Raw genomic sequence first — 72,089 nt, 5'->3', positions numbered from 1 at the left:
TTTTTTGTGCACAGGTAAATGATCCGGGTCGGGCAGTGTTGTCACCTCGGCGTACTGACATACCACGTCACCTCGGCTGGATGGGGGGCTTCGTCAATACTTCATTAACCCACGCCGGGGACTTCGGCGTCACTCTGCCAGCCTGCATTGGCCGTGCTATGTCACCACTTCGGAGTGCCGAGCTCATCATTCCGCCACCTCGTGACCGGCTTGGGGGATGGAACCTTGTCCCGCATCAAGCTCGGACCACGTCATCAATGCCGAACACATTAACCAGCTAAGTCGCTTTCATGCTCAAAGTTTTAAATTTTTAACTTGTGTTCGGTTCGACCATGCTCACATACATTGTTCGTTAAAAGAAACTCCCCTTACCCATGTTAACTGGGGGCTCTTAAAATTTACACGAGCCGTTCTATAATAATGTGTTTTCTTCTTGGTCGTTGCAAAGTCTTTTTCTACCGCTCCTTTTTCGACTTGAGTATATGGTGAATAGCCGGATAGGCTAGCTTCTCTCTAAAGCCGCTCGAGTTTAGTTTGCTAAACTGGCCTCGGAGAAGCACTCCTTCGGGATAAGGAGCTTGAAGCCGTAGGCTGACCCGCTTGAAGTCTTGAGATCGGATGTGTCATGTTAAAGCACGACAGAAGCACATTTTTTTAAAAAGACCAATTTCCGGATTGGCACCAAAATCTCGGTTTAGTCCGGACGTCAATCTTTTACATAAGTTTTTGGCTTTTTGAGCCTATGGCACTTTTAAACTAATTGTATGTTTCCAGCATAAGTCTCGTAGTGCAACGCCGGACACCTTTAGAGATTCTGCAAAAACATTCTCGGATATTGCTATATATGCATCGGTTTCGAATTGTGTCTTTGATCAATAGTTGGGTTGCCCGGCTCCTGTGCTTGCCTCCTATGTTCCACTTTGTTCGGCTAGGTGTGCAAAGGGAGAACCACTACGATTGTGCTTCCAGCTCGCATGGTAAAGCACCTCAGTGGAGAAAGCGAAAAACTGACTGTCACAATAAGCGTAAACTGGTCAGCGATCCGATGAGTGTGTTGAATGATGGGCCGTTCATAACATTGGCCGAAGTGTTTACGGCTTGACCTCGGCTGTCGCCGAACACTAACCAGGGGCTAGTAGCTGGCCTCCCAACTTTAAGCTCCTATGACTAAGTGAAAGTTATAAAGCCCGCATATCTGATTGCCTCGTTTCCGCTAACACAACCGCTTCAGGGCACCGAGACGTCGGCTACGGGTTGTCTTGTTATTGCGGAAACACCCTGCGTGGTATCTACAAAGGGGTAGAAGCCGATGATGGGCCACTTTCAACTGATAAACGGTCGCAATGGAGTCAAAATAAACATATCATCAGCATTTGTATTCAGTATACAAGCGATGCCTTCCATAATCATCGTTATAAAGCCATAAATATGCATCAATTTGACTTAAGATTTCGGCCAAGCTGGGTTGCCTGGCTCCTGTGATTACCGCTACGTTCCCGATTGTACGGCTAGGAGGTAAAGGGAGCACCTCTGTGATTTTTACTTCTGGGTCATCCGTGTTAGTACCTCAGACTGGGAGAAGCCGAAAGCTAGCCATCTTAAACAATATAATTGGTCGGCAACGACGGAAGTGAAAATTTTGGTCCATTAAAAACCAAAGAGATCGGGAACTTACCCCGAACTAAATCCTCAATATTTTTCTCCTGCATCGATCGGAGTTGAGGTTTCTTGATCATGGTCGGTATGACAACCCAAAGAAAGGAACCGATAGTGGGATTATTTTCTTTGGGAGATCTTTCTTACATCAAATAGTAATATAACATTCTCTCCGCATACCTTTGTTTATAAAACCATATGGCCGGATTGCCTTGTTTGTCGCAAACCTTTGCCCTTGTAAAGGCTTTATAAAGTAGGACAAACACTCCCCGGCCACTGGCCGAGGATGTTGAAGCCGATGGTCGGTCAACAAGGTGTTGTACAATGCGGATTCGAGCATTCATGATGTAAAGTACTTGGATACATAGAATCATTACACATAAAAAATGTGAGTAAAATCCATTTACTGCAATCCATCTTTTAAACCCCTTGGGGCCTACCTTGGCGAGCTCGGATTTCGACCAGCTCTAAGCTCTTTTAAGAGATCTTTATTCTCTTTCCGAGAAGTTTGTGTTAAACACAACAAAATTTTCTGTTAAATGGATATCGATCCTTAATTCGGCCACCCGTGCCCACATTAAGGCTTGGGGGCTACTGGGCTTCGCGCTCATTATTTATAAATATTAAAGGGGCACATCGATCCCCTGATCTGGTGTTGCCACCCGACCAGTGTCTCGGGGGCTACTGCATTGCTTATTCAATGCAGAGAATTCAAAGTGCTCAGTGTTCGGCATGACCGAACTATGGGCAAGCGCGTCTTCGGACAACAATAAGTACCATCTGGGACTTATCCAGCATCAAGCTAATATATCACGATGACTTCTCACAACCCTCTCTCAGGGGCCTGTCCGCCGATCATTATTTCTAATATATTACACTGCGTTTCTATTCCTACTTATGCTGCCGAGCTAGGAGTTGATCCTCAGGCCGATTTTGCAAGTCGACCCGAGTCTCAGGGGCTACTAGGATCAGCAGTTTTATGTTTTCCTTCAGGTGCATCTCGGGTTTTAGACCGACACACACCTTGAGGGCTACTAGATATACATATACTGGCTATATATCTCGGCAGAGAATAAATTGCACCAATAAAAAATATTCGCAAACAAATCAGCCCATGGTCGGGGTGGTGCACCACCTCGGAAGCAGTCCGGCATAAAGCTCGGGCGCCAGTGGCTGGCTCCATAGAGGGCATTTCCGGCATTAAGCTCGGCTAAATTGGTTCAATCTTTTAAAAGACCGAGGTAGTTTACGACACCTCAGACGCTGACCATCGTTGGAGCTCGAAAGTGGTCCGGCATAAAGCCTGGGTTCGAATGGCTCATTCCATAGAGAACTTTTCAGCATTAAACTCGGATAATCTCCTTCAAACTTTTTCAAGCCAAGGTGATCTATGACACCTCGGATATAGTCCAGCACTGGAGCTCGGATATAGTCCGGTGTTGGTGCTCGGCTGCAAAAGATATCTCGAATGCAGTCCGGCATTGGAGCTCGGATGCAAGAGGACGCCGCCGCATGGGAACAATTTCAAACCCGACGTGTGGCGTAAAAAATAACAAGGCATTGATAAAGGCCTGATGACCCACAAGTGTAGGGGATCTATCGTAGTCCTTTCGATAAGTAAGAGTGTCGAACCCAACGAGGAGCAGAAGGAAATGATAAGCGGTTTTCAGCAAGTTATTCTCTGCAAGCACTGAAATTATAGGTAACAGATAGTTTTGTGATAGGATAATTTGTAACGAGCAACAAGTAACAAAAGTAAATAAAGTGCAGCAAGGTGGCCCAATCCTTTTTGTAGCAAAGGACAAGCCTGGACAAACTCTTATATAAAGGAAAACGGTCCCGAGGACACATGGGAATTATCGTCAAGCTAGTTTTCATCACGTTCATATGATTCGCGTTCGGTACTTTGATAATTTGATATGTGGGTGGACCGGTGCTTGGGTGCTGTCCTTACTTGAACAAGCATCCCACTTATGATTAACCTCTATTGCAAGCATCCGCAACTACAACAAAAGTATTAAGGTAAACCTAACCATAGCATGAAACATATGGATCCAAATCAGCCCCTTACGAAGCAACACATAAACTAGGGTTTAAGCTTCTGTCACTCTAGCAACCCATCATCTACTTATTACTTCCCAATGCCTTCCTCTAGGCCCAAATAATGGTGAAGTGTCATGTAGTCGACGTTCACATAACACCACTAGAGGATAGACAACATACATCTCATCAAAATATCGAACGAATACCAAATACACATGACTACTAATAGCAAGACTTCGCCCATGTCCTCAGGAACAAACGTAACTACTCACAAAGCATATTCATGTTCATAATCAGAGGAGTATTAATATGCATATAGGATCTGAACATTCCACCAAATAAACCAACTAGCATCAACTACAAGGAATAATCAACACTACTAGCAACCTACAGGTACCAATCCCAGACTTAGAGACAAGAATTGGATACAAGAGATGAACTAGGGTTTTGAGAGGAGTTGGTGCTGGTGAAGATGTTGATTGAGATTGCCCTCTCCCGATGAGAGGAGCGTTGGTGATGACGATGGCGATGATTTCCCCCTCCCGGAGGGAAGTGTCCCCGGCAGAACAGCTCTGCCGGAGCCCTAGATTGGTTCCGCCAAGGTTCCGCCTCATGGCGGCGGAGTCTCGTCCCGAAAGCTTGCTTATGATTTTTCTTCGGACGAAAGACTTCATATAGCAGAAGATGGGCACCGGAGGGCCAACAGGGGGCCCATGAGGCAGGGGGCGCGCCCCCCACCCTCGTGGCCAGGTGGAGGCCCCCTGACGTATTTCTTCCGCTCATTATTTTTTATTATTTCCAAAAATAACTTCCGTGGAGTTTCAGGACTTTTGGAGTTGTGCAGAATAGGTCTCTAATATTTGCTCCTTTTTCAGCCCAGAATTCCAGCTGCCGGCATTCTCCCTACTTATGTAAACCTTGTAAAATAAGAGAGAATAGGCATAAGTATTGTGACATAATGTGTAATAACAACCCATAATGCAATAAATATCGATATAAAAGCATGATGCAAAATGGACGTATCAACTCCCCCAAGCTTAGACCTCGCTTGTCCTCAAGCGAAAGTCGATAACGATAAATATGTCCACATGTTTAGAGGTAGAAGTGTCGATAAAATAAAATACGGACATGAGGGCATCATGATTATTCTCATAACAGCAACATATATAGATATTGTCATATGATTTCTTATGCTCAAGTAATAATCTATTCACAATGCAAAGTATGAATCAGAAACTTTATTGAGAACTAACAAACTATAATCTCAGTCATTGAAGCAATTGCAATTTATCACAACATCAGAAAGAGTCTATGTCAAAGCTTTCTAGCAAGTCCACATACTCAACTATCATTTAGTCTTTCATAATTGCTAACACTCACACAATACTTGTGGTTACAGAGTTTTAATCGGACACAGAGAAAGATAGGGGCTTATAGTTTCGCCTCCCAACCTTTTACCTCAAGGGTAATGTCAACAATAATAATTCATGCTAACCCACATCCAATTAGATATATATATCAGGATCTTTCCAACATCCTGTGCTTACCGAAGGATAGAATGTAAAAAGGAAAGGTGAAGATCACCATGACTCTTGCATAAGGTAGAAGATAATAGTAAAAGATAGGCCCTTCGCAGAGGGAAGCAGAGGTTGCCATGCGCTTTCAGGGTTGGATGCACAAAATCTTAATGCGAAAGAACGTCACTTTACATTGCCACTTGTGATATGAACCTTTATTATGCAGTCCGTCGCTTTTATTTCTTCCACATCACAAGATCGTATAAAGCTTATTTCCTCCACACCAATCAATCACACATATTTAGAGAGCAATTTTTATTGCTTGCACCGATGACAACTTACTTGAAGGATCTTACTCAATCCATAGGTAGATATGGTGGACTCTCATGGCAAAACTGGTTTAAGGGTTTTTGGAAGCACAAGTAGTATCTCTACTTGGTGCAAAGAATTTGGCTAGCATGAGGGGGAAAGGCAAGCTCAACATGTTGGATGATCCATGACAATATACTTTATCTCAGATATAAGAAAACATAACCCATTACGTTGTCTTCCTTGTCCAACATCAACTCTTTAGCATGTCGTATTTTAATGAGTGCTCCCAATCATAAAAGATGTCCAAGATAGTATATTTATATGTGAAACCTCTCTTTCTTTATTACTTCCTATTAATTGCAACGATGACCAAGGCTATGTTTGTCAACTCTCAACAATTTTTAATCATCATACTCTTTCTATGTGAAGTCATTACTCTCAATAAGATCAATATGATCTCTTTATTTCTTTTTATTCTTTTCTCTTTTCTTTTATTCACTCAAGATCATAGCAAGATAATCAAGCCCTTGACTCAACACTAATCTTTATTATATAACTTACGGACTCGATTACATAGAGAGATCATAAAGCAAAATTCAAAACTAGATCATACCAAAACTTTTATTCTACTAGATCAAGATACTACTAAATAGGATCGAACTAAGAAAAACGGTAAAGATAGGAGATGTGGTTGTGATACGATACCGGGGCACCTCCCCCAAGCTTGGCAGTTGCCAAGGGGAGTGCCCATACCCATATGATTATGTCTCCTTTGCTGGTGAAGGGATTGTTGATGATGTAGGCTTGTCGTCCATCTTCCAAGGCATAGGCTCACCATCATAGAAGGATGATCGAGTCTCCGGGATCCTTAAATCTGCAGCCAAACTCATCCTCTTGAATCTATATTCATACTCATAGTTTTGGTTTTGCAGATCATAGATTTGGGCTTGGAGGTGCTCGATTTTCTCGTGGAGCTTGAAGATGGCCTCCCCAATGTCCTTGGCATCCGGCTTGTGGTTGTGGGTGAACTCCGTGATCATTATGTGATTGGAGTCAAGTCCACGCTCCACCATCTCCTGGCACTTGAAAACTTGTTGCTCCATTGCTTCAAGCCTTGTCTCCACGCTTCTGGTCCTCCGTGGTCCCTCAACATCGCGGATGTGCAGCACCCCCTCATGCATCTCAATGGTTTGAGGGTGTTGTAGCACCTCCACGAGGTAGGGATTGATGACCTTCTCGAAGAACTTGTCCTTGGGGGCACTTGGAGATGTCATGATGATCTAGATCTGTTAGAAAAATAGCTCGAAACAAGAACAGAGGATATTTGCATGATACAGGAGTCAAAACCTCCGGGAGATTATATAATGAATTTTTACTGACCGAAATACGTATCGTGCAAGAAAACGGAGTCCGGAGAGCGCACGAGGTGCCCACGAGGTAGGGGGCGCGCCCAGGGGGCAGGGCGCGCCCTCCACCCTTGTGGAGCCCTCGTGTCCTTCCCGGACTGCTTCTTATTTTTCTATTTTTCTAAATATTCCAAAACGGAGAAAAATTGCCTTTAGAACTGTTTTGGAGTCGGTTTACTTACCGTACCACATACCTATTCCTTTTCGGAGTCTGAAACATTCCGGAAAGTGTCCCTTATGTATTCCTCCGGGGTTACGGTTTCAATAACATTAGTTTCCACATTTATGGGATTACCTGAGATATAACGTTTGATTCTTTGACCGTTCACCACCTTCGGGTTTGTGCCTTCGAAGTTGTTGATTTTTATGGCACTGGAACGATAGATCTCCTCGATAACGTAAGGGCCTTCCCATTTAGAGAGAAGTTTTCCTGCAAAAAATCTTAAACGAGAGTTGTATAGCAATACATAATCACCTACATTAAACTCACGCTTTTGTATTCTTTTGTCATGCCATCTTTTAACTTTTTCTTTAAACAATTTGGCATTCTCATAGGCTTGGGTTCTCCATTCATCAAGTGAGCTAATGTCAAATAACCTCTTCTCACCGGCAAGTTTGAAATCATAATTGAGCTCTTTAATAGCCCAATAAGCCTTAGGTTCTAGTTCGAGAGGTAAGTGACATGATTTTCCATAAACCATTTTATACGGAGACATACCCATAGGATTTTTGTATGCAGTTCTATAAGCCCATAATGCATCATCAAGTTTCTTGGACCAATTCTTTCTAGATCTATTAACAGTCTTTTGCAAAATTAATTTGAGCTCTCTATTACTCAATTCTACTTGACCACTAGACTGTGGGTGATAAGGAGATGCAATTCTATGATTAACATCATACTTAGCAAGCATTTTACGGAAAGCACCATGAATAAAATGTGAACCACCATCAGTCATTAAATATCTAGGGACTCCAAACCTCTGAAAAAATAACTTCTTTAAGCATCTTAATAGAGGTGTTATGATCAACACTACTAGTTGGAATAGCTTCTACCCACTTAGTAATGTAATCCACAGCAACTAAAATATGTGTGTAACCATTAGAGGCAGGAAAATGTCCCATATAATCAAAGCCCCAAACATCAAATGGTTCAATAACAAGTGAATAATTCATAGGCATTTCTTGACGTCTACTAATATTACCAATTCTTTGACATTCATCGCAAGATAAGACAAACTTACGGGCATCCTTGAAGAGAGTAGGCCAATAAAAACCGGATTGCAATACCTTATATGCAGTTCTATCTCCAGCGTGGTGTCCTCCATAAGCCTCGGAGTGACACTTGCGTAGGATCTGTTCCTATTCATGCTAAGGTACACAACGTCTAATAACACCATCTACTCCTTCTTTATAAAGATGTGGGTCATCCCAAAAGTAATGTCTCAAATCATACAAGAACTTTTTCTTTTGTTGGTATGTGAAACTAGGTGGTATAAATTTAGCAACAATGTAATTAGCATAATCAGCATACCATGGAGCAGTACGAGAAGCATTTATGACATTTAATTGCTCATCAGGAAAGCTATCATCAATAGGTAGTGGGTCATCAAGAACATGTTCTAACCTAGACAAGTTGTCTGCAACGGGATTCTCGGCTCCCTTTCTATCAATAATATGCAAATCGAATTCTTGTACCAGGAGAACCCATCTAATAAGTCTTTGTTTAGCATCTTTCTTTTCCATAAGATATTTAACAGCAGCATGATCAGTGTGAATAGTTACTTTAGAGTCAACAATATAAGGTCTGAACTTATCACACGCAAATACAACTGCTAAGAATTCTTTTTCAGTAGTAGCATAATTTCTCTGAGCATTGTCTAGAGTCTTACTAGCATATTGAATAACATTTAATTTCTTATCAACTCTTTGCCCTAGAATAGCGCCTACATCATAATCACTAGCATCACACATAATTTCAAAGGGTAAATTCCAATCAGCTGGCTGAACAATAGGCGCAGAGATCAATGCTTTCTTAAGTATTTCAAATGCTTCTAAACAATCATCATCAAAGACAAATGGTATATCTTTTTGTAATAGATTAGTCAGAGGCCGAGAAATTTTTGAGAAGTCCTTAATGAACCTCCTATAAAAACCGGCATGACCAAGGAAACTTCTTATACATTTGATGTCCTTGGGACATGGCATCTTTTCAATAGCATCAACCTTGGCTTTATCAACTTCAATACCTCTTTCAGAAACTTTATGCCCCAAGAGAATACCTTCATTAACCATAAAGTGGCACTTTTCCCAATTCAATACAAGGTTAGTTTCTTCACATCTCTGCAAAACTCGATCAAGGTTGCTCAAGCAATCATCAAAAGAGGATCCATAGACGGAGAAATCGTCCATGAAAACCTCACAAATATTTTCACAAAAGTCAGAGAATATAGCCATCATGCATCTTTGAAAGGTAGCAGGTGCATTACATAAACCAAAAGGCATACGTCTATAAGCAAAAGTACCGAAAGTGCAAGTAAAAGTGGTCTTTGATTGATCATGGGCTGACACAGGTATTTGAGAGAAACCAGAATAACCATCTAGAAAGCAAAAATGTGTATGTTTGGATAATCTTTCAAGCATTTGATCGATAAAAGGTAAGGGGTAATGATCCTTTTTAGTAGATTTATTTAATCTGCGGAAATCAATTACCATCCTATAACCTGTAATAATTCTTTGCGGGATCAATTCATCTTTATCATTAGGAACGACAGTAATACCTCCCTTCTTAGGAACACAATGGACATGACTTACCCACTGACTATCAGCAACAGGATAAATAATACATGCCTCAAGAAGCTTTAGTATTTCCTTTCTTACCACTTCTTTCATCTTAGGATTCAGCCGTCGTTGGTGATCACAAACTGGTTTGGCATCTTTCTCCAAATTTATTTTGTGTTGACATAGAGTGGGACTGATGCCCTTAAGATCATCAAGAGTATATCCAATAGCAGCACGGTGCTTCTTCAGAGTTTTCAATAATCTCTCTTCTTCATGCTCTGAAAGGTTAGCACTAATAATAACAGGATATATCTTTTTCTCATCAAGATAAGCATATTTAAGAGTATCAGGTAACGGTTTAAGCTCAAACACGGGATCACCCTTGGGTGGAGGAGAATCCCCTAGGATTTCAACAGGCAAATTGTGTTTCAGGATAGGTTCCTGTTTAAAGAATACTTCATCTATTTCCCTTCTTTCATTCATAAACATATCATTTTCATGGTCTAGCAAATATTGTTCTAAAGGATCACTAGGAGGTACGGCAATAGAAGCAAGACCAATAATTTCATCCTTACTAGGCAATTCCTCTTCACGGTGTTGTCTACTAAATTTAGAGAAATTAAACTCATGAGACATATCACCCAAGCAAATAGTAACGACATCCTTTTCGCAGTCTATCCTAGCATTAACTATGTTCAAGAAGGGTCTACCAAAAATAATGGGACAAAAGCTATCTTGTGCGGAGCCAAGAACAAGAAAATCAGCAGGATATTTAGTTTTCCCACACAAGACTTCAACATCTCTAACAATTCCCATTGGTGAAATAATATCTCTATTGGCAAGTTTAATTGTGACATCAGTATCTTCTATCTCAGTAGGTGCAATATCATGCATAATTTCTTTGTATAAGTCAAAAGGTATTGCACTAGCACTAGCACCCATATCACATAAGCCATGATAACAATGATCTCCTATTTTAACCGAAATAACAGGCATGCCTACCACAGGTCTATATTTATCTTTAGCACAAGGTTTGGCAATTCTAGCAGTTTCATCACGGAAATGAATAACAAGCCCATCGATATTATCAGACAAGAGATCTTTAACAATAGCAATATTAGGTTCAACTTTAATTTGCTCAGAAGGTGTATAAGTTCTAATATTGCTTTTACGGACCACAGTTGAAGCTTTAGCATGATCCTTTATCCTAACAGGGAAAGGTGGTTTCTCAACATAAGAAGTAGGAACAATAGGATCATTATAAGTGATAGTCTTTTCTTCAACTTTAATAGGTGCAGCTACTTTTACTTCTATGGGAGGATGATATTTAAACCACTTCTCCTTAGGGAGATCAATATGAGCAGCAAAAGATTCACAGAAAGAAGCTACTATCTCAGAGTCAAGTCCATATTTAGTGCTAAATTTACGGAAAACATCGGTATCCATAAAAGATTTAACATAGTCAAACTTAGGTGCCATACATGACTCCTTACCTTCGTCGAGATCCCAATCTTCAGAGTTGCGTTTAATTCTATCCAATAAATCCCATTTGAATTCAATAGTCTTCATCATAAAAGAGCCAGCACAAGAAGTATCGAGCATGGTGCGATTGTTATCAGAAAGCGGAGCATAAATTTTTTGAATAATCATTTCTCTTGAGAGCTCATGATTGGGGCATGAATATAAAATTGATTTAAGCCTCCCCCAAGCTTGAGCGATGCTTTCTCCTTCGCGAGGCCAAAAATTATATATATAATTGCGATCACGATGAACAAGATGCATAGGATAAAATTTCTGATGAAATTCCAATTTCAATCGTTTGTAGTTCCATGATCTCGTATCATCACATAGCCTATACCATGTCAATGCATCTCCCTTCAAAGATAAAGGGAAGACCTTCTACTTAATAACATCACCGGGTATACCTGCAAGCTTAAATAATCCACAAACTTCATCCACATATATTAGGTGCTCATCAGGATGCTTTGTTCCATCTCCTGCAAAAGGAATAGATAGCAGTTTTTCTAACATACCCGAAGGAATTTCAAAGTGGACATTTTCATTTTCAGTAGGTTCAGTAGGTTGAGGAGCAACTCTTTGCTCCGAACAAGCCCCTCAGAGGACTACTTGCCATAGTAACAAGTGACAGTAAATTTCAGCACACTATATAAATTTTTCCTTACCAAATTCCACCTACCAAAGGCGCTTCACTCCCCGGAAACGGCCCCAGAAAAGAGTCTTGATGACCCACAAGTGTAGGGGATCTATCGTAGTCCTTTCGATAAGTAAGAGTGTCGAACCCAACGAGGAGCAGAAGGAAATGATAAGCGGTTTTCAGCAAGGTATTCTCTGCAAGCACTGAAATTATAGTTAACAGATAGTTTTGTGATCAGATAATTTGTAACGAGCAAAAAGTAACAAAAGTAAATAAAGTGCAGCAAGGTGGCCCAATCCTTTTTTTAACAAAGGACAAGCCTGGACAAACTCTTATATAAAGGAAAACGGTCCCGAGGACACATGGGAATTATCGTCAAGCTAGTTTTCATCACGTTCATATGATTCGCATTTGGTACTTTGATAATTTGATATGTGGGTGGACCGGTGCTTGGGTGCTGTCCTTACTTGAACAAGCATCCCACTTATGATTAACCTCTATTGCAAGCATCCGCAACTACAACAAAAGTATTAAGGTAAACCTAACCATAGCATGAAACATATGGATCCGAATCAGCCCCTTACGAAGCAACGCATAAACTAGGGTTTAAGCTTCTGTCACTCTAGCAACCCATCATCTACTTATTACTTCCCAATGCTTTCCTCTAGGCCCAAATAATGGTGAAGTGTCTTGTAGTCGATGTTCACATAACACCACTAGAGGATAGACAACATACATCTCATCAAAATATCGAACGAATACCAAATTCACATGACTACTAATAGCAAGACTTCGCCCATGTCCTCAGGAATAAACGTAACTACTCACAAAGCATATTCATGTTTCATAATCAGAGGAGTATTAATATGCATATAGGATCTGAACATATGATCTTCCACCAAATAAACCAACTAGCATCAACTACAAGGAGTAATCAACACTACTAGCAACCTACAGGTACCAATCCCAGACTTAGGGACAAGAATTGGATACAAGAGATGAACTAGGGTTTTGAGAGGAGATGGTGCTGGTGAAGATGTTGATGGAGATTGCCCTCTCCCGAAGAGAGGAGCGTTGGTGATGATGATGGCGATGATTTCCCCCTACCGGAGGGAAGTGTCCCCAACAGAACAGCTCTGCCAGAGCCCTAGATTTGTTCCGCCAAGGTTCCGCCTCGTGGCGGCGGAGTCTCGTCCCGAAAGCTTGCTTATGATTTTTCTTCGGACGAAAGACTTCATATAGCAGAAGATGGGCACCGGAGGGCCAACAGGGGGCCCACGAGGTAGGGGGCGCGCCCAGGGGGGTAGGGCGCGCCCCCCACCCTCGTGGCCAGGTGGAGGCCCCCCTGACGTATTTCTTCCGCTCATTATTTTTTATTATTTCCAAAAATAACTTTCGTGGAGTTTCAGGACTTTTGGAGTTGTGCGGAATAGGTCTATAATATTTGCTCCTTTTCCAGCCCAGAATTCCAGCTGCCGGCATTCTCCCTCCTTATGTAAACCTTGTAAAATAAGAGAGAATAGGCATAAGTATTGTGACATAATGTGTAATAACAGCCCATAATGCAATAAGTATCGATATAAAAGCATGATGCAAAATGGACGTATCAAGGCCGAGAACTTAAAGGGGCTCCTCGGATACCCGACGTGTAAACTCTTCGAATTCACTTCGGCGATCCTCAAGATCGAAGATGAGATGATTTGTTGAACCCGTTTTCAAGACCGATGACCGAAGATGAAGAACAGTTCAGAAGAATCGAGGAGTGTTCCCAACTTGAAGATCGGTTCAGGGGGCTACTGACGGTGTCCTGGACTAGGGGGTACTCACCACCTCGTCTCCCGGTCAGTTGGATTGGGCCGAGGACCCCCATGGCCGTTTGCTCATGGGCCAGTTCGGACAGCCGATGTATACACGAGGAAGATTCCACAAGACCTGGTGATCAAGACAAGGACTCCTCTCCACCGGCGTATTCGACTAGGACTCTTGTTATCCTAAGCCTCGGGTACATTATATAAGCCGAGGCCAGGCTAGTTGACAGAGCATCATGACATTACTCATCATACCTCTAGGGTTTAGACAACAACATATGATCTCGAGGTAGATCAACTCTGTACTCATACACATCGAATACAATCAAAAGCAGCATGTAGGGTATTATCTCTTCGAGAGAGCCCGAAGCTGGGTAAAATCTCGTGTCCATGTTACCATCGATCCGAAGACACACAGCTTGGGACCCCCTACCCGAGATCTGCCGGTTTTGACACTGACAGAGCGACCTCCGATAGATACCATGTAGAAGACTAGAATAGGCCGTACAACACAATTGCCTTGATCGGTGCACCAGGCACGTATATATGATGTACAAGATGGGGCCACAACCTCAACTATACAGAAGACCTAGGAGGTGGGCCCAAGACACAATATACACGTACACAATATATTTAACAGTCTGGTACACCCACATTAACTAAGTTTATTACTCACTTTCAATGCATATCACCGGATGAGATTACAGTTTACATCTTCTGATAAAGGGATAGTGTGGTCTTCTTACATGGTGGATTTATTTTTAAAGACTTGCTCTACCAACAGTCGGCGTTCATGATGGAGTAGGCTACAATGGTGGTGCAAGTTGCGAGATGAGGCAACACCCTAAGTGTTTTCGATGTGTCTTTGGCCGCGGTCGGCAAGCATTATATATAGGAGTACCATAGGTGTATCTTGTGGCGATCACGATCTCAAATCGACTTGGTTTTTTAAGTTGTATAATTACCGGACAATAAACCATAAACGTTTCTGCCAAGTGGTCGAGTCTGGTGGTCTTCTCTTTCTCTTCTTAACACATCACTGATTGTGGTGGAGAGAACCCACTATATAAAGAGGTCTCACATCTCCTCAACCTCGGTTGTAATCATGACTTGCCATTTTATACACGGGCCTTTTTGAGAATTCAAAAATTGTACATGTGCTAGCCCATTCACTACTGCAGGATGCTGCTAACGCAACACTACAATCGGAGACCCTTCGAGAAACTGTGTGCGATGCAATAATCGCAAACGGTGTTGTATGAAAACCGTCAGAAATGTATAAAACGTTTGCGATGACGGATGCATCAAACACGGTTCAGGTTTTAGTTGCGTGTGCGATGAAGGGCATATGGTTTAGTTCAATTAACTATTTGCGATGAGGAGGAACAAAAGAAATGGGCAGCCAGATGAAGGCGTGTGCGATACACAGCATACGGTTCACTCGGATGAACTGTTTTTGATTAGGCAACACAAAAGAAACAGTCAGCCAGATCAAGGTGTGTGTGATTGAGGGCATACGCTTCAGAAGGATTAACTGTTTGCGATTAGGCAACAAAACAGAAACGGGTCAGCCAGATCAAAGTGTCTGCGATTGATGGCATACACTTCACATGGATGAACTGTTTGCGATTAGCCACAACAAACTGAAACAGTTAGATAGATCAACGTGTGTGCGCTAGATGTGCACACACATTCTAATTAAAAGAACCGTGCGCGATGGTGCTGACATTGCCTATTTCGGTGCACCCTATGGTGCAAACGCCATGTACGCGGCCGAGAAGGCATACGTGCCCACGTTACGCCTTCCGGGAATAGTGCCGCACTTATAACCGTCACTAAATTTTGAGCATGCGTCCCGTCACAATTTTTTTAGAAGAACAGGGAGGCCGCGTCCCGTCACATTCCAAATTGTAAACCTGTTCACACCGATCAAAACCTAAACGGTTTCCCACTTAGGAGCATATTACTACTCGGTTATAAATACTACTACTCCAAGATGACTGCACATTCCCTTCTCATCCACAAAAACAAACAAGTCATTCATCATCGTTCCCTTGCGTCTGCCATGGCCAGCGTGAGTTCTGGGTCGAGAGATTGCCACCAAGGAGAGGCGATCCTGGAAGCGGAAGCACGAGAGATGTCCCGCCTCGCCGCCAAAGCAGCTAACATGTCCCGCCGCGCGGCCGTAGCAGCAGAGAGGTCCCGCCGCGCCGCCGAAGCATCATGGAGGTCCCGCCGCGCCGTCGATGCAGCAGACTGGTCCGGCCGCGCCGCGGAAGCAGATGAGATGTCCCGCCGCACCGCGAATGCAGCAGAGATGTCCTCCTACGCCGCGGCGGCCTAGGAAAATGTCTCGCGGGCAGGCGAGGACTCTTACAGGCGCATGCGTGCCCTCGTCCTTAGGCAGATGGATCAGATCTCCAGGTGGGCGAGGTTGCAGGATGACCTGAAAGGCTCGTTTGAACAGTCTACCGGCGTCATCCGACAACTAAATAAGAGCAATGCGAAGCTCCAGGCCGAGCGCGACCTGCTGAGGGCGAAGATCGTCGGAAGTGCGGGGCAAAAGGAGCAGACCACTGCCTTGTTGGAGAGGACCGGCGTCATCATCGAGAAACTTATGGACGAGAATGCCATGCTGCGCATCGAGCGCAGAAGGCTGGTGGAGGAATCCGTGGATGCTCTCAAGCAGCATCTTGAGGACAAGAAAGAGCTTATCGCCGCTTGCCGCGGAGACTAGTTCCCGCGGCCTGCAGCAACGCATCAACAAAGTAGAGATCAATGAGCCAGATCGTTGTCTTCCTTCTTCTTTTGCCCTTATGTATTTCGGGCGTTGCCGCATGTGGCTTTTTTTAATTATGTTCCTAAATACGTAAGACAATTATTATCCACTGTCATCATCCTTATATTCATCATGCTTGCTATAAGTCACAGTCGATGCTATATAGGTCCGTCGGATCTTACATCAAGATCTGTGCAAAACTTTCTTTTCAAATTTTCATGTTTCTTTCTTAAATCTCAGTCCAGTGAGACATATAGCCACGTCGTAGAACAGGTACTCGTGCGCCATTAATGGGGACGTTGGGAGGGAGGTGCGCGGTGGGTAGTGGTGAAAGGGCTCCCCTCCCGATGAACACGCTGTAACACCCACGATGCGGCTATATCTCCCACGTGTCGAGGCACGACTTAGAGGCATAACTGCATTGTGGTTTTGTCGCAAGAAGGGTCATCTTCACACAATCCCATGTAATGAACAAGAATGGGATAAAGAGTTGGCTTACAATCGCCACTTCACACAATACATAATCAATTCATACATCATTCAAGATACACACATAGGTCCGACTACAGAACCAAAATAAAAGAAGACAACCCCAAATGCTAGATCCCCGATCGTCCCAACTGGGCTCCACTACTGATCAACAGGAAAAGAAACAAAGTAACGACCAAGTTCCTCGTCGAACTCCCACTTGAGCTCGGTTGCGTCATCTGCACTGGTATCATCGGCACCTGCAACTGTTTTGGAAGTATCTGTGAGTCACGAAGGACTCAGCAATCTCACACCCGCGAGATCAAGAATATTTAAGCTTAAGGGTAGGAAAGGGTAAGGTGGTGAGGTTGCAGCAGCGACTAAGCATATATGGTGGCTAACATACGCAAATAAGAGCGAGAAGAGGAGCAACGGAACGGTCGTCAACTAGTAATGATCAAGAAGTGATCCTGAACTCCTACTTACGTCAACCATAACCCAAAAGTCGTGTTCTCTTCCCGGACTCCGCCGAAAAGGGACCATCACGGCTACACACACGGTTGATGTATTTTAATTAAGTCAAGTGTCAAGTTCTCTACAACCGGACATTAACAAATTCCCATCTTCCACATAACCGCGGGCACGGCTCTCGAAAGTTTATACCCTGCAGGGGTGTCCCAACTTAGCCCATTATAAGCTCTCATGGTCAACGAAGGATATTCCTTCTCCCGGGAAGACCCGATCAGTCTCGGAATCCCGGTTTATAAGACATTTCGACAATGGTAAAACAAGACCAGCAAAGCCGCCCGAATGTGCCGACAAATCCCGATAGGAGCTGCACATATCTCGTTCTCAGGGCACACCGGATGAGCAAGACGTCGGGTTGGCATAGACCCTGGTTGCCCAAGGGGCGCCGGACATCGCTCGGTGTGGACCAGCACTCGATGGAGAACTGGCCCGGGGGTTAAAATAAAGATGACCCTTGAGTCTGCAGAACCCAAGGGAAAAAGGCTTAGGTAGGCAAATGGTAAAACCAAGGTTGGGCCTTGCTGGAGGAGTTTTGTTCAAAGCGAACTGTCAAGGGGGTCCCATAAATCACCCAACCGCGTAAGGGACGCAAAATCAAGGAACATAACACCGGTATGACGGAAACTAGGGCGGCAAGAGTGGAACAAAACACCAGGCATAAGGCCGAGCCTTCCACCCTTTACCAAGTATATACATGCATTAATTAAATAAGAGATATTGTGATATCCCAACATAAACATAAACCAACATGGAGCAATCTTCATCTTCACCTGCAACTAGCAACGCTATAAGAGGGGCTGAGCAAAAGCGGTAACATAGCCAAACAATGGTTTGCTAGGAAGGGTGACAAAGGTTAGAGGTGGTTTCATGGCAATTTGGGAGGCATGATATAGCAAGGGGTAGGTAGCGCGGCATAGTAATAGAGCGAACAACTAGCAAGCAAAGATAGAAGTGATTTCGAGGGTATGGTCATCTTGCCTGAGATCCCGCAAGGAAGAAGAACGAGTCCATGAAGAAGACAAACGGACGTAGTCGAATGAATCCTCACAACTCCGGAACGAAACCAAAGCTAACGGGAGAAGCAAACCGGAAAGAAACAAACAACATAGCAAACAACCATGACAGAAACATGACATGATGCACAAACAAGTATGATGCATGTCCGGTTTAAATGAGGCATGGCATGGCAAAATGCAACAAACAACACTACAAATTAAGTGGAGCTCAATATGCAATGAGTTGCATATTGACGAAACACCACATCAATTATTTAGTTCTCTCTCGATTATGTACCCAACAATATTAAATGTTGATTAACATTGCAATAGGTGAAGCATAAGTAAACTAACTATTTAGGCAAGTTTAAATGAGGCCGGAACAACAAACAACAATTCTGGAAAATCCTCATGTCCATATTTTAGATTTGGTACTGTTCTGCCCTAAACCATATTTTAAAGTTGTTAAACTGCAAAATAAAGTGCACCATGTTAAACTAGGCATTTTTCTACCCCATTTACATATAAAGTTTATTAAATTCCGAGTTACGGTTAATTAGTTATGAATTAAAGCATTTTAGCATGGCCTTTATGCAAAATTAAACAAACAGCATTTTAAACATTTTAAACATGGTTGAGAGTGGCATATTATGAAACTAGACGAAATTCTAAGCATTTTACATATTTAAAACATTTTAATCCGATGCACCATTTGTGAGTTATTAAATGCATGATTTAGAGGGTCTTTTCTGTAAATCTGAAAACTCCTGGATAATTAGGAAATTCGCAGAACCGAAAAAAAATGAGACATGGGCCGAATCTGGTGCACTGCTGGGCTGAACAGGAGGGCTGTGGAGAGCTCACCCATGGGCCAGGCCCAGTCGGTGGAGAGGCTGAGGCGAGGCGCTGGGCCTTGACGCCTGGGACTTGGAGGCCGGCCACGCTGGCGCTGGACCAAGTCAACGAAGGGGCAGCGCTAGCTGTCTCGTTCGAAGCAGACAAAGCGAGCGGGCGGGTGACGCAGCAGGGGAACTTGGCGGGGCGGCGGAGAGGCGCAGGGGCTTGGGGCTCCGGCAGCTTGGTCTCCGGCGGCAGAGCGGCGACCTCGAGGCAGGGACGAGGCCGGTACTTAGCGCGGGGTCAACGCAGGAAGCAGAGGGCGAGCAGAGGAGGTCGACGCGGTCCTGCACGGCTGCGATGCAGAGGGCGACGGTGGTGGCGAGCGGCGTTGGCGAGGCGGCGGTGGCTCCGGGAACTTGACGGGGCGGTGGAGCCGCAGGTCAACGGGGCGCAGAGGAGGTCCCTAGCGGCGGGGCTTGGCGAGGTCGGCGTCGAGGAAGGAGGGGACCAAGGCAAGGGTCAGCGGAGCACGGGCCTGGGCGGCCGTAGTCGACCTCCGATGAGGCACGAGGCCTGCTGGTTCTTCCGACGAGCGGCGCGGGGACGAGGTGAGGAGGCGCTCGGGCACCTGCCCGCTGGATCGAGGGCTCGAGGAGCTCCTCTCCTTTGGTGCTGGACGCGCACGGGAGCCGGGAGGGGAGGCGGCTGCGAGCAGTGGGGAGCAGCTGGTGCTGCTCCGGCAGGGAGGTGGAGGCGCATGGGAGGCTCGGGGTCGAGCCTTTGCTCTCCCGAGCAAGGAGGCGACGGGATCGAGGGGAAGCTGCGGGATGGATGGATTGGGTCGATGGGGAAAACGAGGAAGGTGGCGGCGGCATGGAGATTGATGGATGGGACAGCTCCCCTAGGTTTTAGGGTTAGGCTAGATTAGGTATGGGGTTGCTGTTTAAATAGGCAGGGCAGAAAACAGAGGGGGGGGGTTTAGGGGCGTCTGATTATAATCGGGCGGTCGAGAATAAGTAGGCTAGAGCGTCCAATTAAGAAAACGGAGATGTTTTGTAGATGTTTGGGGATGATCTGAATCCAACGGTAACAACAAACCAGGTCGAGTACGGGACAACTTTCGGATGCGTGGGAGGGGATCGCGGGCTGACGAGAGAGGTTAGTTGGTTTGACAAGAGGGAACCGAAAACACGGTTGGTCTCGGAACGATCAACGAAGACAAGGGGGGAACGCGGCAACTACGAATGAATGCAAGTTTTAAAAACAATGACGACAACGAGTGTCGATGCAATGCGGATGATGCGATGATGAATGCAACAAACAAATAAAACACACGGCGGTCACGCAAAACATGGCAGGCATCTGGAGCGTCGGTCTCGGGGCGTCACAACACTCCACCACTACGAGAGGATCTCGTCCCGAGATCTAGGATGGCACCGGAGAGAAACGGAAGAGGAAGAGGTAAAACAAAAGTTGCTTCTTTGAAGAACGAGTGAAACCACGAACCTTGAGAGGTTAAATAATTTAAAGAAGAATACAATGGAGATGAACGCGATTGCAAACACTCCATTAGAAAAGAGAAACAAGGAACGTTACGAGAACCTTGTAGGTTGAAAAGCAAACAAAAATGGTTACGATGGACAAGAAGTACATGCAAGCACTCCGGTTGAAACGAGATGTATAAGGAACGATAAAGACCAATTACGACAACACTCCGGTTAAAACAAGATAGAGAAGGAATAAGAGTGATATAATTTGGACAGCACTCCGACTGTAAATGGAAGGAATTTAACATGATCTTGACAAGATGAGAGGATACTCGATGAAATTAACAACACGTTGCCTCCGGAACTAATGAAAGAATGGCACAAGGGGTAAGAAAGATTTCAGACAGCACTCCGGTTGAGGAAGGAGACAAAACTTGATAAGATGAGAGAACTCGAATGAAAACACGACACTCCGGCTAAACGGATAAGAAAGGAAAAATTACATGATCTTGACAAAACAAGATGATTGGTCGAAGAGAGCAACATCACAAAGCCTCTGGAAACAATGCATGATAGTTAGATAGTTGGAGTGAATAGAACGAAGAATGATACCAACATCTCCTACCATAAATGAATTTTAAAGAGCATCCTTACGAAGTAGGATTGAACGGAGTTGTTGGAAAAAATCAACAACGAAAAGAACAAGCTTGTTGTGGGCTTATGGAAAACTTCTCAAAATTATGAGGTGAAATTTTGCCACTAACGAAAACAATTGCTTGCTTGAGATCAACGAAGAGATGAAAACTTCTCTCGCCGATAGGATAGGAGAAAAACTTGGATCATTGATAGACACCACAATTAGCAACATTCCTTAGGGAAGGCTGTAGGTGAAATATAACCCAAGATAACTCCAACAAAGAGATTGATTGGTCAAAAATATCTCTTGAACGAAGAGAAAATGATGGATTTAATTATCTCATTCCTGACAACTTGTGAATCATGAAACATGAAGGAAATTATCAAGAATGACATAACACCACCTCAAAAGATAAGAGAGAAAGAATTGCACTTCGGAATGCAAGATGAAGAATGCTTGAACTCCTCAAAACAAACATGTGTTGAGCACCATGTTTATTTTGAAGTATGGCTTGATGGATCTTAACTCCGAGAGAAATCTTGAAGAACAATTGAAGAATGAAAAGAATCCTTGACGAAGCACCATGTAGAGTCTCCATGAAGATCTCCGATAATAAAAGAATGATCAAACGAAAGGGAAAGTTGAAAAGAACTCCGGGAGAAGCCTTGCAATGATTAGATGAAGCTTTGAAATGATATAATTGAAATAACTTGGAGCTCCGGAAAATAAAGATGAAGCAACTCGAACTGAGAATGTGATATGATGAACAACTCCGGAAAGAAGAAATTAATCACTTGGATGAAACAAGAACAAGAATTATGTTATGCGTATCCTTCACCAATTTAAATTGATGACAAGCAATGGATTTTGGCATACTACTTATTCTCGTAGAAAGGATTAAGAGAGATATAGCGCAAACTTGAGAAGGACTTCAACGAACCACCGGTAACAACGGAAGAGAATTTGGAAAAGAACGAATGAATTGATACGATAACAACGGAAGAGAATTCTTGAATGAACCACCGTAAGAATTGGAAATGAAAGTAGCAAAGGCGCAATTCATCGAGAAGAATTAGAAAACGAATAAAGATACTTGACAGAATTTAGACACATGAGAACGAAAAGATCATGAACTGATTAGAGGATATTTGAACGATGCACCGGTAAGATTTGGAGAACGAGAGTTGAATGTTGAGAACGAATAAATCTTCTGAAATGATGGCCTTCGGAGAATCAAACTGAAAAGACTCATGAATTGCTCCGGATGGGTGAAAAGAATTCTCACAATCGAAAAACAATTATGAGAGGATGGCATCAAGCTTGAACCATGAATCTTTGGAAGAATGGATAAGGATTTGGAGGAAAAACTCTTCGTCGGTCTTCAAAATCCGAGAATGACGACGAGAAACCACCACCTTGAGTTGTAGAGATACTCCGGGATGAAAATTAGAAAAGATTGAACGAACGATGAAAATGATTTTAAAGATCTTGGAGAAAGACATTTGACTGATGATAATTCATTCTTACGTCAAACTTTGCAATGAATTTGAGAATAACTCCGGAAAAAAGTTAGAAGAGTCAGGTAAGATCCTGGGAAAAGACGTGTGGGTTAGGGCCCACTCAAAAGATACACCATTGAATAATTACTTGAAAAGGAGATAGCACCGGTTGAATTAAATGGCTTGAATGAGCTAACAACCTCGAAATAGTTAGAATTGATGCGGAGTGGAAACACGAATCTTCAGAGATATCTTCAGCACTCCAGAACAAATGAATGGCGAGAAGTGGATGATTAAGAGGTACACCGGCATGAGAAAGCATTTGAAACAAGGACAAGAATACGATCAACACTGAAAGCTTGACTTGAGTCCACCGGAGAAGAAAAAGAACGAAGAGTATTAAACTTGAAGAACATCTTCATGAGAACCACCGGGTAAGAGCATTGACGGAAAAGAATGAAGGGACTTCACATGAATAAAATGGATACTTGATTAAGAAATCTGGGTCCTTGAAGAAAAGGGTGGGAGGGCGGGAAAACAAAGGCAACTTGGGGCAGATGGAATAAACACCATTGCAAAGAACTGAGAATTGATCTCGCGAATGTTGAAATGATCAGATCCACTTGAAGAGAAGCACGTCGGTTGGAAAAGAATTGGCATGACAATCTCGATGATCAAGAAGGCTTAGTATCCACATAGAAGTAGGGGAACACCGCTTAGGGAAGGTATGGAATCAACACTTGGCATTGAAGCAACTCGAATACCACAAATTAAAACAAAACAAAGGATTGGCTTGCAGAATAAGCCGGAACAAACATATGATAGAGATTTCGTCCGAAGTTTTCGTGGTGGGGCCCACACGGGCTCGATCGTACAGCATCATCATGTACAAGGCAGTGCACATGACATACGAAGCGTCCCCGAGTCGGCATAGCCAAGGACTCTTTAAGCCACTACGAGACCACTGTAAAACCAACCGTGGAAAGGCGGACCACTAGACGTCGAACCCCAATCTCATATCATGCATCTGTCGAAAAGATATCCTAGGAGCTACTTGAATTCCCACTTATAAACTCCAGAAACTTTCTGGTTATGCAATCAGGTGTTGGGGATACAGGGGACACAAAATATATCACCCAAACTAACAATACCTAGATCCAGCTGTATCCATCCTTCAACACATAACCAAGAAACCTTCGGAAATCATTTACCTCAACCTTCGAAAAGCATCTGTTATACGAGTTATGGCAATACTCCCGAACTCCCGCCCTAGTACTGGGTGGCGTCGAGGTGATCTCACCAACAACTGCATAAAAGAGATTTTCGATGTCGGCGAAACTCAGGTATTGCAGAACTGCAACGATAAAATTGTGATGACAACACATCGGAGCTCAACTCCCCGGGACACTGCCACAACCCCTAAATGTCAGGAGGCACCAAGAACAATGTTCTCGTCACAAAACCATCGGAACGATTCCAAGATACCCGCGTGATCCTAAAAAAAAAATTGGTGAAATTTGAGGAGAGGAAAGTCAAAACTTCTACGTCAGGGGCCTCACCAGAGCGACGAAGGGACTGAGGAGTAAAAAGAATCCTACTCTCCGATATATATAATCCTAAGACTCAAAACATTTTTGTTCTAGACTCAACAACGCCAGCGATTCGATCAAGCAGGGGGCTCCTAAGTCGGGGATGGCTCTGATACCAACTTGTAACACCCACGATGCGGCTATATCTCCCACGTGTCGAGGCACGACTTAGAGGCATAACCGCATTGTCGTTTTGTCGCAAGAAGGGTCATCTTCACACAATCCCATGTAATGAACAAGAATGGGATAAAGAGTTGGCTTACAATCGCCACTTCACACAATAAATCATCAATTCATACATCATTCAAGATACACACATAGGTCCGACTACGGAACCAAAATAAAAGAATACAACCCCAAATGCTAGATCCCCGATCGTCCCAACTGGGCTCCACTCAGATCAACAGGAAAAGAAACAAAGTAACGACCAAGTTCCTCGTCGAACTCCCACTTGAGCTCGGTTGTGTCATTTGCACTGGTATCATCGGCACCTGCAACTGTTTTGGAAGTATCTGTGAGTCACGAAGGACTCAGCAATCTCACACCCGCGAGATCAAGACTATTTAAGCTTAAGGGTAGGAAAGGGTAAGGTGGTGAGGTTGCAGTAGCGACTAAGCATATATGGTGGCTAACATACGCAAATAAGAACGAGAAGAGGAGCAACGGAACGGTCGTCAACTAGTAATGATCAAGAAGTGATCCTGAACTCCTACTTACGTCAAACATAACCCAAAAGCCGTGTTCTCTTCCCGGACTCCGCCGAAAAGGGACCATCACGGCTACCCACACGGTTGATGTATTTTAATTAAGTCAAGTGTCAAGTTCTCTACAACCGTACATTAACAAATTCCCATCTGCCACATAACCGCGGGCATGGCTCTCGAAAGTTTATACCCTGCAGGGGTGTCCCAACTTAGCCCATTATAACCTCTCACGGTCAACGAAGGATATTCCTTCTCCTGGGAAGACCCGATCAGTCTCGGAATCCCGGTTTACAAGACATTTCGACAATGGTAAAACAAGACCAGCAAAGCCGCCCGAATGTGCCGACAAATCCCGATAGGAGCTGCACATATCTCGTTCTCAGGGCACACCGGATGAGCAAGACGTCGGGTTGGCATAGACCCTGGTTGCCCAGGGGGCACCGGACATCGCTCGGTTTGGACCAGCACTCGAAGGAGAACTGGCCCGGGGGTTAAAATAAAGATGACCCTTGAGTCTGCAGAACCCAAGGGAAAAGGCTTAGGTAGGCAAATGGTAAAACCAAGGTTGGGCCTTGCTAGAGGAGTTTTATTCAAAGCGAACTGTCAAGGGGGTCCCATAAATCACCCAACCGCGTAAGGGACGCAAAATCAAGGAACATAACACCGGTATGACGGAAACTAGGGCCGCAAGAGTGGAACAAAACACCAGGCATAAGGCCGAGCCTTCCACCCTTTACCAAGTATATACATGCATTAATTAAATAAGAGATATTGTGATATCCCAACATAAACATAAACCAACATGGAGCAATCTTCATCTTCACCTGCAGCTAGCAACGCTATAAGAGGGGCTGAGCAAAAGCGGTAACATAGCCAAACAATGGTTTGCTAGGAAGGGTGACAAAGGTTAGAGGTGGTTTCATGGCAATTTGGGAGGCATGATATAGCAAGGGGTAGGTAGCGCGGCATAGTAATAGAGCGAACAACTAGCAAGCAAAGATAGAAGTGATTTCGAGGGTATGGTCATCTTGCCTGAGATCCCGCAACGAAGAAGAACGAGTCCATGAAGAAGACAAACGGACGTAGTCGAACGAATCCTCACAACTCCGGAACGAAACCGAAGCTAACGGGAGAAGCAAACCGGAAAGAAACAAACAACATAGTAAACAACCATCACAGAAACATGAGATGATGCACAAACAAGTATGATGCATGTCCGGTTTAAATGAGGCATGGCATGGCAAAATGCAACAAACAACACTACAAATTAAGTGGAGCTCAATATGCAATGAGTTGCATATTGACGAAACACCACATCAATTATTTAGTTCTCTCTCGACTATGTACCCCATATTATTAAATGTTGATTAACATGGCAATAGGTGAAGCATAAGTAAACTAACTATTTAGGCAAGTTTAAATGAGGCCGGAACAACAAACAACAATTCCGGAAAATCCTCATGTCCATATTTTAGATTTGGTACTGTTCTGCCCTAAACCATATTTTAAAGTTGTTAAACAGCAAAATAAAGTGCACCATGTTAAACTAGGCATTTTTCTACCCCATTTACATATAAAGTTTATTAAATTCCGAGTTACGGTTAATTAGTTATGAATTAAAGCATTTTAGCATGGCATTTATGCAAAATTAAACAAACAACATTTTAAACATTTTAAACATGGATGAGAGTGGCATATTATGAAACTAGATGAAATTATAAGCATTTTATATATTTAAAACATTTTAATCCGATGCACCATTTGTGAGTTATTAAATGCATGATCTAGAGGGTCTTTTTCCGTAAATCTGAAAACTCCTGGATAATTAGGAAATTCGCAGAACCGAAAAAAAAGAGACATGGGCCGAATCTGGTGCACTGCTGGGTTGAACAGGAGGGCTGTGGAGAGCTCACCCATGGGCCAGGCCCAGTCGGTGGAGAGGCTGAGGCGAGGCGCTGGGCCTTGACGCCTGGGATTTGGAGGCCGGCCACGCTGGCGCTGGACCAAGTCAACGAAGGGGCAGCGCTGGCTGTCTCTTTCGAAGCAGACGAAGCGAGCGGGCGGGCGACATAGCAGGGGAACTTGGCGGGGCGGCGGTGGCTCCGGGAACTTGACGGGTGGAGCCGCAGGTCAACGGGGCGCAGAGGAGGTCCCTGGCGGCGGGGCTTGGCGAGCTCGGCGTCGAGGAAGGAGGGGACCAAGGCAAGGGTCAGCGGAGCACAGGCCTGGGCGGCCGTAGTCGACCTCCGGCGAGGCAGGAGGCCTGCTTGTTCTTCCGACGAGCGGCGCGGGGACGAGGTGAGGAGGCGCTCGGGCACCTGCCCGCTGGATCGAGGGCTCAAGGAGCTCCTCTCCTTTGGTGCTGGACACGCACGGGAGCCGGGAGGGGAGGCGGCTGCGAGCAGTGGGGAGCGGCTGGTGCTGCTCCGGCAGGGAGGTGGAGGCGCACGGGAGGCTCTCGGTCGAGCCTTTGCTCTCCCGAGCAAGGAGGCGGCGGGATCGAGGGGAAGCTGCATGGATTGGGTCGATGGGGAAAACGAGGAAGGTGGCGGCGGCATGGAGATTGATGGATGGGATATCTCCCCTAGGTTTTAGGGTTAGGCTAGATTAGGTATGGGGTTGCTGTTTAAATAGGCAGGGCAGAAAATAGAGGGGGTTTAGGGGCGTCTGATTATAATCGGGCGGTCGAGAATAAGTAGGCTAGAGCGTCCAATTAAGAAAACGGAGATGTTTTGTAGATGTTTGGGGATGATCCGAATCCAACGGTAACAACAAACCGGGTCGGGTACGGGACAACTTTCGGACGCGCGGGAGGGGATCGCGGGCTGACGAGAGAGGTTAGTTGGTTTGACAAGAGGGAACCGAAAACACGGTTGGTCTCGGAACGGTCAACGAAGACAAGGGGGAACGCGGCAACTACGAACGAATGCAAGTTTTAAAAACAATGACGACAACGAGTGCCGATGCAATGCGGATGATGCGATGATGAATGCAACAAACAAATAAAACACACGGCGGTCACGCAAAACATGGCAAGCGTCTGGAGCGTCGGTCTCGGGGCGTCACACACGCGCAGGGGTCTGATCGCACGCCTCCCGTACTCAAATAGCTACCCCGCACGACACCTCCTAGCCAATAAAAAAAGGGGACGTGTGGCGGCACGTAATTGGTAAGTAGAACGCCCATGGTTTCAATAATACTTGTGTTTCCGATTTGTAACGTGACAACACTTGTTCCAAAATGAATTTGTTGATTTTTAATGTGTGCGCCTTGGCAAATCGAACAGAAAAATTACCACATCATGTTGGTGCCATGTCATGACACCATGCCAAGTTTCATGATTTTCAGGCGTGTTTTGGATTTACAGGAATTAAAAAACCAAGTTTCTCAATCTTTCCGGTCGAGCCACGACGCTCAGATGTTTGAATTTCATTCCCATCTCTTGCATGGGACCTAGAAATTCACCCAAGGACACACCTGTGGTTTTTCAAACAACTTTTGGTGCACTGGAGGATGTGCTTGTAGTTCAAATTTGACTTATGCACATTAAATACCCAGAAACTCAATTAATGCATAAAAATGCCAAACGAACCCGGAATAATTCCAAAATTTAGCACGATATTTATATTTGGTCTAATCTGCCTGTGTAAAAAAATTAAGGAGAGAGAAGGCAGTGTGCGTATGTCGTTTCGCACACGGAGGTGGCACGTTCCCTCTCGGAACCACGAGCCTTCTTGACGGAAACTCCGGTTTGCAAGAAGCTTACACCAAACCTTGTCCCGATTCGGCCAAAAAAATTACCGCAGCATTTTGGTGCCATGTCATGACACCATGCCAAGTTTCATGATTTTCAGGCGTGTTTTGGATTTACAGGAATTAAAAAAAACAAGTTTCTCAATCTTTCCGGGCGAGCCATGACGCCAGATGTTTGAATTTCATTCCCATCTCTTGCATGGGACCTAAAAATTCACCCAAGGAGACACATGTGGTTTTTCAAACAACTTTGGTGCACTGGAGCCGGTGCTTGTATTTCAAATTTGAATTATGCACATTAAATGCACATAAACTCAATTAATGCATTAAAATGCCAAACGAACCTGGAATAATTCCAAATTTTAGCACGATACTTATATTTGGTCTAATCTTTCTGTGTAAAAAATTAAGGCGGGAGAAGGGAGTGTACGTATATCGTTTCGCACACGCAGGTGGCACGTTCCCTCTCGGAACCACGAGCCTTCTTGACGGAAGCTCCGGTTTGCAAGAAGCTTACACCAAACCATGTCCCAATTCGGCCAAAAAAGTTACCGCGGCATTTTGGTGCCATGTCATGACACCATGCCAAGTTTCATGATTTTCAGGCGTGTTTTGGATTTACAGGAATTAAAAAACCAAGTTTCTTAATCTTTCCGGGCGAGCCACGACGCCCAGATGTTTGAATTTCATTCCCATCTCTTGCATGTGACCTAGAAATTCACCCAAGGACACACCTGTGGTTTTTCAAACAACTTTGGTGCACTGGAGCCCGTGCTTGTATTTCAAATTTGAATTATGCACATTAAATGTGCATAAACTCAATTAATGCATAAAAATGTCAAACAAACCCGGAATAATTCCAAAATTTAGCACGATACTTATATTTGGTCTAATCTGCCTGTATAAAAATTAAGGCGGGAGAAGACAGTGTACGTATGTCGTTTCGCACACGGAGGTGGTACGTTCCCTCTCGGAACCACGAGCCTTCTTGATGGAAGCTCCGGTTTGCAAGAAGCTTACACCAAAGCTTGTCCCAATTTGGCCAAAAAAATTACCGCAGCATGTTGGTGCCATGTCATGACACCATGCCAAGTTTCATGATTTTCAGGCGTGTTTTGGATTTACAGGAATTAAAAAACCAAGTATCTCAATCTTTCCGGGCGAGCCACGACGCCCAGATGTTTGAATTTCATTTCCATCTCTTGCATGTGACCTAGAAATTCACCCAAGGAGACACATGTGGTTTTTCAAACAACTTTGGTGCACTAGAGCCTGTGCTTGTATTTTAAATTTGAATTATGCACATTAAATGCGCATAAACTCAATTAATGCATAAAAATGCCAAACGAACCCGGAAAAATTCCAAAATTTAGCACGATACTTCTATTTGGTCTAATCTGCCTGTGTAAAAAAATTAAGGCGGGTGAAGGCAGTGTACATATGTCGTTTCGCACACGGAGGTGGCACGTTCCATCTCGGAACCACGAGCCTTCTTGGCGGAAGCTCCGGTTTGCAAGAAGCTTACACCAAAGCTTGTCCCAATTCGGCCAAAAAATTACCGCAACATGTTGGTGCCATATCATGACACCATGCCAAGTTTCATGATTTTCAGGCGTGTTTTGGATTAACAGAATTAAAAAACCAAGTTTCTCAATTTTTTCGGCCGAGCCACGACGCTCACATGTTTGAATTTTATTCTCATCTCTTGCATGGGACCTAGAAATTCACCCAAGGACACACATGTGGTTTTTTAAACAACTTTTAGTGCACTGGAGCATGTGCTTATAGTTCAAATTTGAATTATGCACATTAAATACCTAGAAACTCAATTAATGCATAAAAATGCCAAACGAACCCGGAATAATTTCAAAATTTAGCACGATACTTCTATGTGGTCTAATCTGCCTATGTAAAAATCCTAAGGCGGGAGAAGGCAGTATAGTATCTCGTTTTGCACACGGTGGTGACAAGTTCCCTCTCGGAACCACGAGCCTTCTTGAGGGAAACATCGGTTTGCAAGAAGCTTACATCAAAGCTTGTCCCAATTCGGCCAAAAAAATTACCGCAGCGTGTTGGTGCCATGTCATGACACCATGCCAAGTTTCATGATTTTCAGGCGTGTTTTGGATTTACAGGAATTAAAAAACCAAGTTTCTCAATTTTCGGGCGAGCCACGACGCCCAGATGTTTGAATTTCATTCCCATCTCTTGCATGGGACCTATAAATTCACCCAAAGATACACATGTGATTTTTCAACAAACTTTGCTGCATTGAAGCATGTGCTTATAGTTCAAATTTGAATTATGCACATTAAATGCCCAGAAACTCAATTAATGCACACCCCACCCACACCATCCTTCCCCTTTCCCGTCCCACATGCCCCGACCGATGGAGCGACACCTTCCACCGAAATCACTGCCCCCCTACTCCAATTAAGCGCCGCCCACAGCCATTTTGCACGCAGTATAACGTGTAGCTCAGTAGCATGCGGCCGCACGCGCGAACGAGGTCGCTATGGCTGCCATGCGTGTCGACCGCCAGATCTTGGAGGAGCACCTCGTCTTCGAGGCCACCGTCGACACCGCTACGAGGTTGTCTACTTTAAAATACAGTTCGTGATGTTTTCTCGAGGCCACCGCCAGTGCCTTCTAGTGATTTGTCCTCTGTAATGTTAATATGCAATCTGATGTTCGGTTAACAGTTTGGTCCTCAGAAATGTAATGTTCAGTTAACACTTTGGTCCAACAATTGCTACATTTCGTAGCACTGTTCTCAAGCATTCTTTGTTTTGTTAACTGTCTTATCTTCTTATACATGTTTCTACTCTGCAATGTCGTGCTCAGTTAACTATTTTGGTTCATTTGGTCTGTTGTCCATTTAACTGTTTGGTTCAGTTCTGCAATTTGGCTGTACTCAATACATATTCTACTGATAGTATGGCAACTCTCAATTAACCTGATCAAGATCTTCCTTATGTGTGTTGCAGGGAAACAATGGGAGACACTGCGGTTTACCATCGAGGTTTGTTCAAGTAGGGTCCTTTGGCTAATAGCACATTATTGTGCAGTTGCAGGAATCATTCTAATATTTAGGTTTCTTACAATTTGGTCTTGCACATGTAGGTCCTGCTGTCAGAGGCTTAGACCCACTGTTCGACCCATTTTGCATATGGGGAAATGAGATGTCCATGAATATCTGTCAAGTCAAGAAACTCAGAAAGATTGTTAGGATGAAGAAACTTGCGACGAATAACAGCAAGATCTTTGTTTGCACAATGAAGAAGACATCAGTCAACTATAGGATGGTACCAACTATTTTACCTTGTTTTTACCCCTTGCGCCATTTCAAAATTTACAACAGCGATTTATGCATAGCTTTGTTTTCAGTACTTTTCAAAGCAGTTCACCGATGATTACCTCTCAAACCACCTGCATGGTCAAGAGGCGAGGAAGGTATTCATTCAACACCCACGGTACAATATTGGAGTCTTGCTGAAGAGGACGAAGGTTGGGCGGGCAATTATTCATAGCCACTGGCCTAAAGTTGCAAGGACATTCAACATCGCTGAAGGCTCAATATTTGCCTTCCGCTTCTGCAGTTTCCCAGATGAGATTTATCTGTCTATTTACCGTGTATGATGCTACTTTCCAAAGTTTTTTGATGCTGCATGTGAAACTTGGTGCTGTTGTGTAATGGCGTAACTGAGTGCCGAAGCTATCTGATGTAATTCGATTATGAAATTCTGGTTGCTTTTATACGGATATGAAATATCTGGCGTGTTTTATAAGAAATATCAGTTTGATTAGTACATGGATTATCAATAATAGGCTAATTACCCTGCTTATTGGGGTTTTCTATTGCAAATGGTTACTCAGACAGCACCGTGGGCGATGAACTCAAACAATCTGCACGGTTTCTAAAAAGTAGGCGTGTTCGATCAACTAACAATCACACACGGCTTCCGGCAGCGAACTGTTTGCGTTAGGCCACCTTGCACAAACGTTTCCACACAATGAACTGTGTGGGATGTACATACCTACGAAAATGATTTTCTGGGATTCACCGTGTGGGATGTACATACCTACGGAAATTATTTCTGGGATTCACCGTATGGGATGTACATACCTACGGAAATGATTTCTGGGATTCACCGTGTGGGATATACATACCTACGGAAATGATTTCTGGGATTCACCGTGTGAGATGTACATACCTACGGAAATGATTGGGTTTCGATGCCTCGCCCGATCGCACACGGCCCCAGCCTGGGTCCCAGGAGGGCCTATCCCCGACGATTTCTGGGTCGTGTGGGAAGGACCCCCCTATCGCCCACACTCACTTGGCGACGGTTCTAAGTGCCGTCGCGGAAAGGGGTTAAAACCGTTTGTTTAGCACGTCGTTGTACCAGTGATTATTTCTAATAGTCGTGCCCTCCATCCTGATTTTTTTTCTAGGCAGCATCTCACGTATGTGTCGTGTAGGGTTTACCGTGTTCAACGGAGCTATGCCCTCCCTCTCGAGAGTTCGGCAGAGAATTATGGAGGAGGCCACGTTATGGGAGAAGGCAAGGCTGTTCAAGGACGGCACCGTCGGAGTGCAAGACGGAGTAGAGGTAGCCAGGTGGGAGGATGAGACATAGGATGTAGTGAGCCTTGAGTGAGTGGGTGGTGTCGGAAAATCCGGCATGTAAATACTACTTGTAAATATGACTTTGGGGAGTCTTTCCCCCTTCTCCTTTAATGAATGATACGCATGCTTATGCGTATTCGAGAAAAAAAAATCTATGTGAGATATGTGCATGTGTTTGTTTGGGGCGACATTGTATGTTCTCTTCCTCCCGAATTGAGGAATCGTGCTAGGGGTTTTCAAGGAGGCAACTTTTTGTGTGATAGTAATTGATCATATATATGTGGACATCAGATTAGGCTATATTAGTGCTCAGATTTGTTCAATAGTCTTGTCATCTGATTCTTCGGAATTCTAGTGTGCCGCAGCTCAAAATTTTGAATGCTGGTTAAATGAAATGTTCTACGCTGTGTTAACATAATTTTGTGACACTTGTTGTGGAGTTAACTGAATGTGTGTACAATTAGAACACTGAATTGTGCAGTGCAGTTAACTGAATATTTAGAGGCACTGAATGTGTGATAGCAATCCAAAATCTCAGTGCTCTAATCTGTGGACAATGAATACTTCAGTTTGTCGCAGAAGAGGTTGAGAACTCTTTTCAAATACTTCCTGGAAAAAAATATGTATTTAGGACATTTCCTCCATTTCATAATGTAGTGCATATAGATTGTTTCAAAAGTCAATTTTCACAAACTATGATCAAGTTTGGAGAAAAAAACATCTACATCGAGATACCAAATACATATCATCTGATACATCATGAGACATATTTTCATATTGCATATATATTTGGTACTGTTGATATAAATAATTTCTATAGAAATTTGTTCAGAGTTTGTAAAGTTTGAATTTTACAAAAAAATATATAGACTACATTATACTAGAACAAAGGAAGTGCCATGGTTTATGAATTTGCGGTAATTGTTGATGCTGAACACATTAGATTATTTGAACTGTGGTTGAATATAACCTAATTTTTGAAAGTAGTACATTACATTAGAAATGTACAGTACGAGTGCGGCGATAGAGCGCTCGTCCTCGCCTGCTCTTGGTAGTGGTGGCGAACTGGACATCGACGCGTGTATGCGACAATTGTCTCCAGCGGCAGTGCGGGATGTACCACCGTAGAAGGCAACAGTGATATACGGAAACAGCCCCGTCTTCGGGCCGGTAACTCCGACGGTGACTTTGGGATGTTCCATTGGTACATAACCGGCATCAACACGGTACTTAAATCAGTAAAGATGTAACGTCCTCCAATTTGCGCCTAACGGAAAACATGCACAGCTGAGTTCGTTTGGTGCACGACACTGTCACGTGGGAGGAACATACACCGGCTATGTACTTGTGCTTAAAAGATTGCGTTAAAAAAACTTGTGCTTAAAAGAAGCTAGCAACACATTTTCTCTGAAAAAAAGAAAAGGCTTGAAACGCACTATCTAAAAATATGTGAGTGAACCGAATGCCCCGTTACTATTTTTCATTGGTGTTTCTTTTTTTTTACATTTTTTGGTTTTCTTTAATCTTTTTGTGTTAAAAATGTTCATGCATGTCAAAAAAATGTCCATGGATATAAAAATATTCATGTTCATTCAAATGTTTCGTGTATAATAAAATTTGGCCATATTTCGTTTAAAAATGTGCATCATGTTTTCACAAAATTTCATCGTTTGAATAAAAAAGATCAAGCATAAAAAATACTCACAGTGTATTTAAAAAGTATTCATCATGTAATTAGAAATGTCATTATGTGCTAACACTTTTTATACTTACATGAACATTTTTTCTAAAAGCTTTCACATTTTTTTTAAAGTGTTCATCACACATTAGACAAACTTTCGGCATGTGTTTAGAAATGTTCATTGTGTAGTTTAAAAAATGTTTACCGTTCATTGAAAACTGCTCATTATAATGAAAAATTGTTCATCTTCTACTCACAAGTCACAATGCCCATCGTGTACTTTTTTAAACACCGTGTGTTCAAAAAATATTGATAGTGCATTTCAACAAAAAATGCTGAGTGTTTATAAAAAATGTTCATCATGAATATTAAAAATTGATCGTTGTGTCATAAAAAAACTCTCGTGTATGTATCATAAAATGTATGTATTTTTCATATGGAACATTTTTATTGGGATCACGGTACCGACTTTCAGGATACATTATATATTCAACATTTGAATCCAAGCAAGGGGCAGTAAAGCAAAACGGATCCGCTAGGAACTCATGTCCTGGACCAATCGTACACTATCACACCCTGCCATCACGGCAATGTCTCACTCCGTTAGCCCGATCATACATGCCCAATTGAGTACGCAACCAAACGTGACCGGATGAGCGGGCGGCGGCACTTCAATGCAGATGCAGTGACAGAGAAGTCTACTCTAGCCGATGCGCCGCATTGAAGCCGGCTTCACGTCCCTTGCACTAAAATGGCACTGGTGATGGTACCCGTACTAAGGTACCATGATGTGTCATTTGTCATGGCAAAAATATTGTAGGTAAGTGAACACAGGCACCTAGCAAAAATGCCTAGATGAACCAACACCTAGCAAAATTGCAATGATTTCCATCTTGTCATGACTTATGAAAAACTAAATTACCGTAAAATTTGCCATTGGTCTAATATACTCCAATGCTCCATACAATATAAAAAAACTGCTAGGTAATATAAGTGTCATGTTACCGGCAATAAAACTAGCATGGTGTACTTATAAAATTGCCATCGTGTAAAATAATTTAAAGTAAAAATTAACCATGTCCGAACAAATAAATTTGTCATATTACAAAAGTAAACTTGCCATGGTCCAAATACAAATTTTCCATAGTCCAAATTACAAAAGCTTCCATGGTCAAAAATAATGTTTTCACTGTACAAGAAAATAAATTTTCTAGGGTCTAATAATAAATTCGTAATGACACAAAAGAAAGAAATTTGACATGGTCCAAAAAGGAAATTTTCCTTAGTCCAAAAATATCATGGTAAAAATACCTTTGTAGATCATGGCAAATATGGATAAAGAAGCTTAAGAATTTGCAAATGGCCACATTGGCAAATTTTAAGAAAATTTGTTCTAGAAAAAATACATGACAACCTTTTCAATTGCTATGCTATTTTTCAGTTGCCCACAGATTAACTAGATGCGCTTGTAATTTCTTTTAGGACCAGAGTTGACGAATGCTCTAACTACGCCACGCGGATGGCCGGTGACAGGTGTTGAGGCGATCCTGGTGTGCACCTTCGGCGGGAGGCAACACCGTGCTGCAGCTGGTTAGATTTTCTAATAGACTAGATGATCCGTTGCGCCAATGGCGCAAAGGCCAAAAGTGAACCGAGTATTCAAGCTATGAACATAAGAATATTTAGAGTCTGATCATAAAATCCTTAAAGCAGTAGAAAATGGGCTAAAAAGATCCGCCGCCTCGGCAGCCCTTAGATTTGATGTTATCCAACAACCCAGCTCTGTCCTCACCATTGCAACAAAGATGACGTTGCAGAAGCCTTTGAAACAGAACTCATGCTACAGAAACATTTGTAACATAGGTTGTGTAGCAAAATTCCCTTTTTCATCTTCACCTTTTTGCAACAAAGATGATGTTGCGGTAAGAACTTTTGCAACATGGATGATGTTGCAATTTTTTTTATTTTTTTTACAATGAAAGGATGTCGCAGCAACAACGTCGTCGTTGCCATCGCCGTTTTGCACCTTCGTAGTTGTTGTTGAAACTCGTCGGCATGCGCTACACGGCCTGGCGGGCATGGGCGGCGGAAGCGCGAGGCCGACCCATCGGTGTCGTGACGCTGTCCCTCAACCCGCTTCGCCGCCAGCGACGGGGACCTCTGGCCGGGATCGCGCCGCGGCGAAGGCGGCGTGGCTCTTCCTTTCGTCACCTGGGTAGCTTCGACGGCGACCGCTCGGGCCCAGCCGACTTGGTCGCCCTGCCATGGTCGCCTAGTGGGTTCGCAACAGACCGCTTGTATGTGTAGATAGCGTTTCAGTAGAGATAAGGATGAAAGAAAAGATGCGGTGCGTGGGCCCATGAAGACGCACGGTAGACGTTGAACGCGACGGATGTTAGGGAAAAATCGATCGGTTGAGTACCAACTTTTCCTTTAGAAAATAGATATTTAGATATGATGTTCTTACAAGGCGTTATAGGAAAGGCATGAGATCAGTCCATGATAGCTTTTTTACATGAAAAATCGGTTATTTGCCACTTCCGATATTGGGCTTCGCAAAATTGCCACTCTCAAAATTGGCTTGGTAAAAATGCCATCTAGCTCCGTTGCACTTCGATTACCATGCCATTTTTTCTTTTTCCATTACGTTTTCCTTTTCCATTTCAATTTTCTGTCACCTGAAAGGACCAAAGTACCCTTACCTCTTTCTACCTTATCCAATGTTTTTGTGGTTATCCGATTGCTCTGTGGCTAGCTTGTTCTGGTCGTCATGGTTGCTCGCCGGCGTACGTCGCTGATGCCTGCGCGAGGTACCCTAACTCGCCGCCCTAGCTTCCCACGCCTGAGCGAGTAACTCCAGGTCGCCGCCGGTGCTCGCCCATGGCTGCGTGCACCGCTGCAACTCGCCCTGGTCACTGCAGCTCTCCGCCGGCGCTCGTCCGTGTCTGCACGGGCCGGCGCAGCTCGCGCTCGCGTCGCGGATGCTTGCGCTCCGTGGGTGCTCGCCCTCGCCTTGCGGATGCTTGCGCGTGCCAGCACAGCTCACTGCGGGTGCTCGCCCAGGCCTGCGCGCGACAGCACAGCTCGCCCTCCCCTGCGTACGTTGGCGCAGCTCGCTCCGCGACATGCTGGAGAAGTGGGTAGCGCTGAACATCAACACCAGTGGCGTGATGGCAGCAGCAGCTGGAGGAGGAGATGGATGCGTGTGAAGTTCTGAAGATGTTGAATGCAAGCAACCTGTAAGTGACGTTTGCTGTAATCTTTACTTGATGTTGGATGCAATTTCACAATTACATCAAGAATAGCATGTCATGTTTAGTTTCACGTCCAGAATCATGTGAGCAACAATACGACAAATAAATAATGCGGCAAATTTCAATCTATAAGCTACTTGCTGCAATATCTTCCTTTGCATTTATTGTAGCTTATTCAGAGACAAGAAATGGAATTGTGGCTAGAAAAAAGTATGTAGACCTCAAATTTTAGTACATTGGCAAGGGAGAGACATATAGACACTTCAACCATGATTGATAGATGAATATGAAATGAGTTCACTTGTCACAAAACAAAGTGTTGAGTTTACATAATAAGTTCACAACTCAAAAAATATATGAGCTCACAGCTGAGAAAAATTGGAGAAATTGAGTTATAGAAGATCAGTGGCAGGCGGCGTCAAGGAAATCGGCGGCGTCATGACGTCCAGGAGACGGGGGTGGCGTCCAGCGATTGACCCAAGAAGTCCAGGCAATCAGGGAATGTTCCAGCAAAGAAGGCAATGACTTTTCCATATCACCCATATCATGAATTTTTCGACTTCAAACTGTATGATATCATGGACTCTGCATAAGTTGATAGGACATGATAGCCGCAAAAAGCATGGGTATGGATAACACATTGAAAGTAATACCAGAGAGCAAATTTAATGCTTACAATAAAGCATGGGCAAAGATAACTTATTGGTTCATCTGCCACTGCTTTATTATCTACGAAGAAACTACAAATGAAATGTATAACTAAATTAGGAATAAGAACACCATAAAACATTGGCTTTGGTCTGCAAACCATTAATCTGATTGGAGATGGAAACTAAACCAACATCCGGTAAAGTTTGAAGGTAAGATATAAGTACAGTCATTCGAGTAAATAACAGAGAGGTAACCACCAGATCATCTTCTATTCTAGAACTCTGTAAATCTGGGATTACAATATTTGGCAACAAAACTGACATCTTAGGTATTCTATTGACTAACACAACCCATCTGTTTGCAGAGAACACAACTTTTAGATACCTTTGATGAGCAATAAGATCTATGTCGGCATAGAAATCAAATGCAATTGGAAATCCTAAGCGACAAAATGATTACAAATACTAATGATAGATATTTATCTAAAGAATTCAAGAATTAAAATAAGCAAGCCCTGATTATAAGTGGTGCATACCAAAATTTTGCGAGGTTATGCCTGAACATAAATTTGAGAAATGAGCACGAGCAAGTATCAACCTGTACTGTTTAATCAGTATACATAATAGGATGAATGAACTCAACATGTATGCAAGTAATAAATAAGAAAAATATTGTACCTCATGTATTGGCATGGGTCTCGCCGATTTGAGCCTGGCAACAAAACATACCAGCGTGCAAACTGTAAAGGAAGGATTGTAGAAAAATGAAGAGAAGCAGATGCCAAGTAAAGAAAAGAACATCTATCTTAGTCAGCTCAATCAGATTATCCGTAGCACTTTAGGAATGAGCAATAAAATGATCTCAAATCATATAGCAAAGGAATATCTAGGACATCACAAACAACAACAATAAAGAGAAACACAGCGCATCCCTCGGAAAAAGGCCCTGGTCTTGGAAGTCGTGCATGAAGGGGCCGAGGTGGCAGCATATCAACTGCACCTGACAGCCGTGTCTTCCTGCTGCTAGCCCATATCGCCGACATGCTCCTTCCTTAGTTGCTGCTCTTGAACCTCCTGCTTAGCTGGGGAGGAGAGGGTGGCAGGGCGTAGGAGCCGTGTGAGATCGGCGGCTGCCATCTCCCACCTGCCGCCTACCTGGCTGGCACCCACTCCGCCCCTCCTTCGGATGATAGGCGGGTAGCGTAGCATGGTTTATATGTTTGAGTTCGATACCTGACATAGCATTTTAACCATGCTATAAAACTAAATTTACCATGCTACAAAGTAAACTTGCCATGTTAGTTCACATAATGAATCCTTTGTGCAGGGAGTTCTAGCGACGCATTATACAAGGAGCTATGGCATGCTTGGGCTAGGCCGTTGATCACAGTGCCTCGCCCAGGTGAAAGGATTTACAACTTTCCGCATGTTTATATGGAACAGGTATGTCTCACCGCATTGGTGTTTGCTCTTCTTGATGCCCCATAACTAATGAATGGATTTTCTACTCAACACAAGCAGTAGCTATTTGTGTTATGGGACACTGCTTTGTTCTTGTGTTAAAAATGACAATATGACTTTGTTTATGTGGAATAATCATCCAGGTATTTAAAGATCATCCACATCCACGTACATATTTGGAACCTGATAGGATCCTTGTGTGTGCGCGGCGTGTGCTTCTCTAGTGTGGTCATGTATTAGTTGACAAATGAATATCCATCAGAGGGTACCACCTTACATACAGTGCTTCCAGCCTTGTAGGCCTCACCAGAAGTCCCTTTGCCAAGCTTCACTGCGATGCCTAACTTACTACATTTGACATACATCGTTGCTAACTGATAAAAGCAACAGCGTAAGTAAATAAAATCATTTTCACATGTTATGACAAACTGATTCTTCCAGCTGACCAAAAACCAGAGAAAACAGAGTACTAATACACACAGAGACTGTATAATTGTTAAGGCTACTTTACGAATTAATTTGGGAATAGACTGAACATATCAGGAAATACACGAGTTGACTGTGAAGAAAAGAAATCATCATCTACTAATACTATGCTAAATGAACATTATCCATTCACATCTCCAGTATTATACTATTATACATGATAGAGAATGACTAATAGTACTCATTCTTCTCTTAAAGACGTCAAGAAAATACAGTCAGTAGAAAGGTTAGAAGGATTTTGAGCACTAAACTCCAGTTATCAGTACACCTGACTGTCTACAGATCTCCAACTGGTTAATTTATGAATCATCACATTTACCTATAAGGGGGCATTTGTCTGTAAGATGTGATTTGCTTGCATGCATTTCATAGATAAATATGTGAATAAAAGTTAGGACTTGCTTACATACCTGGATATTGACATTCACATACAGAGACAATACATCTTCAATTCACATGTAGGACACAAGAATGTATAGTCACAAACTCACAATTCCATGGCAGCAAAAATCTTCAATAATCTGTGAACTTCATAAACAATGATATTATAGATCTCTTGTTTTATTGATATATTGGAATATAGAAGGAGATGTACTCTACAGGAGAGAAGCAACCATCAACCGTGCTAATGTCACCTCTCCATAGTACCATCGGTCCAAAGGCACTCAAGTAAAAATCAAAACACAAAAACGACAAATGGCACTGGCAGTTTGGAGCCCGCCCATCTGATTTAGATAATCTGGGAAAGAGCAATGATTTTGCCCTCTTGTGGACTTAAAATAGAATTCGAAAAGTTCAGTGAACTGATGAATGGGTGCTTTAAGCTCATCCAACTTCCTTAGTTTTGAAAATGAACAAATCCCTCTCAAAACATAATTTAATACATCATATTTATGCAGACATTGCCAATTCAATTTTCTGGTACGCAATAGTTAAAAAATAGGAACTTCTAGTAAAACATACATATACGCAGGAGTATATCAGTAAGCATGGTAGAGTTCATCTGCAACACAATAAATGTTCAAATACATGGAAGGCTGAAATTATCTTTATAGATCAATATAACCAAGGCATCAATCAGTACATGCATGAGATCTGTGTTGCTCGCTGGCAGGAACAAACCTTGTTGTATTCACAAGAGAAAAGATTCACCTTCCTTTGCTAGATTCCTCTTCTCATCTTATTTCTTGGATCTGCACACATCCATTTTAGAAAGTCCATATCTTAGCAAGCCAAAAATCAGCGTGGCGGGGCAAATGAATGGTAAAGAGAGAAGCACCTACTTCCTAACCTTGCATTCCAAATAACTACATAAATGATACCCTGGCCTTTTTTACACTTTGCCAAGCAGTAATTGCCTTTCCACACTTTGTCGAGCAGATTCAGTCTATAACAAAAAAAAAACAATAGATATGTGAGGTAAGTGTTGCTTGCGGGCAAGTAAACGGAAGGCAACCAGAACTGAACATATACCTGTTCTGGACTGGATGACCGCTGCTTATTTCAAAGGTGTGGCTGGCCCTCTTTTGTCCGAGATAAAAATCAAGCAATGAAGAACCCATAAGCAAATTGTAGACTACCATAATCACATGGTCAGCAACTGAAACAGCCATAAATTACCATCCAAACCCTTAATTTTTGCAGCATACCTTTATATGTAAGAAATGCATAGATTAAAATCGCGGGAGAAACGATTTCGCGGCGGCCTCTCCCAGCAGCTATAGCGGCCGCCGTAGCGGGCAATCGCGGCAAATAGCGGAAATTTTTCTGGTGGGGGAGATGATTCTGGAGGGATTTGTTGATTGTTGAGCCATTTATAGGGATATGTGGAGGATTTCGCGGCAGCAGCCATAGCGTAGCGGCGAGGCTCCCGGGCAGCTATAGCGCAGCTATCGCGGCTATTTTGCGGGCTATTTTAATCTATGAAGAAATGTAGATATGGAAATGATCCAAAAAAATAGACCCAAACAAAATTTACCATAGAACGAGCTTAAGATATTTAGTAATTACTAATGAAGTATATTAAAATGAGATATAACCAATTCATCTGTGGTAGAGTACATACTAACCTAAGTAAAGCAAACCCTGAAATCCTGGGTGCTGTAATAAAGCTAGTGGTTAATAACTGAAAGTAGCATGGGAATATAGCATGCTCATAGACGTGCCATAATGATTTCCACACTGTCATGCACATCTACAATTTTAATGCACAATGGCTTTGGCTAACTGAATGGAACCTAGCTGCATTTGTTAAGCGACTTGACACTGATCTATGTCACCAAACTGCAACAGGAGTCTCCCGCAAATTGAATCTGCTGAAGAATAAACTCTGAATCCGCTGCTAATGCAGGAGCTAATTAAACAGCAGTGGCGAACTGCGTTTGAAAAGTAGTGCATGATTGCGGGGGAGGGTAGCTTCGCAGCGATAGCCATGCCCTCCTAATTATTGTATGCCCCCTCGGTAGTTTGATTCATGGCGTGCACCTCTTGGTTAGCACCTAATGGCCATCTGCAAGGCCGATGCAATGAGGCAACACTGAACAATAAAACACATATATAGGAATATGCAGACCTACAATCTGGCTCGAGCAAGGAAAATAAAAAACTATTAAAAGGGCCAAAACACTAACCTGAGAGGGTGAGGGATGACAAAAGCACACTCGTCATGAAGCATATCGGCATGGTGCATATTTGGTTTTCTGAAATAAAGCATTAGCAATTAACATTCTTTTTTCATCATACACGGCCAGAGATTAAAATCTCCTCCTTAAAGCATGTAAGCCAGTAATATAGGTTGTAGAATATAGCATCACAAAATTTCTCCCCAAAAGAAGCGCCTAATTTCACATGGCGGTAACTAAAACAACATCACAATGAAATAAGAGAATAAAGCTATAATCAGATTGATCCACAAACCTCTGTAGCTTGCATATACACCAATGGAAGGTACGGCAATCTGAAATTACAAACCTAGCTAAAGTTAGTGAAAGCGCTAAACTTGAAAGGAAGCATGGGGGCAGCCGAGCAGTGACAGCACCATACCTCCATGTACCTCATCCTTTGTGGCCAATTGCAGATTACCAAGAAGCCATCGCTGCTCTTTGTGGCCTCCTTTGAAGGATAATCTGCAGACCACCATACTGTATAATAAAAAAATCGGTGCGGGGATTAAATATTTTAAATCAAGGACGACTCACCAGGGCAGGGGGGAAGGGAAGTGGAGCGCCGCCAACCACAACACGCGAAGGCCGCCGAACTTGAACCGCCACCCCATCCTGCTCCATCAGCCTATTTCTTTGCCGGTCGCACGCCTTCCTCCGACGATGAGGGATTCCGGCAACCATCGGATCCACCACTTCTGTCCATCTAATCCAGCAGACCCGGACCTAGGCCGACGAGGAGGAAGACCTGGCAGGTCGGGGCGCTATCAGGGAAGGATGTGCTCTTCCTCCCGTCTCCTTATCCATACCACAACGGTCTCAGCCGGTGACGTCTAGGTCGACGACGGCGGCGGCGGCGGCGACGACGACTGAGGTAGGAGAATTCGAGGAGAGGAGAGGAGAGGGGGAGGCGGCGGTGGCGGCTGCAGCTGCGGGCAGCTAGGTCACATGGCCTCTGACCAATGGTCGAGACCCCCACGCCGCTCTTATCCAGTTGGCAGTCCCCCTCGTATGAGCTATCTGAGCACCCAAGCCACTTCACAGCGGGCCCAAATGCTAATCAGGACCACCGAAACAGCAGGGTAGAGCACGGTCTGAGTAGACCAGGGAAAACCCATCCCTTCACGTCGCTCTCACCCAACCACGAACTGCGGTCCACCAGCCAATAGCCCACCCAGCTCAAGAGAAACCCAGCCTACGCTCAGTGGCCCCATAGACGCTCGACCCCATCAGTCATAGAGCTACATAATGGTTGGACGTGTGTGAATGCAACGAGCGGTTGGCCTGACAGCAGGGTAAAACTGCAAATAGTAAATGCATCGTGCGGTTGAAAATGCTGCGCGAACGCAATGCCGCTGGAACGGTGGGTAGTCTAGCATGCTTTATATGTTCGATTTGGGGAGGGAAATGCACCGCCTTCTATAGTTATTAATTAGGGGTTCAGTTCCTAGCCGCTAGTACTGCCAAAGGGCCGTCAGCTATCGACGTGTGTGCAGCCGTTACGTAGTTACGTGCGTAACTACCGTATACAACTGACGATACAAGACGCGGCCCTCATCCCATGCGAAAGAAGGGCTGGCGATTCCGAGACTAGGCGTGCTCGTCCGCGCTTACGAATTTCCGTGTACAGTGTGTTATAAAGTGCGGGTAAGATAGTTGTCAAAAAAAAAGTGCGGGTAAGATAGAGCACGCGTGGAGCATTCCAAAAATAGCATACTGACTATGATGGTCATCTAGGTTAACAAAGGTGCATATACATCTCGCCGTCAATAAAGACGACCAGTGGACACTGGAGTACTAATTGGAGTCAAAACACATCGGCCTGAAGGGAAACAGAGGAGATTAAAACAAAGCCGGCAAAGCAGCAACTGAATATTATGAACCAAAAACGAGATCAGAGCACGCGAAGACGGTACTCTCTAGAAATAAGTACTCCTCTGATCAGAGGCTGCAACCTCTGATCTACATCGAGTAATCTAGCTAGCTACGTGCCGCACTGCTGATGGTACAGCCCTCTGCTGAGAATCCATGGAAAATTGACCAAACGGTTGCGGACCAACCACGCTCACGGGGCGACATGGCCGTCCTCGCCGCTGCTACCTCCCGACGCCTCGTCGGAGTCGTCGTGCTCGCCGTCACTTGAGGTGAGATGCGCGAGCCAGCAGTTGCCGTGGACGTGGCCGCTAACGCAGACGTAGTACTCGAGCCGGCCCACGTCCGAGCCCATCCGGCGCGACGCGCCGCGCGGCACGAGGTTGGCGGTGACCATGTTCCAGACGCGCGCGCCGCAGTAGGGGCAGCGCACGCGCGGGTCGAGCTCGGCCTGGCGGCCCAGCAGGCAGGCCCGCGTCCGCGACCGCATGAACCACCGGAACACCCCGCGGTAGGCGCCGAGGTCGTCGTCCGCGCCGGGCACCGCGTGCTCGCACGGGTCGGACACGTACAGCATGTCGCTCCTGCAGCGCCGCGACAGGAAGCTCCTCCCGGAGGTCTTGGAGAAGCGCGACACCCGCGTGAGGTGCCCCGGCACCGGCACCGGCACGGCCGTCCCCGCCGCGCCGCAGCAGAAGGAGAGCAGCTTCGCCAGCGCCGGCCACCCGCCGCCAATGCGCCCCGGAGGCGGCGGGGGCGCTATTCCTCCCACGCCCGCCCCCGCGGCCGCCGTGAGCGACGCCACCATCCGCGGCGCGCGCGAGATGCAGAGCTCCCGCCAGAGCACGCGCTCCGCGACGGCGTGGAGCCGCCTGCTGACGCTCGCCGCCGTGCACAGCGCCTGCGGGTCCCAGTTGATGTAGCGGAACACCAGCGACAGCACCTGCTCGTCCAGGATCCCCGTGTTGACGCCGCTGTAGCGCGGGAACCCAATGCCGCCGTCGCCATCCCAGTAGCTCGCGCTGCCAATGCCACCCGTCCCGCCGCCGCCGCTCCACGCGCCACGGAACTGCCGCGTGTTCCGCGCGCCCTCGCTCATCGATCCCACGCGTCGCTCCGCTCCTGTGGCTGCGCGTACGATATGGCTAACTTAAGGTCGAAACCGGCACGTAGTCAGGGGCAACCGGAAACGGCAGTACTACCACTGGTGAGTAGCCAACGTGCATATGCGAGGACGGAGATGACAGGCGGCGGCGGGCTCCCTCTATATAGACGCGCGGCGGGCGCTTTCGTGCGTGCTCCCCGGAAGGGGTGGTGTCGGGGCAGGATCGGACCGGCCGTGTCACGGCTGCCCGTTGGACAATTGGACCACTGACGCTTCGAGACCGAGTAATCTGTTGCTGGCCTCGCTAGCTGCACTGCAAAAGTCATCTTGTCAAGAAACTTTCACCTCACTGCTCCCAAAGATACGCCACAGGATAGCGCCACGGTAAACTATAAGCACGCCAATTCACGGAGTACTCTGGATCAACGCGTCCCCGTGCATTAGAGTAAGCTTGTGCATCGATCAGGACCACCGACCCACTGCCCAAACTGGGGTACTGTTCGGCACTACCTGACAATCATCTCGCCCTCACGACCAGCCCGTTGCCATTTCCATACGTGCCCGTCAATATTTTAGGGCCTGTCCGTCTCAAAAGCTCGGGTCGTTCACGCACGCTGCTGCCGAACAAGCGAGCGCACTACTTAATCCGTCGCCGCATTTCCTAATCCACCTACGCCGGCTCTCCGGGAGCGGCAGGAGGTGCACACGTGTCGTCCTGCAGCGCGTCCGTCGCCGAAGAGGCGCCTCGCCGGCCGGCGCGTGGCCGTGGCCGGGGACGCGCGTCGGGCGTCCAGGCGCAGCCGATCTCTCTTTCGAGCGCCTCGTGCGCGGCTGCCACTTTTATCGTTCTTTTTCGGCGGTGACCGCGGGCGCTTTTCCGGCGCGTCAGCCGTCAGGTGCCGACACGTCACATCAGGCGCCAGGTGGGCCGGGAAAGTTCACCTAGCTCGGCCGCGACTAGTGCGGGATATTTTCTGCCCGGGTACGTGTCGCGGCGCTGTTGGGTGGAGCACACGTGTCGGGGGCCGAGGGGGTTCCTGGACGGGAATCACGTACGTGGCCACCTCGTGGAGGGACGCTTGGGCCTTGACCGGCGCTAGAAAAGTGCTCTAGGCTTCTTCAGTCTCCTACGTGGTCAGTTTCTTTGCACTTTTAGCTAAGCGCGCACGTTGTCCCGAGCGCCGTAAGCTACGCGTCTGTCGTTGACAGTGTCAGGAAACGATCTAGATCATATTTACTATTGAAAAGGCTAGTCAGACGAACCAACCTTGCATGGTTTGAGGGACAATGGTATTTCCAATCTATCAGGGTTCAAGTTTTGATGCTTGTATTATTTCTGGATTTATTTTAGGATTTTCGATGTTACCGTCGACGACAAATGTCTAGTGGCTATCGTGATCGTAACAATACGAGTGTTTCTATTTTTGAAAAAAGAAATTTGCCAGAAAATGATAAATATTTTTCCTTGCATAATATATTAAGTTTGCCATCTTTTTAGAGAGAAGGCTCTTGCCTTGCCTTAAATTGAGGCCCTTACAAAGTCAAAGAAAAGCCACAAAGGGGAAAGTATGAAGGTAGTCGACTACAGAATGTTCGACTGATCGCAGAAAGAAAAGAAGTGCGGATACAAGTCAAGAAGCTGATAAACCGTGTCATGTACGGTCTTTGGGTCCAATTTCCCTTATTAACTGGACCAATTCTCTTCTTCTTAATGCAATGTGGCAGCCCCCCGCCCTCTGACGAGATTCCGTTAAAAAGAGGCCAATAAACGGTGACGCAACGTCGGTCGCAAGCCAAACAAGGGTGGTGGTCTCCCAAAAGCGGGGATCAAGGGACGGCGCCCAGCCGGTGGTGTCCCCTATCACGATCGACGAAGCTCAGTGCATTTTGCCGATACCTTTAGGGCGAGCAGCTCCATGCTTCTTCTGTCCTTTGGTTTCGCCAGTAGCTTCTATAGCTGCAAGAAAGATACCAATTTGTATAGCAGGTCAGACGGATGTCGAAACAATTTCCCCTCTGTCAAAGGTTTATTCCTAGTGATCCAAAGAGCCCATGCTAGTGCCCCAACCCCAAGCCATGCCATCCTTCGGTCTTGCCTTGTTGTTCCTTGGATCAAGCGATCGAGGTCCAAGAACCCACTCGGGTTCCAAGAGCACCCCACAGCCTCGCGGAGAGCACTCCAAGTAAAATGGGTGACGATACACCGGAAAAACAAATGATCACGGTCCTCAACCTCGCCGCACCAAATGCACCTGGACCGTGCTTCTTTTGCACGTCGCCGCTAGTAATACGGTTACGAGACACTTGCCAAAGAAATATCTTTATTTTGGCAGGCATTTGCGCCTGCCAAACCCCGACCAGATCGCATGGAGTAGATAATTTGAATATTTCCTTATAGAGTGATCCCGTAGGGAACCCGCCCTTTTAGCTTCACCCGCATGCCATCCCATTCTACTCCTTCGGTTGCCCCGAGCGACCTCCAAAAGCGTGGTTCCCATCTCTCATTTATCCACATGTCGGCGACCTCGCCGTTAAATAAGGAAGGGTACGCCTCACATAAAGGTTGGTCGCCACACCACACATCATGCTAGGAGGATGTTGCCTTTCCGTTTCGGACGAAAAATTTCATGCCTAACCTAAGGAGGCGTAGGACTTTCGTCACATCTTTAGCAAATTGGAATAGCTTTACATTTAGTCGGGAATCCGTTCCCCTGTCGAAATTTTTTGCCAAGTGAATGAGGATAAGAATTGTAATGCTAAATAGAGAAAAATTGCCAAGTTAAAATGTAACAAATTGCCATGCACATGTGACTACAAGTGCCATGGGCACGTGAGTAAAAAATGAGTATTTTGCCTTTAATGAGCTATGTGATTTTCATGTAGGATTATTCTTGTCTTTTGTGAAAATTAAATGGACCCTGGGATAGCAGCCAGCCATGGTCGAATGGCTCATCGACAATGTCACGTGGAATGCGACAAAATTGGACGAACTGAATTTAACTTGCCACTTGCTACCCCTACTGCAACATGTGAACGAAGGTATGAACCATGTGTATAATGCTATTTTGTCGGTGGTTAAAAATTTGCATAAATTTCCATGTTGATTATATTGTTTCTCAATTCAGTCAAAGAAAATTTAGATGAAATCAACAAACATACTGCCACCTTGAGTACTGAGCAACCAAAAATACTAAGATTGTATGCGAGCACCTGATGGCTTGCAGCAGATGGTGTGTGTGTGTGGGTGGGGTGGGGGGGGGGGGGAGGGGGGGGATTAACAGTAAATTCAAAAAAAACAAAAAAAAGGGAAATTTTTGTGTGATAAACTTTAGCAAATGTTTTCAGAGCCAGCAAAATTTCACTTTGGAATGACATTCGTGAAATTTGCAGTAAAAAAACAAAATTAGCACTTCAAAATGCTTTCGAAAATGGCATTTTTGGTGCATCGATTTTGTTCTTTTTTGCCACCACTTCCACAAATGTGACTTCATGAATAAGTTTTGTAAGCACTCACAAAGTTTGTCAATGTTTCACACTAAAAAAAATCTGATTTTTTAAAAAAAAATTGATTTTTTTTTACGATTTTAGTGTTCATGCAGGCTCATTTGAGCTCGAGCCGAGAATAGCTGCGTCGGGGGGTGATACGTCTCCAATGTATCTATAATTTTGATTGTTCCGTGTTGTTATATTATCATTCTTGGATGTTTTACATTCATTTTATAGCAACTTTATATTATTTTTTGGGACTAACATATTGACATAGTGCCCAGTGTCAGTTGTTGTTTTTTGCTTGTTTTTTACTCGCAGAATATCAATACCAAACGAAGTCCAAATACCACGAAACTTTTTGGAGTTTTTTTGGACCAGAAGACAACTTGAGAGCCAAGGAAGCACCACGGGGGAGGCCCATGGGGCTCATAACCCACCTGGGCGCGCCAGAGGCCCCTAGCGCACCCAGATGGGTGATGGGGCCCATGGGGGTCTCCTCCACTGCCTCTCAGCTCTATAAATACTCAGATATTCCAGAAACCCTAGGGCAGCGATCGAAACATAATTCCAGCCGCCGCAAGTTCCAGAACCACGAGATCCAATGTAGAGCCCTATTCCGGCACTCTGCCGGAGGGGAACACGATCACTGAGGGGTTCATCATCCTCATTGGTGCTCCTCCGATGATGCGTGAGTAGTTCATTATAGACCTACGTGAAGGAAATATGCCCTAGAGGCAATAATAAAGTTGTTATTTTTATATTTCCTTATTCATGATAAAAGTTTATTATTCATGCTAGAATTGTATTGATCGGTAACTTAAATACATGTGTGAATACATAAACAAATACCGTGTCCCTAGTGAGCCTCTACTAGAATAACTCGTTGATCAAAGATGGTTAAGGTTTCCTAACCATGGACATGAGTTGTCATTTGATAGCGGGATCACATCATTAGGAGAATGATGTGATGGACAAGACTCATCCGTTAGCTTAGCATTATGATCGTTCAGTTTTTTTGCTATTGCTTTCTTCATGTCAAATACATATTCCTTCGACTATGAGATTATGCAACTCCCGGATACCGGAGGAATGCCTTGTGTGCTATAAAATGTCACAATGTAACTGGGTGATTATAAAGATGCTCTACAGGTATCTCCGAAGGTGTTTGTTGAGTTGGCATAGATCGAGACTAGGATTTGGCACTCCGAGTATCGGAGAGGTTTCTCTTGGCCCTCTCGGTAATACACATCATAAGCTTGCAAGCAAATAACTAAGGAGTTAGTCACGAGGTGATGTATTATGGAACGAGTAAAGAGACTTGGCAGTAACGAGATTGAACTAGGTATGAAGATACCGACGATTGAATCTCTGGCAAGTAACATACCGATAGACAAAGGGCATAACGTATGTTGTCATAACGGTTCGACCGATAAAGATCTTCGTAGAATATGTAAGAGCCAATATGAGCATCCAGGTTCCGCTATTGGTTATTGACCGGAGAGGTGTCTCGGTCATGTCTACATAGTTCTCGAACCCATAGGGTCCGCACGCTTAACGTTCGATGACGATATTGTATTATATGAGTTATGTGATTTGGTGACCGAATGTTGTTCGGAGTCCCAGATGAGATCACAAACACGACGAGGAGTCTCTAAATGGTCGAGAGGTAAAGATTGATATATAGGATGATAGTATTCGGACACCGGAAGTGTTCCGGAAGGTACCGAGTACATATCGGATGATCGGAAGGGGTTCCGGGCATCCCCGGCAAAAGATATGGGCCTTATGGGCCAAGAGGGGAAACACACCAGCCACAAGGGGCTGGTGCGCCCCCCCCCCATATGGGCCGAACCAGGAGGAGAAGGAAAGAGGGGAAGGGAGAAGGAAAGGGGGGATTCGGCCTCCCCCTTAGTTCTCTGCCCCCTCTCTTTCCTTCCCCCTCCGGCAAATAAGGAAGGGGGGTGCCACTTGGGAGGACCCCAAGTAGGGTCCGGCCTACTTGGGGCGCCCTCCTAGCTGCTCCCTCCCCCACCTATATATATGTGGGAGGGGGCGCCTAGCACAACCAGACAATTGCCTAGCCGTGTGCGGCGCCCCCCTCCACAGTTTACACCCCCGGTCATATTCTCACGGTGCTTAGGCGAAGCCCTGCGAGGATCACTTCACCATCACCGCCACCACGCCGTCGTGCTGACGGAAATCATCTACTACCTCGACGTCTTGCTGGATCAAGACGACGAGGGACGTCACCGAACTGAACATGTGTAGAACTCGGAGATGTCGTAACTTCGGTACTCGATCGGTGGAGCGGGAAGAAAGTTCGACTACATCAACCGCGTTATGAAACGCTTCCGCTTATGGTCTACGAGGGTACGTAGACACACTCTCCCCCTCGTTGCTATGCATCTCCATGGATAGATCATTGCGTGTGCGTAGACATTTTTTGTTTTCCATGCAACAATTCCCAAGAGTGGCATCATGAGCCAAGTCTATGCGTAGATGATATGCATGAGTAGAACACAAAGAGTTGTGGGCGGTGATAGTCATACTGCTTACCACCAACGTCTTATTTTGATTCGTTGGTATTGTAATATGTAGCGTCCCGGACCAACCTTACATGTCCACGTACATGAGACCGGTTCCACTGACAGACATGCAACTAGTTTTGCATAAAGGTGGTTGGCAGGTGTCTGTTTCTTTTACTTTAGTTGAATCGATTTTGACTGCGGCTGGTCCTTGAAGAAGATTAAAACAGCAAACTTGATGAAACACCGTTGTGGTTTTGTGCGTAGGTAAGAACGGCTCTTGCTAGAAGCCCGTAGCGGCCACGTAAAACTTGCAACAACAAAGTAGAGGACGTCTAACTTGTTTTTTGCAGTGCATGTTGTGATGTGATATGGTCAAGACATGATGTGATATACGTTATTGTATGAGATGATCATGTTTTGTAGAAGTTATCGGCAACCGGCAGGAGCCTTATGGTTGTCTCTTTATTGTATGAAATACAAACGCCATGTAATTGCTTTACTGTATCACTATGCGTTAGCGATAGTTGTAGAAGCAATAGTTGGCAAGACGACCACGACGCAACGATGGAGGTCAAAGTGTCAAGTCGGTGACGATGGAGATCATGATAATGCTTTGGAGATGGAGATCAAAAGCACAAGATGATGATGGCCATATCATGTCATATTTTTTGATTGCATGTGATGTTTATCTTTTATGCATCTTATTTTGCTTAGAATGATGGTAGCATTATAAGATGATCCATTCACTAAATTTCAAGATATAAGTGTTCTCCCCGAGTATGCATCGTTGCGAAAGTTCGTCGTTTCGAGACACCACGTGATGATCGGGTGTGATAGACTCTACGTTCACATACAACGGGTGTAAGACAGTTTTGCACATGCAGAATACTTGGGTTAAACTTGACGAGCCTAACATGTACATACATGGCCTGGAACACTGGAGACCGAAAGGTCGAACGTGAATCATATAGTAGATATGATCAACATAGAGATGTTCACCATTGATGACTACTCCATCTCACGTGATGATCGGACATGGTTTACTTGATTTGGATCATGTATCATTTAGATGACTTGAGGAGGTAGAAATATGATCCAAATCAAGTAAACCATGTCCGATTTATCATCACGGAAGGTCCAATGTCACAGTAGGTCACGTTTTCTGTAATGCATGTACATCCATGACGATTTTATGAAGAAATTTAGTTCCGCATTGTTCTTGTAAGTATCTGTTGTCCTTCATCATTGTACTTATATTTGTCAGCTAGTTCTTCATGTACACTTTACAGCTTATTTCCCTTGTCCTCCATTTTCTACACATCAGATCTACATTTACTGTTGTGAAAATATTGAATAAAGCCAATGTTACTGAAGAAGTTTAGCTCTGCATTGCTCTTGTCAGTGCCTTTTGCATGTATACTGTATTTGCATTTGTACTCTGCATCTTAAGTTAAATAATCTTCATTTGTTCCTATATTTTCACATCTATATTTACTCTTAACAAAATGTAGAGTAACGCCAATGCTCTTGAAGAAGAGTGTGCGGTAAACTTCTTGAATTGCCCCCCATCAATATGGACAAGGGCTTTATAGAGCCTGTCTTCACTACTAATGTAAGTTTGTCCTCCTCGAGCCTTCAAACTTTGTTGTGTATATTTGGATAGCTATGAGTGCAAATGTTGTTTATTCTTTTCATCTGCATCAAATTGCTTGTTCAAAGTTTATAAAGAATAAGTACATAAACATAAGTTTGTCCTTCTCAATTTCAGTCTTTAGTTGTACAACCTAGTTCCTTATTCGTACCATGTAAATTAATCTAAACATAGCAAGTTATGTTCTTTAGCACCATGTGTATGCTTGTGTTCTTGATCTCTAATCCAGTGGTGTGGTGAAACTACCAACAATAGCACAATGTCATATCCTGCTATGTCTCAACTATGAAAAATGCCATATTATATTAATGTAATTTAAATCGTGTCTCTTTATTTACCAATCTGAAATGGTATAAATTGACAGTACACTCGCCATTCACGCTTATACGTTGTTTAGAACTACATGTATGCTTGTGTTCATTAGTCCTACCGCTACAACATCATCACCGGCGGAGGCGGGCGGCGGCGGACCATTGCGACCCAACGACCGCCAGGGCCAGGCACCGCGACTGGTGGCTCAAGGCGTGGGACGCCCAGGCGGTGCCTCCGGCGGGGCAACTGTGGACGCCTACATGCCCCGCATGGTGAACCTAGACTACATGCTCGGGGAGGACCCCAACTTGTTCCTCGGGCCAGGATGGGTCCGCGGGACGCCCGAAGCGGGGGCCTTCCTCAAGTCACCCGAAGGTTTCGCCGACACCTTCAGCAACGACGACGACGGAGTGCAGCAGGTACCGCGGGAGCAGGCGTGCACTAACCATGGGCTGTAGGTGGACCAGGCCACGACAGCCGTCGAAGATCCCAGAGCGGTGGCTCCGCCCTCGGCCGGAGCGGAGCGCTGGGGGCTGCGCGTGGGGGGCCTGGAGCCGGGGCTTCCGCCGCGCCGCGGGGATCAAGGCGCCATACGGAGGTAGGTCCTCTGCCGGGGGAGGCGCCAGTGAGCCCTTTCCCCCCGGTAGAGGGCCCGTGGTCGCCGAGGGCGCCGCTAGCGTCCCCCTTGCCCCTTGGTCTCGTCCTGGTTTCTGGACGCCCCAACGGTGGTCGGGGGTGGCACAGTGCGGTGCCCTCGTCTGGTGATATGAAGCAAGGCTCACGCTTGTGAAGGTATCCACTCGTGACACTCTCACGTAATAATGAGTGGGGCTGTACATGCCCCGGAGTCTCCGGAATGCCGTCCTCGGGCCTCGGGGGCTCCCGCCCACGTCCTAGTGGAAGCACCATGCTCTGCGCTGGCCATCGACCCTGTCCCCCTATGACTATGGTCACGGCCAGTGAAAGCACTTAGCTCTGCGCTGGTGGGAAGACAAGAAGACTAGCTAGGTGCTGGATGCGGCCATTTGCTTTCATCCCCTTTTTCTGCAACTCGATTTGCCGCCTTTTTGAGCTGAACTTGGAGCCTTGCTTTTGTTGTCAAGTGTGGGGGAGTCTTCTTTGTTCGAGCAGATTTCTTGCGTTTTGGTTGCGTGCTTTTTGTCAAGGCTTGCGCCTGCTACCCCTCCCCTTGCGAGCGCCTCGCGAGCGGGGGCTGAGTGTGGTATGCGCATGCTGGCCACGCTCAGGCGAGCCTGAATGGCGGCAAACCCCCCCTCGGGACCAAGAATACAATCGCCGCAGGATTATCGCGCGCACACCTTGCCATGGTCTAGCATTCGCTCCTCGCGAGGCCCTCTCAGGAAGGTTAGCAGGCCCCACGGCAGATCTAAATGTCGTGAGCTCTGGAGGGCTCCCCTCAGGAGCAAGGCGTGTCGACAACCACACAACCGGCTCAAGGCCCGCTCGGCAAGGTAAAATTACAGCAGCAAGCCTGCTGGGGGGCTCGCGAGCTTGCAGAAGCACATTCAAGTCCAGCCTAAAGATAGAACAGTAATTTACTTACATGAGGGGCTCCCCCTCCAAAATGCTCTTATGCCTCAGAAGGCTGTGTCCCAGCCTTTGCACGCAGGTTCAAGCGAGGGAGCGCATGCTTAATTGGACATGTCGCTCACAGCGTCGTCCTGGTCGCTCTCAAACGCATTGCTAGCACTGTCGCTGGCGTCGCCTTCACCATCATCAACCACGCTGTCCTCGTTCGCCACGACCACCACCGCATCGTCCTCGGAGGCGAAGGCCCTGACCAGGGCATCCACGTTGTCATCCACCCAGCGCGCTAGGTTGTCCCGAATGGCCCCGGGCACTGGGGCGATGGCAGCGTCAAAGTCGAAGTGGGGGTCGATGTTCTGGAGATGAGTGAAGACGCAGGAGAACGCTCGCCCGATGAGGCCTCGGCTCCTTCCCTCAACAAGCTCGCGGGCCCTCGCGGCCCGGTCCTCCAAGCGCATCACGACGACAGTAAAGAAGCGGAGGTGGCTGGCGTAGTCTTCTGCATGAGGATGAGGGGCGCGCTCTTCGCAGATGGCGCCCAGCGCCCAGTTGGCCCTCACCCTGAGGTCCTGGAGCATAGGAGCATGCTCACGCTGCAGCGTCTACCGACGACATGCCTCCTCCCTATTCTGCTGCGCGAGGGACGCTGCGTCATCAACCTGCCGCTGGAGCAAGAGCAGATCAGCACGAGCGGAAGCCAGGTCGGCCAGGGTCGAGGTCAGGGCCGCCGCAACAGCCTTCTCGCGCTGTTCCACCTCATTCAGTTGCATCCTGAGGGCGGTGGCCCTGCCCTCAACTTCGGCCGCGAGGAACTTCAGCTTCAGGTCATAATCATTGGCGAGATCCTCGCGAGCCTTCACCACCCTACAGTCAACCTCCTCCTGGATCCTGGCTTCGCGTGCGCTAACCGCGTCCTCGGCCAGGGCCACCTAGCGCTCCCTCGTCTCCAACCGTTCAAGCTCGAGGCTGCGCTCTGAGGCTTCCAACATCAGCGCCTCCTCGTGCTTCAAGATATCCTTCCCTTCAGAAGGCGCCCCCCTCATCGACGCAAAGACGACCCTGCGTGCCTCGACCTGCTGCTCCAAGGCGGCTTTCAGGGCCTGGAGCTCCTGTTCGCGCTCCTTGGCGGCCTCGCAGCGGCGATCAGCCTCCCTGGCATCCTCCAAGGCCCGAGCGCTGGCCTCGCGCGAGGCCGCAAGCGACGACTCAGCCTTCGCATCGGCGCGCTCGCGCTGAAGATGCCCAAGGTTGATGGCTACCTTCAATTGAGGCCACTCGTTCGCCAACCGAAGACCCCCCATCTCAAGGCGGGCGTCGACATAGACAAGCTCTTCCCCGAGCCGGCCCAACGCGCCCATCGCTTCCTGGAAGAGCTCGTGGCGAACAGCGCCGCGCTCGCGCGCGAGCTCAAATGCGTGGCCGGCTTTGTCCTCCGCACAAAGGACCCTTGAGGAAGCTTGAGAGGGCTTGCCTGCTCCTAGCAGGGGGCTGGAGACCGGTGCCTTCCCCGCTACCTTCCGGGCCTCAGTGGAGGCCCTGCGAGGCGGGACCTCGTTGCTAGAGGACGAAGCAGGGGCTGAGGCCGCCCAGCCGCGGGTCATGACCAGTGGAGGGTCCCTCAGCACGCCCTCAACACACGAGGCAGAACCGTGAAGGAGGAATGACAACAGCGCAGGGTCAAGACTCCTGGGCGGTGTATCCACCTCTTCGGCAGGCCACGCACCGCGCGCAGTGGGCTGGCAAGGGGCGCTCAAGGCTAGTAGTGGACCCGGAGCAGGTGGAGGTTGCTTCTCGGGAGATCTCGCCACCCTAGCCGAAGGAACCTTGAAAGAGTTGCGGCCAGGAGGGGATACAACGCCCAGGAAATTATGGAAATAAGGTACTCACTCGTCCACGGCGATGTATTTCCTCTGCTTCAATGGCCGGTAGCCGTCACCACTGCAGCTTGGAAACCCCTTCCTCTTACGGAGTGCTTCGAAGTTCAGGTGAAGCTGGCCGAAGCCCTGAGCGCACCCGCCGGCACCAGCGGCGGCAGGCGTGGTCCCTGAGGAAGCGACCTCGGGAGTGTCGGGCTGCATCGGCTTCTCGGCCTCCACCTTGGGAAGGCTCAACCGGGCCTCGGGGGCTTCCGTCCCAGAAGTAGCGGACCGCTCCGGTACCCCGGTCGCCTCCTCAGGGCAGCACAAGCGGGCCCTGGGGGTCGTCGCCTCGGGGGCCCTAGTTAGGACCACTTCTTCAGCAGCAGCATCGCCGGCGTCCGACAGCGTCCGCCCCCTGCGTCCACTTCTGGGGCAGGCACCGTGATGATGGCAGGCAGAGGAGACATGAAGACAGGATTCTCGCGAGGCCCTTCAAGGCCGACCGGACACGGACCCCATTCGTCGAATGAGGGCATCTGCCCCACAAACTCCACCTTATTCGAGCAGCAGTACAAGAGGCAGCCTTGCTCCGGCAGACTGGCTGGCGATGGGTCGCCCGTCAGGAGCTCAAGCACAATCCGCTGCGCCTCGAGAGGAAGCTCGGGCACATGGAGCCTTATGGGGTCCATGTCGCCGGAGAAGGACCACATCGGCCGTGAGTGGTGCTGGAGCGGAGCAATGCTGTGCTGGATGAACTCCTTTACAACCATGGGCGCTGTCACCCCAGGATCCTTCAGCCTGGTCAGCCGGAGCCAGATGTGCGCGAGATACAGATCAACGAGCCTTGCATGACAGCGTCCACAAACACCCACCGGTTCCGGAATCCGTCTACAATTGGCGAAAGCTCGAAGTCGATCCCCGAGTCGGCTGTCGCCGCCATGGCCTGGAAACTCAGGCATCCAGAGCGCTACCGATCGTCGGTCAGATGCAAAGAGAAGAAATGGCGAAGCAAGGCCACGGAGGGAGAAATGCCCACCATGGCCTCGCAGACAAAGGCGAAGATGGTGAGAAGAATGATGTATTGGGGATCCAGATGCAGCGCTTTGACTTGGTAGTGAGAGAGCACGGCGTTGAAGAAGGCGGAGAAAGGGGGAACCAGGCCAGCCTAGAGGGCGTGAAGATGGATGGGGATCTCAATGGCCGTCCTGTCAACCGCAGCGCGAGATGTGGGCCAAGCCACCATCTTCCCCCATTCATTGGAGTCAATGGCGAGCGCCGGGCGAACCTTGTCCATCGCCTCCTGGTTGAGCACCACGGACTGCTCGATGGCAGGCTCAAAGGCCGGTGGCGCCTCGGCTGGGGCTTGAGGCTTCTTCTTCCCCTTCCTCTTCCGGCTCGGCGCCATGGCAGAGGAGAAGGTCGGATCTCGATCTGGTCAAAGGAGGAGACCGCGGCTTTCTGGAAGATGGGGGAATTGGGGAGTGCGCTACCAGCGGCGGAGATGGAACTGAGTAGGCAACAACGGCCGCCTAGCTTGGCGGATATCAAGGTCGCGTGGGAAAGTGGAGGCGTCCACGTACCAGCAGTCGCCACGCGTCGACTGAGGTCGCAGGCTGTTGGGGCCCGCGATGCTCTGCACTTGCCCTTTGGCTTTGCCTCGAAGCCAAGTCCGAGCGCGCCATGGGCCCGGGGCTACTGTCGGCGTCCTGGGAATGTGGGTACCCAGACTTTCCTGCCTGCGGCCCACGGCGTGGCTCCACCAACGGCCCAGTACGTCCCATCTTCATCAGCAACCACTCAAGACCCTAGCGAGGTGCCAAGCCTCGCGAGGCGGGCGACGCAAGACTTCCTCTGGGGCAGCCTCGCTAGGCTGGCTCCCGAGGAGCGGAGATACCTATGCAAGGGACACCTCACGAGGTTCACGTGATGTGAGCCATGACGACCAATGCCAGGAGGGCGCCAGGGGGCGCTGTGTACCAATTTCCACTTTGGTGTTAAAGGGGCAGGCGCGGGCGAGGAGTCCTGAGGCATCAGACAAAGGTTTCCATATCGGTGCAACAAGACCAAGACGAGCATGACGGCAGGACGGAGGTCATCGTGGAGCCTAGGGCGGCGTCACCGCCAGAGCCTTTGGCAGGCGAAGACTACTTTTGTCAGGATAGCTTGTACTAGCTGCCCCCCTTCAAAATTAGCCGTTGTGGGATCCCTTCCTGCCTACATTTGGGAAGAGGACCGGGGCCTCTATAAATAGGACTAGCCACCACCATAGAGAGGGATCTTGGATCGACCGATCAGACTCTGGACGGATCATCCTCACTCTCACCAGCTCATAGAGCCCAAGAACACCTCTCCTGAGGAGGCTGTTCATCCCTTGTACTAGTTCATCCTCAGCCTATAAGGCAATCCACCACCACACACTGGAGTAGGGTATTACACCACAATGGTGGCCCGAACCAATATAAACCCTCGTGTCTCGTGTTCTTTGAGGTCGTTGAGCTAGGCCCTTGGGATCGTTGTGCGAGCAAGCTAGGGAGAGAGAGAGTGCTTCGTGCGCACCCCAGTGTTCGAACCTTAAGGGTTTGCCGGAACCCAGAATCTGACAGATACCCACACCCCTCTCCACATTTGCAAATAAGGCCTTCCCTCGTTCATCCTTTTCTCCCACAAGATAAACTACTCATACTAGTAAGGTACACGTGCATTGCACGCATGAGATATGGAAACCAAATTATGAATAAATACCACACTATAGCATGTAAGCTTTGAGTCATATACGCATGATGTAGATGTTCGTTTAATTCCTATAGTTCATCTCATTCAAAATCAATTAGTTTTTATAAAAAAGCTAATCTATTTTAAGATTCATGGAATTGTGTGTTCTAAAGCATAAAGTAAAAACAAATAATGGCATCATCTAGAAAAAAAATTGGGCAATTATGATATGGAAGATTCTAGAACAAAGGAGAAGTGCTTGTGTTTTGAGGTTCGTGCATTTTGCTTAAGTTCAACCATGGAGTCTTCTAGATTGTACATGTGGCAAAATCTGGTGGAATATAGATGATATCCAACGGCCAGTAGTGCTCAGATTTGCCATCTCTGCACCGTCGTATTGGCTTCATCCAACGACCATCTTTCAAAGTTATTTGCATACTATATAGGGGTATAGACAAATGCGTCTTGATGTGTCACATCCCTAGCTCTGACAATGCCTAGTGCTAGCATCTGGTGTTGCATCATGTTTAAATTTTCCAGAAAGTTGAAATGGGGATGTAGAACCCCCAGCACCCCCCTGAAAACAACTAGGGTTTACTTAAATATTTTTCAATGAACCTGAAATGCCCTTCTAAAATGTCCATCACTTTTGTCTTGGTCCAGAACCTCTGCCAAAATCGGTTCACATTTTTCTAGGACACATAAGGTCACTGAATTAAATCATATGCTATTTGCAATTGGGCATTTAAATGCTATATATTATTTTAAGTGCTCAATTAATTCTGAACTTAAGTGAGGGCTGTTAGGAATAATCCAAACAGAGCCCACAATTATCTTCAGGATTTTTGAAAACGTTTTGGTATTTTTAATAAAGCTCAGAAGTTGCAGAAAAATAGAAAAACAAAAACAGAAAATAAAAGGAAACTAACTAACCTAGCAAAGCCACCAGCCGGCCCACCTGGCGGCCAAGCGCTGTGCTGGCCCGTGCCAGCCAGCTGCTTCGTCCCCGCCACGTAGGCAGGGAGGTGACGCCGGCGTGCGCGAGCTCGCCACGGCGCCAGCTGCTTGCCGCCCGCGCACCTGGACACCTGGGCGAGCTCCACGGGGCCGCCCCGGCCCCGCAGACACCGCGCTCACTCCCCTGTCTCTCTCCCTCGCCCTCTCCCACCATGGCCGACGCTGCCGTGCCCGCGCCACCGTGAAACTCGCGTCCACCGTCGTCCCCGCGCCGCGCTGCCGTGCCCACGAGCTCCGCCGTCGTCTGCTTCGTCGAGCTAGCCTAGCCCCGAGCACTCGCACGCTCTGCTTCGTCTTCTTCGACCTCGTCTTCACCGAACGCCGCCGGAGATCCCCTTCGCCGTCACCGCCGCACCAGCTCGTCCCCGACCTCGCCGTCTGCTCCGCCGTGACCGCCGTGAGCTCAGCTACCTCCCCATCCTTTCCGTTTTCGCTCTCGAGCCCTGCATCGACTGCACCGAGCTCGGCCGCACCCGCCGCCGCCACCGTACGTCGCCGTCGTGGCCACAGCCACGTTGGCTCGATTCCGAGCACGCCATCGTCTCCGCCGCACTCGCAGGAGCCCGTAGCACTCCCCACGCGTCTCGCCGTGCCCCCTAGCATCGGGGCCGACCTCGCCCGAACTCCGGCGACCGCCAAGGTCATCACCGGTGACGTTTCCGGCCACCCCAGCTCCACCCACCGCCACCACCCGACGCGGCTCACTGCCCGCATCACGTAGATGTGCTCCGCCGTCGTTTTGGTCGCCGGAGCACGAATCCCGCCCTGCCCCGGCGCGTTTGGCCTCGCCGGCGGCTAACGCCAGCGAGTTGACCCCGCTGACCCCGTTTGACCCCGGGTGGGCCCAGTTTGACCTCCCCTGGGTCTATGACAAGTGGGACCTGCCTGCTAATTAAGTTAGGATTAGGACTAACTAAAAATTAGTTAAACTAATGACACTGACACGCGGGACCCACTGGTCAGGTTTGACCTGGACCATTCCAGTTGACTGCTGACGTCACCCTGACGCAATAAAGCATTTACTGGATTTATTCTTATATACGAAATTCGAGAAAATGTTGCAAACTTCAAAAATTCATAGAAATTAATCTGTAACTCCAAATGAAAAGATTTATATATGAAAATTGATCAAAAAAATCCAATCTTTCCATATGTAATGGTTTCATGCATATCAGAACAATTTAACCTTGTTGTTTAAGTGAAACAAGTTAATGCACCTTTATGACTTGTAAAATGGGTTTGCATTTGAATCTTTGGTTCAAATGGACTCATTTCAATCTGTTCTAGCTTGCATTAGCCCAAAACACATTCATATTGCCATGTCATAGCATGCATCATATTGTTGCATATCGTCATGTGTTGATTGTGTTCGATGTATCTTTCGTGGCAGGTTCTGCCTCCGAGGATACCCACGATTATCCGACTGAAGGGCAGTATCCTACTACCACTCCATCAGGCAAGCAAAACCCCCTTGTTCATTCCGATACAACCCACTCTCTCGCTCCTGCTCTCTTTTACTGCATTAGGACAACAACGATTCAACTGTTACACGCTGCGATAGTTGAACCCCTTTTCCACTGCATGACCTGTCATTGCCACAGTAAATAGATGAAACCCACTAGCATGAGTAGGAGTTGTTTGAGCTCTGATGTGCCTACTCATTCATGCTTGTTTGTCATGCCTGCTACTGCTTAGAGTTGAGTCAGGTCTGATTCATCGGGGATGAATCGGAGGTGTGTGAACATGTCCTACTGTTGAGAGCTAAGTGTGTGAACACGATTTGGTAAAGGTAGCGGTGAGAGGCCATGTAGGAGTACATGGTGGGTTGTCTCATTGCAGCCGTCCTCAGGAACTGAGTTATGTGTTTGTGATCCATGAACAGCTACTACCACACATTGGGATCCTTAATTGACTCTCTCGGCTTCTAAACCACCCTTGTCCTCTGTCCAGGAGTTGCAAGTAGTTTCTAGTGTTTGTAGTATGTTGGAGGCCGTGCGCAGCGCTGACCCGAGGGGTGGGCTGTGATGCGGTAGGCACGTGGCCGGGTATGCCGGGCGCCCGTTTGGTGTCACGGAACCCTGTACACATCGTTTGGGGCCGTATGTGGAAACCTCGGCCGGACTCCCTGCGGATGGAACCTGAATAGGCGATAAACCTAGACTAGAGGCTTGAGTGTTTAGGTAGGCCGTGGCCGAGACACTCGTTGGGCTTCCGCTTGAAGGTTGCCGAGTACATGTCGTGTAAACGGCGGTAAGTGGTGAGAGCGTGTGTGAAGAAGTACACCCCTGCAGGGTTAACATCATCTATTCGAATAGCCGCGTCCGCGGTAAAGGACTTCTGGGTTGCCTGTACAGTTCATAGACAAGTGAAAGTGGATACTCTAAAATGCGCAAGATAAGCGTGAGTGCTATGGATGACGTTCTCGTAGGGAGACGGGAGCGGATCCATAGTGGTGTATTGAAATGGTGAATATGTGGACTCGTGTGCGCCACCTCAAAAGAGTTACTTGCAGTCATAGTTTAGGATAGCCACTGAGTCAAAGCTGGCTTGCTGCAGTCAAACTCCACCACCCCCTTTGTTGATACTGATGCATATGTAGCTAGTTCTGATGTAAGTCTTGCTGGGTACATTTGTACTCACGTTTACCTATTTTATGTTTTGCAGAGAGACGTCAGTCTCGCTAGTAGTTCCGTGTGGACTTCGACGTTTAGCTTGATACCTCAGCTACGATCTTGTGCCCTCGGCAGGATCTGGTAGATAGTCAGGCTTCTCAGCCTTTTTCATTTGTAGATGTCTGTACTCAGACATGTTAAGCTTCCGCATGTGCTTTGACTTGTATGCTCTGAATGTTGTGTCATGAGACCCATGTTTGTAATATCTCGCTCCTCGGAGCCTAATGAATAAATATTTGAGTCGTAGAGTTATGCTGTGATGCCATGTTGTATCTACACATATCGAGCATATTGTGTGTATGATTGAAATGCTTGGTATGTGTGGGATCCGACAACCTAGTTGTTTATCCTTGGTAGCCTCTCTTATGGGTAAATGTAGTCTTGTGCTTCCATGAGCCATAGTAGTCCGCTACAGCCCGGTTCACCGGAGTCCTGCTAGCCCAGTACTACTGCTCCGGAACACTTGACTGGCCGGCATGTGATTCACTTCGTTCCTGTGTCTGTCCCTTCGGGGAAATGTCACGCGGTGACATCCGGAGTCCTGCCTAGCCTGCTACAGCCCGGTTCACCGGAGTCCTGTTAGCCCAGTGCTATAGCCCGGATTCGCACGCTGCTGACCGACATGCTCGATGTTGATTCATGTATGCCTGTCCCCATAAGTTAGTGCCACTTTGGGTTCACGATTAGTCATGTCGGCCCGGGTTCTCTGTCATATGGATGCTAGCGACACTATCATATACGTGAGCCAAAAGGCGTAAACGGTCCCGGGCCATGGTAAGGCGACACCCGTGGGAATAGCGTGTGTGAGGCCGCAAAGTGATATGAGGTGTTACCGGTTAGATAGATGTGACTTGGAATCGGGGTCGTGACAGCTTTGGTTTCAGCGCCTGACTGCCTGTAGGATTACCAAGCCAAACTGGTCGAAGTTGAGTCTAGAAATGCTTTAGTTATATAAGGGAATTGATTGTGGATGGGAACGTAAGGCTCTTTTTACTCCTTTACCTTATGCCCTTCTGATCTGAGTCAACCTCTTCTTTTCTACGGGGATTAAGAACTAGGCTTTCTCTTCTTTCTATCAGTATCACATGTTACTAATCAGTAGACTCATAAGTTGTTGGATTTAAGCCTCAGTTCAGTTCCTACTACTTCTGTGTGTTCATAGTTGGTCGCGGAACCTTGATATTGTGATTTGAGTGGTTATGCCACCTTTTTTGCAGGATGTCTCAAATCTTTTGAGCATTTACAGCCGTTATGCTGTCCGAGTCATCCCAGGTTTCTAAACTATCTGATGCATTTGCTAATTCTTCCTTCCTGTTCCCGATGTCCTTTTGGTAAGAATAAGTACACTAATCGTCTATTGAGGTACTCCTTGCCTTGACATATATGTTGGAACTAGTATTATGACCCTAGGCATCTTAGAGGATCACCTAGTAATATGGCCATGTTTTGTGTTCCCAGTGTGATGATTCTGGCAGTCATACTCGAAAGCATCCCGTGATGCCATTTAGTTAGTAGGCCTTCTATCTCTGGGTTCTTAAGCCCAAGATTCACTCTACTTACTGAAGGAAATATGCCCTAGAGGCAAAAATAAAGTTATTATTTATTTCCTTATATCATGATAAATGTTTATTATTCATGCAAGAATTGTATTAACCGGAAACATAATACATGTGTGAATACATAGACAAATAGAGTGTCACTAGTATGCCTCTACTTGACTAGCTCGTTAATTAAAGATGGTTATGTTTCCTAACCATAGACATGAGTTGTCATTTGATTAACGGGATCACACCATTAGGAGAATGATGTGATTGACTTGACCCATTCCGTTAGCTTAGCACTCGATCGTTTAGTATTCTGCTATTGCTTTCTTCATGAATTATACATGTTCCAATGACTATGAGATTATGGTACTCCCGTTTACTGGAGGAACACTTTGTGTGCTACCAAACGTCACAACGTAACTGGGTGATTATAAAGGTGCTCTACAGGTGTCTCCGAAGGTACTTGTTGGGTTTGCGTATTTCGAGATTAGGATTTGTCACTCCGATTGTCGGAGAGGTATCTCTGGGCCCACTCAGTAATGCACATCACTATAATCCTTGCAAGCATTGTAACTAATGAGTTAGTTGCGGGATAATGTATTACGGAACGAGTAAAGAGACTTGCCGGTAACGAGATTGAACTAGGTATTGAGATACCGACGATCGAATCTTGGGCAAGTAACATACCGATGACAAAGGGAACAACATATGTTGTTATGCGGTTTGACCGATAAAGATCTTCGTAGAATATGTGGGAGCCAATATGAGCATCCAGGTTCCGCTATTGGTTATTGACCGGAGACGTGTCTCGGTCATGTCTACATTGTTCTCGAACCCGTAGGGTCCGCACGCTTAAAGTTCGATGACGGTTATATTATGAGTTTATGTGTTTTGATGTACCAAAGGTGGTTCGGAGTCCCGGATGAGATCGGGGACATGACGAGGAGTCTCGAAATGGTCGAGACGTAAAGATCGATATATTGGACGACTATATTCGGACATCGGAAATGTTTCGAGTGATTCGGGTATTTTTCGGAGTACCGGAGAGTTACGGGAATTCGCTGGGGAGTATATGGGCCTTATTGGGCTTTAGGGGAAAGAGGAGGAGAGGCTGCGCGCCCCCCAAGGCCTAGTCCGAATTGGACTAGGGGGAGAGGGGCTGCGCCCCCTCCTTCCTTCTCTTCTCTCTCCCCTTTCCTTGACTCCTACTCCTACTACTTGGAAGGGGGGGAATCCTACTCCCGGTGGGAGTAGGACTCCTCCTGGCGCGCCTCCTCCTGGCCGGCCGCCTCTCCCTCCCTTGCTCCTTTATATACGGGGGCAGGGGGGCACCCCATACACACAACAATTGATCTCTTGATCTCTTAGCCGTGTGTGGTGCCCTCCTCCACCATAATCCACCTCGATAATACCGTAGCGGTGCTTAGGCGAAGCCCTGCGTCGGTAGAACATCATCATCGTCACCACGCCGTCGTGCTGACGGAACTCTCCCTCAAAACTCGGCTGGATCGGAGTTCGAGGGACGTCATCGAGCTGAACGTGTGCTGAACTTGGAGGTGCCGTGCGTTCGGTACTTCATCAGTCGGATCGTGAAGACGTACGACTACATCAACCGCGTTGTGCTAACGCTTTCACCTTCGGTCTATGAGGGTATGTGGACAACACTCTCCCCTCTCGTTGCTATGCATCACCATGATCTTGCCTGTGCGTAGGAAATTTTTGAAATTACTACGTTCCCCAATAATGGCATCCGAGCCTGGTTTTATGCGTAGATGTAATATGCACGAGTAGAACACAAGTGAGTTGTGGGCGATATAAGTCATACTGCTTACCAGCATGTCATACTTTGGTTCGGCGGTATTGTTGGATGAAGCGGCCCGGACCGACATTACGCGTACGCTTACGCGAGACTGGTTCTACCGACGTGCTTTGCACACAGGTGGCTGGCGGGTGTCAGTTTCTCCAATTTTAATTAAACCGAGTGTGGCTACGCCCGGTCCTTGAGAAGGTTAAAGCAGCACCAACTTGACAAACTATCGTTGTGGTTTTGATGCGTAGGTAAGAATGGTTCTTGCTCAGCCCGTAGCAGCCACGTAAAACTTGCAACAACAAAGTAGAGGACGTCTAACTTGTTTTTGCAGGGCATGTTGTGATGTGATATGGTCAAGGCATGATGCTATATTTTATTGTATGAGATGGTCATGTTTTGTAACCGAGTTATCGGCAACTGGCAGGAGCCATATGGTTGTCGCTTTATTGTATGCAATGCAATCGCCCTGTAATGCTTTACTTTATCACTAAGTGGTAGCGATAGTCGTAGAAGCATAAGTTGGCGAGACAACAACGATGCTACGATGAAGATCAAGGTGTCGCGCCGGTGACGATGGTGATCATGACGGTGCTTCGGAGATGGAGATCACAAGCACAAGATGAAGATGGCCATCTCATATCACTTATATTGATTGCATGTGATGTTTATCTTTTATGCATCTTATCTCGCTTTGATTGACGGTAGCATTATAAGCTGATCTCTCACTAAATTATCAAGGTATAAGTGTTCTCCCTGAGTATGCACCGTTGCGAAAGTTCTTCGTGCTGAGACACCACGTGATGATCGGGTGTGATAGGCTCTAAATACAACGGGTGCAAAACAGTTGCACACGTGGAATACTCAGGTTAAACTTGACGAGCCTAGCATATAACAGATATGGCCTCGGAACACTGAGACCGAAAGGTCGAGCGTGAATCATATAGTAGATATGATCAACATAGTGATGTTCACCATTGAAACTACTCCATCTCACGTGATGATCGGACATGGTTTAGTTGATATGGATCACGTGATCACTTAGAAGATTAGAGGGATGTGTATCTAAGTGGGAGTTCTTAAGTAATATGATTAATTGAACTTAAATTTATCATGAACTTAAGTCCTGGTAGTATTAGCATATCTTTGTTGTAGATCAATAGCTCGCGTTTAGCTCCCCTGTTTTATTTTGATATGTTCCTAGAGAAAACTGAGTTGAAAGATGTTAGTAGCAATGATGCGGATTGGATCCGTGATCTGAGGATTATCCTCATTGCTGCACAGAAGAATTATGTCCTTGATGCACCGCTAGGTGACAGACCTATTGCAGGAGCAGATGCAAACATTATGAACGTTTGGCTGGCTCAATATGATGACTACATGATAGTTTAGTGCACCATGCTTAATGGCTTAGAATCGGAACTTCAAAGACGTTTTGAACGTCATGGACCATATGAGATGTTCCAGGAGTTGAAGTTAATACCCGAGTTGAGAGATATGAAGTCTCCAACAAGTTCTATAGCTAAAAGATGGAGGAGAATAGCTCAAGCAGTGAGCATGTGCTCAGATTGTCTGGGTACTACAATCGCTTGAATCAAGTGGGAGTTAATCTTCCAGATAAAATAGTGATTGACAGAATTCTCTAGTCACCATCACCAAGTTAGTAGAACTTCATGATGAACTATAATATGCAAGGGATGACGAAAACAATTCCCAAGCTCTTCGCGATGCTAAAAACGGCGAAGGTAGAAATCATGAAAAAACATCAAGTGTTGATGGTTGACAAGACCACTAGTTTCAAGAGAAAGGACAAAGGGAAGAAGGGGAACTTCAAGAAGAACGGCAAGCAAGTTGCTGCTCAAGTGAAGAAGCCCGAGTCTGGACCTAAGCCTGAGATTAAGTGCTTCTACTGCAAAGGGACTGGTCACTAGAAGCGGAACCACCCCAAGTATTTGGCGGATAAGAAGGATGGCAAAGTGAACAAGCTATATTTGATATACATTATTGATGTGTATTTTACTAGTGTTCGTAGCAACCCCTCGGTATTCGATACTGGTTCAGTTGCTAAGAGTAGTAACTCGAAACGGGAATTGCAGAATGAACAGAAACTAGTTAAGGGCGAGGTGACGATGTGTGTTGGAAGTAGTTCCAGGATTGATATGATCATCATCGCACACTCCCTGTACTTTCGAGATTAGTGTTGAACCTAAATAAGTGTTATTTGGTGTTTGCGTTGAGCATGAATATGATTTGATCATGTTTATTGCAACACGGTTATTCATTTAAGTTAGAGAATAATTGTTGTTCTGTTTACATGTATAAAACCTTCTATGGTCATACACCCAATGAAAATGGTTTGTTGGATCTCGATCGTAGTGATACACATATTCATAATATTGAAGGCAAAAAGATGCAAAGTTAATAATGATAGTGCAACTTATTTGTGGCACTGCCGTTTAGTTCATATTGGTGTAAAGCGCATGAAGAAACTCCATGCTGTTGGGCTTTTGGAATCACTTGATTATGAATCACTTGATGCTTGCGAACCATGCCTCTTGGGCAAGATGACTAAAACACCGTTCTCCGGAACAATGGAGCAAGCAACAGATTTGTTGGAAATCATACATACTGATGTATGTGGTCCGATGAATATTGAGGCTCGCAGCGGGTATCATTATTTTCTGACCTTCACAGATGATTTGAGCAGATATGGGTATATCTACTTAATGAAACAGAAGTCTGAAACATTTGAAAAGTTCATATAATTTCAGAGTGAAGTGGAAAATCATCGTTACAAGAAAATAAAGTTTCTACAATCTAATCTTGGAGAAGAATATTTGAGTTACGAGTTTGGTCTTCATTTGAAACAATGCGGAATAGTTTCGCAACCCACGCCACCTGGAACACCACAGCGTAATGGTGTGTCCGAACGTCATAACCGTACTTTATTGGATATAGTGCAATCTATGATGTTTCTTACCGATTTACCACTATAGTTTTGGGGTTATGCATTAGAGACAGCTGCATTCACGTAAAAAGGGCACCATCTAAATTTGTTTTGAGACGACACCGTATGAACTGTGGTTTGGCAAGAAACCAAAGTTGTTGTTTCTTAAAGTTTGGGGTTGCGATGCTTATAAGAAAAAGTTTCATCCTGATAAGCTCAAACCCAAATCGGAGAAATGTGTCTTCATAGGATACCCAAAGGAGATAGTTGGGTACACCTTCTATCACAGATCCGAAGGCAAGATATTCGTCGCTAAGAATGGATCCTTTCTAGAGAAGGAGTTTCTCTCGAAAAAAGTGAGTGGGAGGAAAGTAGAACTTGATGAGGTAACTATACCTGCTCCCTTATTGGAAAGTATTTCATCACAGAAATCTGTTCCTGTGACTACTACACCAATTAGTGAGGAAGCTAATGATGATGATCATGTAACTTCAGATCAAGTTACTACCGAACCTCGTAGGTAAACCAGAGTGAGATCCGCACCAGAGTGGTACGGTAATCCTGTTCTGGAGGTCATGTTACTTGACCATGACGAACCTATGAACTATGAGGAAGCGATGGTGAGCCCAGATTCCGCAAAATGGCTTGAGGCCATGAAATCTGAGATGGGATCCATGTATGAGAACAAAGTGTGGACTTTGGTTGACTTGTCTGATGAACGGCAGGCCATCAAGAATAAATGGATCTTCAAGAGGAAGACGGACGCTGTTAGTAGTGTTACTATCTACAAATCTAGAATTGTCACAAAAGGTTTTTCGACAAGTTCAAGGTGTTGACTATGATGAGAGTTTCTCACTCGTACCTATGCTTAAGTCTGTCCGAATCATGTTAGCAATTGCCGCATTTTATGAAATCTGGCAAATGGATAAACAAACTGCATTCCTTAATGGATTTATTAAAGAAGAGTTGTATATGATTCAACCAAAAGGTTTTGTCCATCCTAAAGGTGCTAACAAAATATGCAAGCTCCAGCGATCCATCTATGGACTGGCGCAAGCACCTCGGAGTTGGAATATACGCTTTGATAAGTTGATCAAAGGATATAGTTTTATACAGACTTGCGGTGAAGACTGTATTTACAAGAAAGTGAGTGGGAGCACTACAGCATTTCTGATAAGTATATGTGAATGGCATATTGTTGATCGGAAATAATGTAGAATTATTCTGCAAAGCATAAAGGAGTGTTTGAA

The 72,089-nt window shown here is 46.0% G+C and overlaps 2 protein-coding genes and 1 long non-coding RNA gene across 52 annotated transcripts; 1 reads left to right on the top strand and 2 right to left on the bottom strand.

Moving 5' to 3' along the window:
- Positions 1-37,975: 37,975 nt before the first annotated feature.
- Positions 37,976-43,990, top strand: LOC120976823 (uncharacterized). Its single transcript, XR_005773304.3, has 2 exons — positions 37,976-38,504; positions 40,497-43,990. It is a non-coding gene; the product is annotated as an uncharacterized lncRNA (long non-coding RNA).
- On the bottom strand, positions 38,775-44,844 carry LOC109785158 (uncharacterized). Of its 50 annotated transcripts, none has more exons than XR_012205290.1 (11): positions 44,314-44,844; positions 44,159-44,241; positions 44,033-44,072; positions 43,747-43,815; positions 42,590-42,639; positions 42,400-42,503; positions 42,239-42,309; positions 41,527-41,644; positions 39,848-41,435; positions 39,706-39,767; positions 38,775-39,104 (listed from the first exon to the last, which is right to left on the bottom strand). XR_012205290.1 is itself a non-coding variant. In XM_073510786.1 (11 exons), the coding sequence occupies exons 2-7, from the start codon at positions 44,171-44,173 to the stop codon at positions 42,278-42,280; spliced, it is 387 nt and encodes a 128-aa protein (XP_073366887.1). In that variant the 5' UTR covers positions 44,174-44,241; positions 44,314-44,841; the 3' UTR covers positions 38,775-39,104; positions 39,706-39,767; positions 39,848-41,435; positions 41,527-41,644; positions 42,239-42,277. The 50 variants fall into 50 exon arrangements, 35 of the variants coding, with proteins under 35 accessions (XP_073366887.1, XP_073366886.1, XP_073366889.1 ...); XR_012205294.1 differs by having other exon boundaries at positions 39,848-39,909; positions 42,590-43,625; positions 44,314-44,841; XR_012205291.1 differs by having other exon boundaries at positions 38,775-39,085; positions 39,848-39,909; positions 42,590-43,625; positions 44,314-44,841.
- Positions 44,845-45,476: 632 nt separating this feature from the next.
- LOC141020507 (EID1-like F-box protein 3) lies at positions 45,477-48,184 on the bottom strand. Its single transcript, XM_073510779.1, has one exon. It carries the CDS (start codon positions 46,745-46,747, stop codon positions 45,842-45,844), a length of 906 nt encoding a protein of 301 aa, XP_073366880.1. The 5' UTR covers positions 46,748-48,184; the 3' UTR covers positions 45,477-45,841.
- Positions 48,185-72,089: the final 23,905 nt, after the last annotated feature.

This window comes from Aegilops tauschii, chromosome 3, assembly GCF_002575655.3.
Source record: "Aegilops tauschii subsp. strangulata cultivar AL8/78 chromosome 3, Aet v6.0, whole genome shotgun sequence".
Taxonomy (NCBI): Eukaryota; Viridiplantae; Streptophyta; class Magnoliopsida; order Poales; family Poaceae; genus Aegilops; species Aegilops tauschii.
Note: the sequence above shows the minus strand (reverse complement) of the source record. Positions and strands in the feature narration are given on the sequence as shown.

Bases quoted from the DNA above. Each gene is read 5' to 3' on its own strand.
- LOC109785158 (XM_073510784.1), bottom strand. The intron at 43,816-44,032 runs GTTTGTGGATCA...GCTTTATTTCAG, and splicing joins TGTATATGCAAGCTACAGAG to AAAACCAAATATGCACCATG. The intron at 42,717-43,746 runs GTTAGTGTTTTG...TGGCTGTTTCAG, and splicing joins GTCATCCCTCACCCTCTCAG to TTGCTGACCATGTGATTATG.
- LOC141020507 (XM_073510779.1), bottom strand. From the start codon at position 46,747: ATGAGCGAGGGCGCGCGGAACACGCGGCAGTTCCGTGGCGCGTGGAGC.